The sequence below is a fragment of the Ictidomys tridecemlineatus genome, chromosome 6 (assembly GCF_052094955.1).
Source record: "Ictidomys tridecemlineatus isolate mIctTri1 chromosome 6, mIctTri1.hap1, whole genome shotgun sequence".
Classification (NCBI taxonomy): Eukaryota; Metazoa; Chordata; class Mammalia; order Rodentia; family Sciuridae; genus Ictidomys; species Ictidomys tridecemlineatus.
Window position 1 is genome coordinate 45,737,209 of NC_135482.1, and position 67,784 is coordinate 45,804,992.

General features: G+C 38.5%; 1 protein-coding gene across 1 annotated transcript; it reads right to left on the reverse strand.

The window, feature by feature from the left end:
• Nucleotides 1-35,358: 35,358 nt before the first annotated feature.
• On the reverse strand, nucleotides 35,359-59,566 carry Yeats4 (YEATS domain containing 4). The gene is made up of 7 exons (XM_005328732.5): nucleotides 59,252-59,566; nucleotides 56,484-56,603; nucleotides 53,406-53,472; nucleotides 53,211-53,305; nucleotides 45,869-45,961; nucleotides 45,695-45,782; nucleotides 35,359-36,002 (listed from the first exon to the last, which is right to left on the reverse strand). Exons 1-7 carry the CDS (start codon nucleotides 59,300-59,302, stop codon nucleotides 35,833-35,835), a joined length of 684 nt encoding a protein of 227 aa, XP_005328789.1. The 5' UTR covers nucleotides 59,303-59,566; the 3' UTR covers nucleotides 35,359-35,832.
• Nucleotides 59,567-67,784: the final 8,218 nt, after the last annotated feature.

Here is a 67,784-nt window from a genome sequence, read left to right on the forward strand (position 1 = left end):
GTCAACTCTTCAATTTCCTCTTCTCCTGCTGTGCCAAGAGCACTCTGTTTCAGACATAAAGAATTACTGAAATTCCCAGAATGTATCATGCTTCTTGTTGCCTGTGGTGTTTTGTACACATTGTCTCCTCTGGCCTTCCCCATTATCTTCATAGCAACTTCGACTCATCTTTCAAACATAAGCTTAGGCCAGGCATGGCAGCACACGCCTGTAATCCCAGCAGCTCAGGAGGCTGAGGCAGGAGGATCAAAGCCAGCCTCCGCAATTTAGCAAGGCCCTATGAAACTCAGTGAGACCCTGTCTCTAAGTAAAATATATAAAAAGGGCTGGGGATGTGTCTCAGTGGTTGAGTGCCCCTGAGTTCAATTCCCAGTACCAAAAACCAAAAAATATAAGCTTAAATGTCTCCTCTTCAGAAAGCCTTCCAAAATGTTTCTCTTCTGTTTTTCTCAACAGTGCCCTATTAATAACCCTTTATGACATCTACAGCCCTGTGGCGATTACTTATTTCTTCATCTATCTTTTTCACTTGACTGGAAATCCCTGGGGCTTAGCCTAGTGCTCAGAATGCAAAAGTCACTTAAAAAGTGCTGATGAAATGGAAAATCCCTGTGAATGTGTGCTTTGAACTTCAACCAGGCCTTTATTTGATTTGTCACTAATTGCATCCCAATCCCGGGGGTGGTTCCAAACCCTCTCCACCTTCCCTGAGCTTATGGTCTACTCTGTCTCCCTCATTTTTGGCAGGTGATCTCAACTTCTACTTTTTGAGGAGGTGCTAGGGGTCAAATCTATGGCCTGATGCATGCTAAGTGGAAGGCAGAGGTTGTGGGGCAGCACTCACATGTCTAAATCTGTGCAGGGTGTTGGGTCCTCCTGGAATCCACTGGAATGATTCCTGGCTCCCCTTCTGTGAATGGCACTGCTCCTTCACATACTGTTTGGGAAGAACACCAATGTGGAAGCTCCTTACTTCAGAAGTGCCCTGGCAGCTGTGTCCACGTGTGTCTGGTGATAACTTAATGGGGCATACATAGGGTGCAGCTGATGAAATAAAGAGGCTGCAGGTAACCTTGGTCTTTTCCATACAACTAACGATTCCTTCCTTTTTGTCATCTTGGAATTGAGGACCTGAGTGAGCTCAACTTCTACTTTTTTTTTTTTTTGGTTCAGGGGATTGAACCCAGGGGTGATTAACCATTAAGCCACATCCCCAGCCCTTTTTGTATTTTATTTTGAGACAGATTTCCCAAGGCCTTGTTAAATTGCTGAGGTTAATTTGGCCTCGAACTTGCAATCCTCCTGCCTCAGCCTCCTGAGTTGCTGGGAGTGCACCACCACACCCAGTTCAACTCTTTCTTAACACCTGCTGTTTCTCTGTTGCTCACTCTCTGCAGCCCTTGCTACTGAAATGGAAAGGAGCCTCCCCTTCCTAAGGATTGCCTGCCTTCCACCCTGCCCTTGGCCTGCTCACTCCAGGATCTCCAGTCTTCCCTTTGACACCTCCTAGCACTCCAGTCTCCTCCCAACCCTAAAACACCCATCAGACTAACTACTCTTGCACTCTTACGTCTCAAAAGAGTCCTGCTCTGTCAGTAACCAAATCCCGAGAACACAGTTACTAGAATCAATGGTTCAAACATCAGACATAGGGGGCTGGGGTTGTGGCTCAGTGGTAGAGTGCTTGCCTAGCATGTATGGGGCACTGGGTTCCATTCTCAGCACCACATACAAATAAATAAAAAATAAAGGTCCATCAACAACTAAAAAATATTTTTTAAAAATCAGACATAACACTTAGGGTGTTTCACTTGACCCTAATAGTGTGGTTTTTTTGTTTGTTTGTTTGTTTGTTTTTAAAGAGAGAGAGAGAGAGAATTTTTTAATGTTCATTTTTTAGTTTTCGGCAGACACAACAACTTGTTTGTATGTGGTGCTAAGATTCGAACCCGGGCAGCACACATGCCAGGCGAGTGCGCTACCGCTTGAGCCACATCCCCAGCCCCCTAATAGTGTTTTTAAAATTGAAAATTTCACTTAGAAATAAAGTTTTAGGTCTGGGGATATAGCTCAATTGATAAAGTGCTTGCCTCCCATGTATAAGGCCTGGGTTTAATCCCCAGAACCATAAAAAAAGAAAAAAAAAGAAAGATTTCAGTCTTTTCCATAGAGACCAGACATTTGGCTGCCCTGGGCCACCCTCTCTGTGGGCAGTAATAGTGTGGGCACAGCTGCTAACTTTGGGTGGGGCACGTGGTCACCAGGCTGTCAAAGTATCTGCTGGCCCTTTTTCTCGCTCCTGTGGCCTATCAGGTTCTTGTAAGCATTTGAATTTGCAATCTCCTAGACTTGTGGTCTCATTCCTTTCAATTTGAAGTGTCCTCTTGAAAGTCACTGTTGATTTCGTAGTTCTGGGATGCATGGGTGTTTGCTGTGTTCTCATTGTCCTTGAATTTTCTGTACCTCTCAATCACCTTTCTAGAAACTATACCTTGTTTGGCTTCCTTAGCACCTCATGGTCCTGGTTCCATTAGATTCTCAAAGCCAGATTTTGCTTTGTTTTGGTACAAATGTGAATATTAGTTTGCATTGAAAGTAAGCATAGTTTCATATAACATTTCGATAGCTGAAGCATATAGAAATATTATAAAATTAAAAAATTAAATGTTTTTATTAAGTAACTGCCTGACACAACTGTGTAGCATTTTCTTTCTACAATTTTTTTTTATATTTATTTTTTAATTTTCAGCGGACACAACATCTTTGTATGTGGTGCTGAGGATCGAACCCTGGTCACACGCATGCCAGGCGAGCCCGCTACCGCTTGAGCCACATCCCCAACCCCTCTCCCTACAAATTTAGACTTCAGAATCCTTGATAACTTTATCTGATGATTCATAATATTTTTTTTTGGTACAAGAATGTTTATTGCAGCACTAATCATAATACCAAATGTGGAAACAGTCCAAATGTCTATCAACTGACAAATGGATAAACAAACTGTGATACATCCGTAGAACAGAATGTTATTTGTTAATTAAAAAATAACTTAAGATCTGGGATTATTGCTTAGTGATAAAGCACTTGCCTAGCATGGGTGAGATCCTGGGTTCAAGCCTCAGCACTACATAGAAACAAATAAATAAGATAAAGGTTAAATTCTTTTAAAAAAAATAACTTAAGTACTAAAACCAAAAAGTACTGGGGCTGGGGCTGGGGCTTGGACTCAGAGGTAGCGTACTTGCCTAGCATGTGTAAGGCAGTGGGTTCGATTCTCACTCAGCACCACATATAAATAACGACAATAAAGGTCGATTGACAACTAAAAAAAAAATATTTAAAAAAAGAAGTACTGACACAAAACACAACATAGACAAACCCCTAAACACTATACCAAGTGAAAGACACAAAGTCCCCAAATCACATCATGAATTCATCCATACAAAGCATCCAGATAGGTAAATTCAGAGATGAAAAATAGACTACCATCCATTCAGGGCTAGGGGTTTGAGGTGAGGGGGAGAGGGGAGAGGAGGGAAAAGTAGTGAAGGGCATCTTTTTTCCCCCCTAATTTAAAATAAATTTTTGTGTTGAAGTTCACAGAAAACAAAACTACTATCTTGACCTTTTTTTTTTTTTTCTATTTTAAATATTGGTAGGCACTGGACCCAAGGCCTTGTGAATGCTGGGCATGTGCTCTAGCACTGAGTTACACCCTCGGCCCTATCTTGACTGTTTTTAAGTGTACAGTTCAATGTTATACTAATACCAGTTTTGCTGGCTGTTTCTTTCCTGCCTCCTAAATGAAGCCTTTTTCCTAGGTTTTGGTCCTAGAATTTTCTGTCTAGGAATCTCATTCACCTGCATGGGATGAGTGGAGTTGTGTGGCTTTTGTCACCCATCCCTTTACGCGAAGAGCTGCCAAAATCTCTCTGTGCTAAATATCTCTCCCTGCTGTTCCCTTTACACATCTCCAACCATCTGCTAGAAATAGCCCTCTGGGTATGTTTCCAGCACCACAGATTTAATATATCTGAAACACAACCCATCATCTCGCCTCCCACCCTTCTCCCTGACCAAACCAGGTCCCTGCAACTAGTAACTGTTTTTGGAGTTCTCACAGTGATCCAGGCTACAGATCACTTTGCCTACCCCTTGTCTTTGACTCTATAGCATTTCTTCAGTCTGTGATAACTCCTAATTTCCCAGTTGGCCTCCCTGCCTCCAGTCCTGCACCCTAATCTTGTTCTTCACACCCTGGTAAAATCACCTTTCTGAAACACTGCTGAGATGTCTTTCTACTGCTTTACATTCAGTAGCTGAGGGAATGAGACGAGGTAGTTGGTCAAGACTCCTGTTGGCATTCCTTCTTAGCAGTCCAGTTATACTTATTTACTATTTATTTTAAACTTTATCTTATTTATTTATTTTTTATGTGGTGCTGAGTGTCATACTCAGTGCCTCACACATGCTAGGCAAGCGCTCTACCACTGAACCACAACCCCAGACCCAGTCCAGTTATATTTAAATATATATATATATATTTGGTACTGGGGATTGAACTCAGGGGCACTCGACCACTGAGCCACATCCCCAGGCCTATTCTGTATTTTTTATTTAGGTCTCACTGAGTTGCTTAGTGCCTCGCTGTTGCTGAGGCTGGCTTTGAACTTGTGATCCTCCGTCTCAGCCTCCTGAGCTGCTGGAATTACAGGTGTGTGCAACCATATCCAGCTTATATTTAAATCCTGAAGCAATGACAGCTCATTTCCCCATACCATTCTTTTTGGTACGTAAGAGACTTTCAGTAGCTATCACTTAAAGAAAACCCAAAACTTAGCACCTTCAACCATCCAGGCCCAAATTTCCCGACACCTACCTCTCGACATCAGAACAACTTAAAGTTCACCAAATAACTTTCTTTTCTTTTTGATACAGTTCCAATTTTTAGAAGGTCTTCCCAGCATCTCAAATGTACTGATAATGCTATCTGTCACCTATATTATTGCATTATTTTCATGGTCAAATCTCTGGCCCACTATATTGGGTACTTCTTGAGGGTAGGAACTGAGTCCTTCTCTATCCTTTAACCCATCAGAGAGCCCATAATATTCTTTCCTTCAACAAAGATTTACATAAGCTTTCTGAAAAGGCAGATACTGAGCCAGGTCCTCTCAGACCATGAGGGAAAAGGCACAGCCCCACTGATCCTGGTCTCATTTAAACTGGTAGAGTGACACATACATATGTGACAATAAAGCACAGTGGACACAGTGGAGGTGGACACAAAATATAGGGAAGATGGTGATTGAGAGTGGGGAAGCAAGGTCTGGGTGGCTGTGACACTTGAATTGATCCCTAAAGAATGAGCAGTAAGGCAGGCAAGAAATGACTGAAGTGAAACTTAAGCCAACTCTATTTACAACTCATCAGACAACAATGGTAACAGAGAGTTATAGGGTCAGCTCACATGTATTTAGATGATGTAGGTTTTAGTTTGAATTAAAACAGGTAAGTGAGCGTTGACTCTGTCACACAGGGAAGAATTCTATCAAGGGAAATAGGTTGAGGGGAAACCCTGCGTCATTCTAATTGTTGGTTGTTGGCTCCCTCCAATATATACATCCTTTTATCCACAGGTGAAGTTTTAGATGAGCATTTATTATAGACATTTTAAAAAGTTGGCAATCAAGATTTGGTGCAGATCATCCAGGCACAGTGGCACACATCTATAATCCCAGCAGCTCAGGAGGCTGAGGCAGGAGGATCTCAAGTTCAAAGCCAGGCTCAGCAACTTAGCAAGGCCCTAAGCAACTCAGCTATTGCTGAGGCGCTAAGCAACTCAGTGAGACCCTGTCTCTAACTAAAATACAAAATCAGGCTGGGGGTGTGGCTCAATGGTTGAGTGCCCCTGAGTTCAATCCCCAGTACCAAAAAAGAAAAAAAGATTTGGTGCCATCAGAAAACTAGTAAATGACACCTTATACATATCTCAAGCACAGTATCTTCAGTGCAAACATGACTGATTTTGGAACTCTTATCCCTTGAACATGAGCAACATTAATACCTGCCAAGGCTCCAGTTACTGTTAGCAATGCTTCCCTGATATAAGGTAATCCCCTGACTCTCTCTCCCTCAGAAGAATGACCTTTGATTTCATCTCTAAAATACACAGCTTTATTTAACTAAGATAAACAAAAAGGCCAGAAACTTTACATGCAACTTATTTCATTTGATCATCCTAAGTGAAAAATCTCTTTCTATATGAGACAAGATTTCCCCAGCAGCTTTTTAAAAGGACATCTGGCTTCAAACGTTTTTATTGCTTTTTTTTTTTCTATTGTAAAAATATTAAGTCAAGCATTTCTGGGGAGGCATTGCAACAAAAATGCCAACATCAAACTAAATCCTGCTGATTTCCAGAGGACTGTTTTCCACAATAACAAACGGTTGCTTTGTTTTTACAGAAACACCAATAAGCAGTCCAACAAACACAGCACATGGATAATGTTCAGTAAAATTAAGTATTTCTTCACTTTCACACTAGTTCCAAAACATCACAGAATTGCGAGTGGAAAAACATAGGTAATCAGACTTGAAAGGGAAAGGGTTTATCATCGTAGGATTTTTGCCTGCCTCCTAGGTAACTTTTATAGAGTAGTTGATCATACTTTCTCATCTACTCAGATGCTTCAAAAGGATTCACAGTTGAGATCTCAATGATTTAGTCCTGACCCGGGCGGGTACTGACTATCCATCTCTCACCAAATGCATTCTCATCATCAAAATTAAGCTTTGGAAGTTGGTCATTACACACTGACCTACAAGAAAACTGAACTGTGTTAGGGGCTTTGAAATGTCAAATCCAAATGCTGGAGAAGTCTGGTCATGGTGACGGGATGGCTTCAGTGAGATGAGCAGGGAATGTGCGTCTTCAGCTGCCCTTTGAACCAAATCAAGGGCAATCTCTCCTTGCTTATGATAAGTGCCTCCATACTCAGATAAGCACTGTTTGGAAACCTTCACCATTCTGATAATCATCACTAGGCCCCAGCCAGTGTTACTGGGTGTTTCTCTGGAGCCAACTACTTTGCAGATGTCTCTTGGGGAGACACCATTTCCTTAGCTAGAGGACTGCAAATAGTATTAAAAATCAGGAGAATTTCTTTTTCTTTTTCTTGCTTGCTAGATAAAAAATTTAACACGTCAGAGGATGAACAGCCTCTGAGCTGTTTGTTGTTGATGCTGTGTTGTTCACTTGGGGAGGAAGGATAATTGTTTAACCAGGTTGAATTCTTTGAACCTGTTTGCTCTTTGAAGCAGTCTGCAGGTGAGTTAGTGGCTGCCACAGAAATTGAAAGTTGAGTCTGGGGTACATTGGCATTTGCCATTCTTCTTCTGTCAAGGTGGAACCAAGACTTGGGAAGTGCCAGGCTTGGAGGATCCTGCTGCCTCTGGCTTCCAAGGCTGGTGTAATGGCTCTGTTCTCACATAAGTGCTGACAGAAGATGACAAATAGAAAACAGATGTGGACTGACCTTCCAAAAAATGTATTTCAAGGCTTCTTATTCTTCACAGGAATTCTTCAGAGTGAGAGATGCCACCTTCAGGCAGCGAAGCTCATGGCATCTTAAAGGACGGAGCCTGGGCCAGTCCTTCTGCCATGCTCTCTTCCCTAGGCTCTCCTTTCACACATGGTCACTTTCCCCTTACCAGACACCTCTGCCACTGCCCATAGTCTTAGCTTTGGCAGCTGTAGCCACCTCTGACTAATCATCAAGGCCACTCCTCTCCCATTTTTGCCACTGGATTCTTACTTGCTTTGAAATTGTCACTGACTCCATTGCTAGCTCCAGATATAATTGTGCATCGCTTACAGATAGGGATGTGTTCTGAGAAATGCACGGTTAGGTGATTTCCTCCTGCAAACATCAGGGTGTACTTACACCAACCTAGATGGCGTAGGTCAGTCACCTGACATGCCTCTTGATGCAGTCAAGAGATGTGGTCAACAGAAGTATGAGGTTGCCGATGGCAAAATGAAAAATATTGTTTTTCGGATCCTAGCACAGTAGAGTTGTTTATACCAGCACCACCACAAACACATGAGTAATGCATTATGCTAGAACATTACATGGCTATGATGTCACTAGGTGATAGGAATTTTTCAGCTCCATTATAATCCTTGGGACCACAGTAATATATGCAGTTTGTTGCTAACCGAAAACTTTGTTATATGGCACTGTACTTTTTGATACTTCAATGTTTGTTTTGAACCACTGATTACACTGGATTTGTGCCCACTCAAGTTAGAAATATTGAGTAGAGGTCTAAAACCCATCTGAGGAAACAAGTCCCCCTATTCCTCTCTTACCTGCCTTCCTGGTTCCTGGCTCCTAGGCCAAAGTGCTGCTCCTTCTGTATGTGAGTGTGTGCTTGCCCCATGCTTATGTCCAGGGCTTTGGAATCTCTTAGTTTGTGTTCTCTGTGGATACTGTAGGTATCCCACAAGAATTTGGTTGTGCCTGGCATGGTGGTGCACACCTGTCATCTCAGTGACTCAGGAGGCTGAGGTAGGAAGATATCAAACTCAAGGTGAGCCTCAGAGCCTCAGCAATTGATCAAGACCTGTTTCTAAATAAAATATAAAAGAGGGCTGGGGATATGGCTCAGTGGCTCACTGCCCCTGGGTTCAATTCCTAATACAAAAAAAAAAAAAAATTTGAGTGGGATTTCTGAATTCTGCCCTCCCAATGACTACCACAGTTTGCTGTAGACATTCTTCCTTGCTAAGTTGTGGATATTCTTCAAAACTGATGGCAACATTTCCACTAAAAAAAATAAATAAATAAAGCCATATAAGCACAAAGCAGTGCAAATTCATTCCCAATGCCACTGAGGAGCAAACAGCTCCGTTGCCCTGATTAATGCCAAATCAGGCCAAGCCAGCTCTCACCCTGGAAATCCTGAGGGTTCTCTGTTTAAGAAGTTGGTGCACTGTCCTAATTCTATATATCATAAGCTAAGAAGTTCCCATCTTATTTTGAAGTAGATTAAATAGAAAACTCTGACTAAAATGAACAGTTTGTAAAAAAAATCAAACCGTTGAATCTTTTTCTATTCCTGTACACTTAAGACTAAATAATCTGTCCAGTTTGTGGGATGATAAAAAATACACTCTACGTCAGAATGTGCAATTGTTGTTTAGATATTTGAGTGTTGCAAATGAATAAATAGTATCTGATATGCAACTTGTATGCATTGTTTCAGTTGAGAGTGGTGATGATCTTCTGAGATGAGCAATATCATGTTCATTTAAAGAAGTAAATAAATGAAGTTTATAGATGTGAAATAACTCACATTATTTCAAAGCTTATCAAACAGGAGAGCAGGATTCAATTAGACTTCTTTTTTAACTTTTAAATTTATTTTATTTTTTGCAGTCCTGGGAATTGAACCCTCATGCATGCTAGGAAAGTGCTCTACCACTGAGCCACATCCCAGCCCCTCGGTTAAACTCCTCTGTAACAGTGTCTTCAAGGTTTTTGTATTGGAAGGGTTAGGGATAGCTGCTTCATGGACATGTGGGCAGCGGTCCCGTCTTGAAGCTGAGTTTGCATAACTAGGTCATTGCTTTACTTAGAACATTTATTTGGGTCAGACTGAGGGGGAGATGGAGAGTAGAGGAATTTTAGCCTCGCAAGTTGCTTCTTGGACTGCCATTCCTTCTCTGGCTTGAAGATCCACTTTCTTTCAGTACAAAGTGAGATCCCAAGGAAGAAAATTTAAAGATGCATCTATAATTAGTCGATTTTTGAACAACTAGTAGATTTATTAAGCCAAAGTTCTATCCTCTGTCTGTTTTTTCAGTTCATTCCACGTCACCACCTCTCACATACTGGAAATCCAATAACATTATGGGTGGGTTGTTTGTTTTGAGACAGGGGCGGAGGGTAGGTCTTTTATGTTGCTCAGACTGTCCTCAAACTCCTGGGCTCAAGCCATCCTCCAGCTCAGCTTCCCAAGTAGCTAGAGAAACACACCACAGCCAGCTCCAGCACTGTTTTTGTTTTTGTTTTTTCCATTCCTTGTCCTGCTTTCTCACTTCTAGGTCTTTCTTTGCACGTGCTCTTCCCTTTACCTAGAGAACTTCCTCTCCCATCCCTGCTTCCTCCTCTCCCTACAGCCACTCTCCTGTGGTTAACTCCTGTTAAGCCTCAGCTTCAGTGTCACCTCCTTCAGGTAGTCCTCCCTGCCCTCTCCTGTGTCATCCTATTATAACCCTCAGCATACCCACACCTTTAGGGAGGTGTTCTGTGGCCTGATTCTGTGCACCTGGGTTTTGACTTTGGCTGTGTAACTTCACCTGCTGGTTTTCTCCACATTTGACTTTCCTTGCCTTTGTTTTTTATTTATTTTTTTGCGGGAGACCAACCCGGCAATTTTTGTAGTGCTAGGGATTGAAATCGGGTCTTGTGCATGCTAGGCAAGCACTCCACCACTGAGCTACATCCCAAGCCATTTATAATGGTGCACACCTGTAATCCCAGCTACTCTAGAGGTTAAGGCAGGAGGATGACAAGTTCAAGGCTCACCTGGGCAATTTAGTGAGACCATATCTCATAATAAAAAATAAAAAGAGATAAGGATGTGGCTGGAGTCATGGCTCAGTGGTACAGCGCTTGCCTGGCATGTGTGAGGCCCTGGGTTTGATCCTCAGTACTACATAGAAATAAATAAATAATTAAGATCCATTGACAACTAAAAAAAAAAAGGGGTGGGGGGAATGAGGGTTGGCTCAGTGATAAAGCACCTCTGGGCTCAATTCACAGTACCAAAAATGAGCAAAAAAAAAAAAAAGCGGATGGGGATGTTACTTAGAGGTGGAATGCCCCTGGGTTCGATCCCTGGCACAGCAAAATAAATAAGTAAATAAATAAAATAATGACCACTGAGTCCTTGAGGTAGGTTCAAGTTCACTGATCGAATACACCTTTCAAGCTTACAGATAACCTGACCCTGGCAAGCCTTCTGTCAGTGTTAACTCTGGACATCATTTATAGTAATAGAGGTGCTATGACTACAGTTGTCAGAGCCTCCTAGCATGTGACATTGTGCCTATGAATATTTGCTGGATAAATTAATCTCCAGTTGTACAAACACAGCACTTCCACCACTCCTGACCCTAACTAGCATCATCATCTCTTGTGTGGATTCTAAAATAGGCTCCTGACCACCATTTCTGCTTCTGCCCTTGCTCACCTCGAGACCAACCAGAGGGATCTTTTGCAAACTTAAGTGAGATCATGTTGTGCTTCAGGTTTCTAGTCTCATTCGGAACAAAAATCTCAGTTCCTTACCATGGACAGCAAGACCCTCTGTGCTGACTCCCTGGTACCCACGGTTGGCTTTACTCCTTTTCCTTTGCTCACGTGGCTCTGGCCTCGGTGGTCTTTTGGGTCCTCCTCAAATGCCCACATGATTTTGTTTCAGGGGGTTTATTCTGGCTGTTTCTTCTGCCTGGACCACTGTTTCTGGAGATAATTGCCTCCTCACTCCTTCAGCTTCTTAATATCTTGCTAAAATGTCACCTTCTCAATAAGGCCTTGATAGACCACCCTGTTTAAATTAGCAATTTCCGGGCTGGGGTTGTGACTCAGTGGTAGAGTACTTGCCTCACATGTGTGAGGCGCTGGGTTTGATCCTCAGGACCACATAAAAATAAACAAATAAATACAATAAAAATATTGAAAAAAATGTGCAAGTCTGGGGATATAGTTCAGTTGGTAGAGTGCTTGCCTCACATGCACAAGGTCCTGGGTTCAATCTCCAGCACCAAAAAAGAAAAAGAAAAAAAAAAGAAAGAAAAGTTTTGATCTCAACCACAATTTCCTCCAGTATTCCCAACCCCTTTATCCGTTATAACTTTGTCTTTCCTGGGCTGGGGTTGTAGGTCAGTGGTAGAGCACTTGACTAGCACATGTGAGGCACTGGGTTCTATCCTTAGCACCACATAAAAATAAATAAATAAAATAAAGATATTGTGTCCATCTACAACCAATTTTTTTTTAAATTTTTGTTTTTCCTGTGTCACTTAATATCTTCTAAGTTCACCCTGTATTCAACTTACTTATTGTAATGACCACTATCTTTCTGACTTTCCCTTCTAACATGCTAGTGTCATAGCAGGGACTTTTGTTTATTTATTAACATATTGCCAAATGCTTATAAATGGTGTCTTGTGCACATAGGGTACTTAATAAGCATTGTTAAATAATGGTTACCTATAGACACAGAGGTGCATGAATATGTATACCTACATATAATTTTGGTCTATGGTTACTATGGCTTGGTAGTTTGCTAAGAGAGGCTGACTCTCCTAGGTGAGCAAAGCAAAGGCTTTAGTCATTGTGTTTTTGACATAATACACCATATATATTTCATTTAGATGGATCTTTTCAACAAAAGAGCATTGCACAAAGCCCCTTTTTTTGTGTAGCCTCATCACTTCCTTTGACAGTTTAGATGCTGTGCTGGTTAGACTGTGGCTCTGTGTATGTGGTCTTGATAGAATGTCCCCACAAGTTATCAGGTGTGCCTGAGCAGCTCTGGGGAAGAACTTGTCAGTTCAGATCTTACCATGGAGAAGTGGCTTTTCATTAGCATTTCTATTGAAATTCTTCTTGGGCTGTTGCTATACTCTAGCAACTCAAAAAAAAAAAAATACACACCCACATAGTCTCTCTCCCTCCCTCCCTCCCTCTCTCCCCTTTGGTACTAGGGATTGAACCCAGGGATGCTTAACCACTGATCCACATTCCAAACTCTTTTTATTTTATTTTTGAGACAGGGTCTCACTACATTGCTGAGGGCCTTGCTAACTTGCTGAGCCTGACTTCAAACTTGTGATCCTCCTGCCTCAACCTCCCACGTTGCTGGAATTGCAGGTGTGTACCACCAAGCCTGGCCCATCTAGTCTCTGTGATTTTTTTCCCCAGTACTGATGATTTAACCTAGGGCCTTGCACATGCTAGGCAAGTGCTCTTCTTCTACTGAGTTACAGCTCCAGTCCTTTACAAATTTTATTTTGAGACATGGTCTTGCTAAATTACCTAGGATGACCCCAAACTTGTGATCCTCCTGCCTCAGCCTCCTGCATTGCTGGAATTACAGGTGTGGCACACTGAATAATTTTTGTTTTACTATTTTTTCGAATAGGCCACAATAGGAATGTGTTACTACAGAGAAGAAGTTACAGGGCAAAAGACCATGCTTATTATAAGAAGTTTTAAGAAGATGATAAAGATATACAATAGATTGACTCTCAATACATAAAATCTCCTAGTCATTGGAGATGGTTTATATAAAATGTCCAGAAAAGAAAAATCTATTGAAACAGAAGGAAAATTAGTGCTTGTCTGGAGTTGAAGGTAAGAATGAGGAGTGACTGCAAATGGGTACAAGGTTTCATTTAGAGGTAATGAAAATATTATAAAATTAAGCCAGGCATTGTGGCACATGCCTGTAATTCCAGTGACTCGGGAGGCTGAAGCAGGAAGATCACAAGTTTGAGGCCAGTCTCAGTAACTTAGGAAAGCCCTAAGCAACTTAGTGAGACCCTGTCCCGAAATAAAAAAATAAAAAGGGATGGGGATGTGGCTCAGTGGTTAAGTGCCCCTGAGTTCAATCCCTGGGACCAAAAAATAAATAAAAAATATTCACACACATACACACACACACACACATATGTGTGTGTGTATATATATATATATATATATATATATATATATATATATATACACCTTATATATTTATACCTTATGTATATATTTATATAAATAAATAAGAATATAATTAGATTGTGGTAATGGTATACAACTCTGTAAGTTTATAAAAATCATTGGATTATAAACTAACATGGGTATTTTATGGTATGTGCTTTAGTTTGCTAGGGCTGTCATAACAAAGTATGACAGACTGGGTGGCTTAAACAACAAATTAATTTTCTTGCAGTTCTGGAAGTTTGGGATCAAAGTATCAGCAGGACAGGTTCCCTCAGGAGGCTGTAAGGGAAGAGCCTGTTCCAGGCCTCTTCTTGGCACACAGTAGCCTTCTCCTCCATTTGTTTTCAACTCATCTTCCCGCTCTGTGTCTTGTCCAAATTTCTGCTCTTTTTAGTGTTGCGATGGGCAAAGGTGTGACTTCTGCAGTCAAGAAGAGATATAAAGAATGTCCAAGCGCTTCTGCCCTTTTCAATGCTTTATTCACTCAAAATCATTCAATACAATTTCACTCAATAGGTTCTTAATCAAGGAATGACAATCCTTAATGCTGGGCACTGCAGCAGACCCAATCAATTCACAGCAAACAATTCTAAGTTAACTCTAAGCACTGCAAACACACTTAATCATGACAGACCTAATACAGACATTCCCTCTGCTAAGCTCAAGTGCCAGGTCTAAAGTCTTAAGTCTTAGGTCTAAAGTCCAGCAGATGCACACTTAGACCACAGCGATCGGGTCAGCAACCGATGGAGGCCTCTTCTGAGTGAAGTTGATGGCTGGTTGAGGAGTGATCGTAAGGAACATCCCATTCTCACCAGAGTCAAGAGGCTGCAGTAAAGTTTGAGAGAAGTGAGGATGATGCAGAGGATCAGGCAGATGACGAGAAGAGTTGGGATGTCAGTCCAGATCCTCATCAGGCTCTCAGGCTTGTGTGCATCAATGTCTGATGTCTGTCCTTTTGCTCTATTATTTATACTAATTTTTGGAGCTTCTGCTCCCCCTTTGGGTCCCATCAGCTGTTACCAGGTTTCTTAGTGTCATTTTTCCAAGACACATGGTTTGGTAGCTTCTGCCCTGATTTTACACTTTTGACTCTTAACAGGGGTAAAGCAAATGATTTGTTTATACCAAGTAGCTTGTTTATGACTTGTTTACCAGGCTATGCCTGATGACATAGTGGAGGGCTCTGTAGGTTTGTGCCTGGGGAGACTGCAGATTTTTTTTTTTTAATATTTATTTTTTAGTTCTTGGCGGACACAACGTCTTTGTTGGTATGTGGTGCTGAGGATCGAACCCCGGGCCGCACGCATGCCAGGCGAGTGCGCCACCGCTTGAGCCACATCCCCAGCCCTGAGACTGCAGATTTTTAATGACTAAGGCCATCCTTACATATAGACACCAGCCATACTGAATTAGAGCCCACCCTAATGACCTCATTTTAGTTTAACTACATATTTAAAGGCTTTATCTCCAAGTACAGTTACCTGAGGTATAGGAGCTAGAAGTTAACATAGGAATTTTTTTTTTTAAGAGAGAGAGAGAGAAAATTTTTAGTATTTATTTTTTAGTTTTCGGCAGACACAACATCTTTGTTGGTATGTGGTGCTGAGGATAGAACCCGGGCTGCACGCATGCCAGGCGAGCGCGCTACCGCTTGAGCCACATCCCCAGCCTCTAACATAGGAATTTTGGAGGGGAACATAATTCAGTCCGTAACAGTATGTAAATTACACCTTAATAAAGTGGTTTTAAAATATATATTAGGGGCTGGGGATGTGGCTCAAGCGGTAGCGCGCTCGCCTGGCATGCATGCGGCCCGGGTTCGATCCTCAGCACCACATACCAACAAAGATGTTGTGTCCGCTGATAACTAAAAAAATAAATATTAAAATTCTCTCTCTCTCTCTCTCTCTTTAAAAAAAAATAAAATAAAATATATATTAATTGTGTACTTTCTAAGTTCTAAATCTGATGCTCTTTACATATATCATCTCATTTGATCCTCTCAATAATACTATGAGGTAAATAATTATGCCCACATTAGATACGAGGAAAGGCACAGAGAGGTTAAATAACTTGCCTGTGGTCAAAAAGCCTGTAAGTAGTAGAGCTATGAATTAAACCAAGAAGTTTCACTCCCAGAGCCCATACTTTTAATCCCTATGCTATCACCTACAGTATCCAGATAAAGCAGACACTGTAAATCAGTCCTCTCTCAGAAGCTTTGAAATCTCAATTGTCAGCAAGAGAAAACAGTTTCAGAGAAATTAAGTAATCTGCCCACAGAGTCACCATAATCCCAGTGACTTGGGTGGCTGGAGCAGAGTCTAAAACAGGGTTTCCCTGAAACTGAAGTTGTTTCTAAATATTACGGCATTTCTAGTTTTGTAGAACTGTGGTTCTCACCATTTTTGATGTGAGAGTTCTAGGACAAGAAAAATAATCTCTTAGCATATAAATGGTGCTAAAAAAATTAGTTGTGGAATGAATGAGAACATAGTGGAAAGGGGTGGTCTGTAGTTTCAACCTTACTGTGATGGACAAAGAGACTGCCTACAGCCTGATATTCAGGAGATTATTTGAGCCATACATACATCTGGGGTTGTGTGTGTGTGTGTGTGTGTGTGTGTGAGAGAGAGAGAGAGAGAGAGAGAGAGAGAGAGAGTCTTCATGTTGTCCAGGCTGGCCACAGTCCTGCCTTGAACTCTGGGCTCAAACAGTCTTCCAGCCTCAGCTTCCCAGGATCTGGGACTATGGCCTGTCAGTGTGCCCAGTCAAGGGATCATCTTGTTCATGATACAATTCTCTAGAAGATACCTTGACTGAATAAATCTGTTTGGGTAAATAGGCATCTTTGTAGTCTGCTGGTTCCAGTGCAAATTGGGATAAACTTCATTGGGCAATCTGGTGACATGTATCAAAAACCTTAAACACACACATACACACACCCCACACGCATACACACATATCTTTTATGTCCCAATAATTCCTCATCTAAGAATTTGTGTTAGCTGAGTGTGGTAGCACACAGCTATGTGAGAGGCTTAGGTAGGAATATGACAAATTTCAAGGGCAGCCTGGGCAACTTAGTAAGACCCTGTTTCAAAATAAAAAATAAGAAGGGGTGGGATTTAGCTCAGTAGTAGAGTACCCCTGGGTTCAATTTCCAGTACCCCCCCCCAAAAAAATCTGTTTGTGTTAACACACTCCCATTTAGTAAACCAAATCCAATTTACAGCAAGCAAAGAGTATGTACCTCTACTATTAAAATCTCTCTCCTGTTCACTCTGAATACACTTGCCTAAAAATTGAGAAATTTGCCAGGTGTGGTGGCACACTCCTATAATCACAGCAGCTTAGGAGGATCTTAAGTTTAAATCTAGCCTCAGCAATTTAGTGAGGCACAAAGCAATTCAGTGAGACCCTGTCTCTAAATAAAATACAATATTGGGCTGGGGATGTGGCTCAGTGGTCGAGTGCCCCTGAATTCAATCCCCAGTAACAAAATATAAATATATATAGAAAGAAAGAAAGAAATTGAGAAATTAATCTAGTATTAAATCTAAAGAAATAAAATATGCTACCAGCACTAAATCAACTCTCTCATTAGTCTCAACTTTCTAAGAAGGGAAAGTCAGTAGGAAGTCTGAAGAGTCTTTGATGACTCTGAGGATCTTGTAATGCTTAACAGCATTTCCCAGTAGTTTTCTCAGAAGTTTGGACAGCCCAAGACTCTCCACATTAAAATATACTTTGGAGTCCTCTTGTGATCCAGTACACCACCCAGTGGTTATCACAGGATCCAGAACTATCTAGCAAATATCTAGCAAATAGGGATATGACAGACGATTTCAAGTTTAAATGTATGCTAATCCTAAAAAGAAAATTAAATCATTCAAGAACAAAGGTATATTTACTGTGTCATAAGCTCAGGCATGTATTACATTTCATGTTATACTGGCTAATATGTATTTAGCACCTACAATGTGTCAGGAACTGTCCAAAATACTCTGCATACCTCTTCTCATTCAGTCCTTAGTGGAGGAAACAGACTTGGAGAAGTTTCTCACCTTGCTGATAGGTCTGTCTGATGACTAAACCCCTGATCTTCAGGGGAAATTCTAGCTATTTATAACCATACTTAAGAACATCTTATTCTGATCTATTCCTATTTTCAATCATTCTCACTTCTAAAAGAAAAGACAAAAATAATTTATAAATATTAGGAAAAACTGCAAACAAACTAAATGTCCAATAATAAAAGAATAATTATAGCATAGTCATGGAATGAAATGATAGGCAGTTCTTTTTTAGAGGGGGAGGGAACACTGGGGTTTGAACTCAGGGGCACTAGACCACTGAGCCCCATCCCCAGCCCTATTTTACGTTTTAATTAAAGATAGGGTCTCACTGAGTTGTTTAGCACCTCACTTTTGCTGAGGCTGGTTTTGATCCTCCTGCCTCAGCCTCCGGAGCTGCTGGGACTGCAGGCATGTGCCACTGTGCTTGGCTGATAGGCAGGTCTACTTGATGATTTTTTTTTTTTTTTGTGGTGCTAGAGATTGAACCCAGGGCCTTGTGCATGCAAGGCAAGCACTCTACAAACTGAACTATATCCCCAGCCCTGATGATAACAGTAATTAAAAATTATTGTTCTAGATAAAGTTCATGCCATATAATATTCAATGAAAAAAGGCAAAAAATAAAACCAGTTACATGGCAGTTCACAGAAAAAGAAATGCAAACAGACAATAAGTATATGAAAAGATACTAGATCTCAAGAGTTTAAAGAAATGCAAAGCAACAATGAAATATTTTTCACCCAAGAGAATGGCAAAAAGAGCCAGGCACAGTGGTGCACGCTTGTAATCCCAGCTTCTTGGGAGGCTGAGGCAGGAGAATCTTGAGTTCAAAGCCAGCCTCAGCAATTTAGCAAGACCCTAAGCAACTCAGTGAGACCCTGTCTCTAAATAAAATACAAAAAAGGGCTGAGGATGTGGCTCAGTGATTAAGTGCCCATGGGTTCAATTCCTACTACCGAGAGAGAGAGAGAGAGAGAGAGAGAGAGAGAGAGAGAGAGAGAGAGAGAGAGAATGGCAAAAAGTTGGCCAGGGAGTCAGAAGCAGACATTCTAATGCAAACTTGTTGAAACTAATAGTTGGTACAAATTTGCCAATATCATTAAGTTTAAAAATGCATACCCTGCTGGGCATGGTGATGCATGTCTGTAACCCCAACGACTCAGGAGGCTGAGACAGGAGGATTGCAAATTTGAGGCCAGCCTTGAACCTTGGCAACTTACTGAGGTTCTGTCTTAAATGAAATAAAAAATTATAAAAGGACTGGAGATTAAGCCACCTGGGTTCAATCCCCACCACAAAACAAACAAATGAACAACAAAAAAAACAACCCCCTAATACATTGCTCCCTAATAGCTTCTAGAATTTTTTTTTAATGGAAATACATACATGGTCATTACAGCACTGATTATAATAGCAAAAAAAGAAAAAAAACCAAAGAAACAATTTAAGCGTTCCTCAATAGTCAAATAAATAAATGGTAGAATATTCATGGAACACAGGCAACCCTTAAAATAATTTCGCAGGTTTCTTGTGCCTATTTGCAAAAATACGTACATTAGTCAGGGTCTAGCTAGGGGAAGACAACACTTACGACAGGTAATTCAATAGGTGGAACTTAAAGTAGGTATCAATTACCAGAGTTGAGGCCAACTTTTTGTATCCAGAGAGTGGTGATCCAGGGACAGGGGCTGCCCTATGGGTCTTGGCACAGGTAAGGCTCTCAGTATTCTATCCAAAGCCTCACTTCCATCTAAAGCCCTCCTTTTACTCTCTCTGCTTCTCATTCTCTCTCTGTAACCAGCCGTATTCTCCTCCATCCATAACTGCACCACCTCTAGTTCCAGCATTACTAATGGCTGAGCATAATCCCAGGTGACAATCTGATTGGTTCAGATTGGGTTCAGCATCTACCCAAATCTAATGCAGCCAGAGCGAGAGGTCACGTAACAGAAACATGGCCACAGGACTCATTTCAGTGGGTAAGGGTTACAGTTCTCACCAGAGGAGCCTAAGTTGGGAGATCCTATCTCCTACTAATAGCATGGGCAACTGGGTTGGCACTAATGCCATTTACCAGGGTAAGCAATTCATGGTGGGGACAAGATTGAAATAGGGGATAATAACTTCAATTGTGGACATATTCAATCAACAGAATACCCAAGTGCATCTTCTAGGAAGTAATTAAATGTAGAATCTGGAGCTCATTATAGGAATCTGGGCTAGAAATCTAGGTTTGGGACAGTTAACCTCAAAACAGTATTTAAAACCATGAGCAACAACTGTCATGTATAACTAAAAAGAACAAATAAAAAATTGAAAAAAATAAAACCATGAGCAAGTAACAATTTTTTTAAAAGTTGGTTCAGGAGAGACCCCTCAGAGAATAAAAAATTATAAGATGAACAGAGGAAGTGGAAATGCTGAGAGAGACTGAGAAGAACTGGTCAAGCTGGGCACTGTGGCACACACCTGTAATCCCAGTGGCTAGGGAGGTGGAGGTAGGAGAATCTTTAAGTTCAAAGCCAGCCTCAGCAACTTATCAAGGCCCTAAGCAACTCAGTGTGAACTTCTCTCTAAATAAAATATTTTTAAAAGGCTGGGGATGTGACTCAGTAGTAAAGTACCCCTGGAATCAAAAACAAACAAACAAACAGTCAAAATGACTAGGGAAAAAAAAGGGGAGAAATAGAACAAAACAAAACAAAACAAAAATCATAGTGATAGAAAGGAAAGAGAAAGGAAGTTCCAGGGTTAAAAAAAAAGTTGGTCAATTTCCATCAAAAGTTATTAAGAGGTTAGCTAAGAGAAGCTCTGAAGACTTCTGATGAAGTAGGCAGCAGAATGAAGGTCAAGTCAAGGCCAAACTGCAATGTATTTAGGTTAGGAAATGAATTTCTCATGAGTGAATCTTTCTGCAATACACATGAAATCAGGCAGGCGACGAGCATTGGGTGAGATTAAATAGAAAATGAGTCAGTGTGCTTGTACTTCATAGTTCTTCTACAATTCCTTTTTAAGGGTAACTTGGACTAATATAGTCAATTCAGAACTTTTATAAGCACCTGATCTCAAACTGAATTCATAGAGCTCCCTCTTGGGGTCAGTGACTCTTGTGCATTCTGAATCTAGCAAAACGGTGTAAGAAGCATCAGTCAGATATAAAAATAACTTAGTTATAGTCGTTAAACACCAAAAAACATAATATAAATTTGTGTAGTCTCCTCAAGTCTTAGGTATAGAAACAATCCTAGCATATAGGATGAGATTCACATGAAAATGGCCCCATTTTAGGCCAAATCTAGTGGTTTTTCACTTTGGACACAGGAACTATATACTCATTTATGATACAGGGACAGGAAAGGACAAGACTCTGTCCAGCCTTGGGACAGGCTAGCACACAGTAGGCAAAGCCAAGATCTGCAACTAGACTTGTGCTTGATGCAGAACAGAATTAAGTGTTGGAGAAAAATAAATAAAATGCCAGCAACAGACTTAATTGGGAGGCTGAGGTGGAGGTTTGCAAGTTCTAGGCCAGCCTCAACGACTTAGTAAGAGCCTAAGAAACTCAATGAGACTCTGTCTCAAAAAATAAAAAGAGCTGGGGATGTGGTTCAGTGGTTAAGCACTCCTGGGTTCAATCCCAGGTTATCCCCTTCTCCCCCACTTGGCACTGCCCTGGGGTGGGTGGGGGAAAGTCAGCAACAATTTACTGAACACTTATTAGAAGGGAGACATGCCAAGTGCTTTATCTACAATTATTAGGATAAACAAGAATGAATCCTCTCTCTTTTTTTTCATTAAGACGCCACGAAAGATGGGAAAAAAGTAGAGTTAAAAATCCTAGGTTCCCGACTGGGGCTGTAGCTCAGTGGTAGCATGGTTGCCTAGCTCGTGGGAGGCACTGTGTTTGATCCTCACCACCACATAAAAATAAATAAAGGTGGTGGAATAAGATAGTCATCATTACCCTAAGTACATGTATGAAGACATGAATGGTGTGACTCTACTTTGTGTACAACCAGAGACATAAAAAATTGTGCTCTATATGTATTTTTTTTAAAATATTTATTCTCAAGCTTTAGGTGGATACAATATCTTTACATTTATGTGGTGCTGAGGATCGAACCTGGTGCCTTGTGCTTGCTAGGTGAGCACTCTACCACTGAGCCACAACCCCAGCCCTGTTCTCTCTCTATAAAATATGAATTGAAATGCATTCTGCCATCATGTATAACAAATTATAATAATAAATAAATAAATAAAGGAAGGAAGGAAGGTACCAAGTCCATCTACAACTAAAAATATTAAAAAAAAAACAAAAACAAAAACAAAAAAACCTAGGTTCCCCACTAGACCTGGGATTGATTCCAGCTCTCCCTTTACGAGGAATGAACCACGACAAAAGAAACAAACACAAGACTGTGGAATCTCAGAGGAAGGCCAGCTCATTTGGGCAGGGAACAACTTCCATATATACTTCCAATATATCATATATAGGATTCATCCATGCCACTCCATATGGCTTAGGTTCAACCATGTGAGACACCCATCAGCCTAGGAAAGATTCTTACCCAGGGAAAGATGAAGAATACGAGATTCAAGCAAGTTCAGAGTACATTTAAGAAATGAGGTGAAGATCTTACTGATTGAAATGGAAGTTGTTTATAAACATTTTTTTTTAACTTGGAAATTTATTTTTAATTTACCCTGACGGCCTTTCCACTTATGCCCAATAGGAAGTCTTTGTAAATTCAACTAAATGTTGACACAATCCTGCTGAAGACCATTATGTAAGGCATCATAGAATGATAAAATTCCCTTTTATTCCTAATTTGTTCAATGTTTTATCCTAAAAGTATGTTGGATTTTTGTCAAATGTTTTTTCTGCATTTATTGAGATGATCATGTGTTCTTTTGTCCTTTATTCTATTTTACAGTGTATGTATTAGTTTGTTAGGGCTGCTATAACAAAGCACAGAAATTTATTTTCTGGAAGTTAGAACTCTGAGTTCAAGGTGTGGGCATGGTGGTTTCTTCTGAGGTCTCTCTACGTGGTCTGTGGCTGGCTGTCATCTCTCTGTATCTTCAGATGATCTCCCTCTGTGCATATATGCATCCTAATCTCCTTTTATAGGGATCTAAATCATACTGGATTAGGGCCCACCCTTGTGGCCCCTGTGTTAATTCAGTTACCTCTTTCAGGGAGCAGTGGTGCACACCATAATTCCAGTGCCTCGGGAGGCAAGGATGGCAAGCCTGAGGCCTGTCTAGCAATTTAGCAAGGTCCTAAGCAACTTAGCAAGACCCTGTCTTAAGATAGAAAAAAAAAGGGTGGGGGAGTTGGCAGGGATATACCTCGGTGAGTGCTCCAGGCTCAATCCCCAGTACCAAAAATTTTTTTTAAAGTTTTTTTAAATTAAATTACCTCTTAAACGACACTTTAAATATAAATACATTTTGAGGTGCTGCGGCTTTCAACTTCAACATATGAATTTGGGAGGACAACTCAGCTCATAACTGTGTATTAAACAGATTGATTTTACATATTAAACCAGCCTTGAGTTTTTGGGCTAAATCCCACTTGATGATAAGATCATTTAATCCCTTTTCTATGTTGGACTTGGTTTGCTACTACTTTAAGGGTTTTGCAAATAGCAAGCATAGCATGATTATCTTTATTCCTACCAAAGTGCTTTTATATGTGCTATTTCATTCACTCTGAAACAGAATTTCATGAGGCAGATAGTATACTCATATTCACTCTAGGAAACTGAGGCTTGAGAAAGTTGATTTTCCCCTAATTATAAATCTGCATACTATAAATGGGAATTAAAATTACAGACGAGGAGAGCATTTAGGGAGATGAAAGAAAGCTCAGGATTTGGTGAGAACAAAGAGAAACTTTGTGTGGATGGAAGTTTATGGAGTCAATTGAAAGGCGTCAGTGATCTTAATGATGTAAGAACTAAGGGCATCTACAAATGTACAGAGTAAATAGATTTGTGTTTGCAATTCATGCACAGAATTGAACCAAGTAGGGGGTGAAAACTCTCATTAATTTTGAGAACATGATTTGATGAACTTCACTGGAGGAAGAATAAACCAAGATTTTGCAGAGAGAATTTGGCTGTATGAGTAACAGTAAACCCAAATTTACAGATTCCTCCTTTTCTAGAAAGTTAGGTTTCTTGCAGAGTGAATTTCCAAGTTGATTTCCAGTTCACATATTCTTCTCTAAGTCCTGGTGGAGCTACGCCATGATACTTAAGTATCCACAGCTGCTCAGTTAGGGGTGAAAGCTGAATTCAAATTCTACCTCTGGCCCCAACAGAGAGTGTGACTTTGGAAATAATTTAATTTCTTCAAGACTTTATCCCTTATGAAATAAGAGAATAGAATGAGATATTCCTAGAGCTCCCTCACAGTTCTGGAACTATTCAGTTAGTGAATTAGGGGAGTGGTGATTCAGTTAACCTGATATTTTCAAATAGCGACTACGGGCAGGTGAAGGAAATACTGAAAAGCATTGAAGCCTGTTGAGGACAGTTAATTTAAGGTAAGTGGGCAGTGAAAGAGAAAAAGTAAACAGAACAGGGTGGGGGTGGGGAGGGCTTCTCAGTTGGGATTTGTATAGGGCACATTACATAAGGCTACTGGAACCTAACATGCCAATTAATTAAAACTTATTTTAATTAAAAGTAACTAAATCTAATTAAAAAGCAGAGAGTACAGGCTGAAGCAGAAGATGGATTTAATCACCTATTTTCTATGAGAATCGTAATGTTATCCTAGTTCCCTAGATGATGCACTGAAGGGCAAGGATCTTACTACTAAGACCTTCCAGGGGCTGGGGTTATGGCTCAGCGGTAGAGAGCTCACCTAGCACGTGCGAGGTCCTGGGTTCGATCCTCAGCACCACATAAAAATAAATAAACAACAACAACAAAAAAGACCCTCCAGTAAAAATACTGATAAAATTTTTTTTTTTTTTTTTTTTTTTTTACTGGGGATTGAACTCAGGGGCACTTGGCCACTGAGCCATATCCCCAGCTCTATTTTGTATTTTATTTAGAGATAGGGTCTCACTGAGTTGCTTAGCACCTTGCTGTCGTTGAGGCTGGCTTTGAACTCATGATCCTTGGGCCTCAGCCTCCTCAGCAGCTGGAATTACAGGCCTGCGCCACTGTACCTATCTAAAATACTGATAGATAAAGTCTTGACTCCTTGGTCCCTTACATCATTTCTTTGAACTGTCAAGTAACATTTCATTATGATCTGGTTCATAGGAGGCAATGTTTTGATAAAGACATCTGTTTTCCGATTTCATTTAATTTTTAAACTACTTCCCCTTCCCTTTCACTTAAATGATAAACATTCTTCTTGTAAAAAAATCCAAACACTTAGACACAAATGTAATAATGACATTCCTGTTGTTAAGATTGGTGAAAATTCCACCAAGTTATTTTTCTCTGGATTTCCTTATTTATTATAATATTATCTACAAAAATGGGAATATGAACACTTATTTCAATCTGCTTTCCCTACTCCTCTTACTAACCAGCATAATATAGTTTTTTTTTTTCATGTCAGGGCATATAAATTTGCTATTTTCATTTTGATAACAGCAAAAAATTCCATTACATCACTATATATCATAGTTACCAAGCTCCTATTGGTAGATATTTGCCTGATCCCAATTTTTTTGTTATTTATTGTAAATGATGCTACAGTGAGCATCCTTGTACATATTTTGCATGTTTGTATAAATGCTTCTAAATAATCTATTCTTGAAAGTCTAGTTGCTTTCAGTGAAAAGTTAAACAAATATAAACTTTACAAGTCAAATTGTTGAGTCAGAATGTTTTAGTAGATATACAAATGAAATTCTGAGAGTACTTGAGTAGATATTTCCAAATAGTCCTCCAGAACCCCATTATTGTGTGAGAGTAGCTGTTTCCCTGGGCCTCTTGCTAGCACTAGTTAGCCTTGGATTATTATTAATTTAATTTTATTTTTTTGCAGTGGAGAGGTGGGGGGTGGTAGGGGTGGTGGGGGAGTGGTGGAGGTGGGTTGTGGGTGTGGCGAGGTGGGGGTTGGCGAGGGGGATTGGTGGGGTGGGTCTATTTTGGTTTTTTTTTTTTTTTAAGAGAGAGTGAGAGAGGAGAGAGAGGAGAGAGAGAGAGAATTTCTTAATATTTATTTTTTAGTTCTCGGCGGACACAACATCTTTGTTGATATGTGGTGCTGAGGATCGAACCCGGGCCGCACACATGCCAGGCGAGCGCGCTACCGCTTGAGCCACATCCCCAGCCCCTTGGTTTTGTTTTTAAAAATCTTTCTGGGATGTAAAGTTAGCAAACACAAATATGGAATATCTGAGTAAATTTAAATTTTAAATTAAAAAAAAAAAGAAAGAAATCAACCATCTACATCAACCAGAAGGTATGTTTCTGGTCTCTTCTTTGGTATCATCAGTATTTATTTTCTCCACCCTACACGTATATTTGCTATTTAAATTTGCATATTCTTAAGGTTTAGCAACGTCAAGCATAATTACTGGTCATTTTTATGTCCTTTTAGTGAACTGTTTAAGTCTTTTGCTTCTTTCGCCAGTGTCTTTGTGTTCCTTAATGATTTGGAAGAATGTTATCTTGTGGAAGTAGACACTGTTATAATGTCCCAGTGTTCCTGTAGATTACTTTTATTGTTTTTCCCTTCCAGAGTGTTTTATTTTTATGTAGTCCAATTTATCAAGTTGTGTCACTATGAATTTCTCAAATCCCCTGGAAGCCTTGTAGAAATGCAAATTCTCAAGCCTCTATGCCAGACTTCAGCTCATTTCTCGGGGTAAAACTTGGGATTCTGTACTTTTTGTAAAAAGCTCCCCAGGGGATTTTCTTTCTCCTTTTCTGTTTCCCTCCTTTCTATTTCCCCCTCATATATGCTTCCAAACTTCTATATTACCCAATGATCAGTGTTGAAGAATTTGCTAAAATTATTAAAATTATCCGAATACTGAAGTAAACATGCTAATGATGCAATTGGAAGCTACTGTCTCAAAGATAAGATCAAAATGATATGCTTTTTCAGTTACTGATTTCACAGAGAAGAAAAAAGAAAAATTGTAATGATTTCCTGTGACATAAAAAGAATTATGGAAATCCATAAGAATATTCAAAAACAGAGAATATAATAAAAAATTCTCATGAACCTAACCTGGTGCATGCCTGTAATTCCAGCCACTCAGGTGGCTGAGCCAAAAGAATCACAAGTTTGAGGCTAGCCCCAACAACTTAGTAAGAACATGTCTCAAAATAAAACATAAAAAGGGCTGGTGATATAACTCAGTATGCAGTGCCCCTGGGTTCAACCCCCAGTACTGGGTTGGGGGGCAGAAATTCTCACATATTTATTACCTAGTTTCAACAATTATCCATCTATGGGCAATTTTGTTTCCTCTGCATCCTTCATTCCCCAGGTTATTTTTTAAAGAGATTCCTAAACTCATTTGAATTTGAGATTTTCAGGTTTCATATTATCCTTAAAAAATTATTTCCAACTTCAAGAAAATATTTACTTGTGCTTTATTTTCTATCTAGTACATGTATAATCTAATTTTCTTTGGTTTTAATTTCAAGAGTTTGAAGTTGAAAATAAGAGATATTGGGGGTAATATTAAAGGAATAGGTACTGGAAATGTCTTCTACAAGAGATTTCAAATATCTGTTCTTTAGAATTTTATCTAATAGTATTTAACACCAGACTTTTCTTTCTTTTTGGTACTAGGGATTGAAGCCAAGGGTTCTTTACCACTAAGCTACATCCCTAAGTCATTTGTATTTTGAGTTGCTGAGGCTGGCCTCAAATTTGCAATCCTCCTGCCTCAGCCTCCTGAGTTGCTGGGATTACAAGGATGTGCCACCATCCCTGACAACATCAGAATTTTCTTATATGTTATGTACAGTTGGCAAGATTTTTAAAACAATTATTAGTGTATTTTATGTCTCCTTCCTTCCATCCTCTGCTTTTATGGTAGTCTTCCTTCTACTTTCAATGTTGTTGCCCCCACGAGATTCTACACAAGGGAAAACACAATGCCTGTCTGTGTCTGACTTATTTTGCTTAATTTGATGTTTTCCAGTTCCACCATTTTCCTGCAAATGGCATTTCATTCTTTCTTATGGTTGTATAATACTCCATTGTGTGTGTGTATATATATATAATATATAAATATAGTATATAATATACTATATTTATATATAAATATAGTATATATAATATATAAATATAGTATATATAATATATTACGTATATTATATATATAATATATTTATATTTCCTCCATAATATGCTGAATTAATTCCTTTGGGTATACACCAAGTAGTGATATAGCTGGATATCAGTTCTATTTTTAGTTTTTTGAGGAACCTCCATACTGATTTCCTTAGTAGCTGTAATAATTGACATTTTCCACCAATAATGCATTTTTTTTTTTGTTGTGGTGGTGGTGCTGGAGATGGAACCCAAGCCTTGTGCATGCTAGGTAAGTACTCTCTCATGGAGCCACATCCCCAACCCCAAGGTATTTCTTCTTGTATTCTTGATGATAGCCCTTCTGACTAAGATGGAATCTCTGCGTAGTTTGATTTGCATTTCCCTGATGGCTAAAGATTTTGAACATTTTTTTTTCATATAATTATTGGCCATCTGTAAAAAAGTATCTGTTCAGTTCATTTGTCAATTTATTGTGTGTATATTTGGTGTGTTTTGAGTTCTTCATTTACTCTGGATATTAGACCTAGCAAGATTCTTATCTACAATGTTATGTATTTGTCACCTGATGTTCATATTTGATGTTTTATTTATTTATTTAAATTTAAGATTCTCATTTATTGCTTCCAATATAAAATATAAGCACATTAGAAACATTTTGAAAAGGAAAAAGATTCACCACGATAGTACAAAAATTGCTTTAGCATTTTGGTTTATTTCTTTAGGCTTCGGATTAATACGAAATACTGAGTGTTTCAAGCACTGTAGAGAAGACGGAAAAAGGCTACTTCTTACTGTCCTAATTTTTTTCATTCTTCAAATCATTTTTTTCTTTCCAGCAGAAGACCAAAAACAATACAGAGTTACAAAGATTGATTCTCCAGTTTGCACAGCCTCTAATCAAAAGTTACTTTTTCTGTGAAGAACACAGTACTACTGTTCAGAACAATTCTTGAAGGAAATCTAGGTACTATTATTGCCTTTCTGAGTTATCTAGGCAGAGAACTCGATCACAGCCCCTGCTCTGTGGGCTCAAAATGTTTAACTGGTCAGAGTATGAAGTGGATGCAACTGGAGGCACCCAAACTCAGTATGAATGGGAGAAGCAAGGGAGTCACTTATGACCATTACCTAAAAAGTTGACAGTCCAAATGTACATGTGAAACTCCTTCGGAGTCACCTTGACTGTACATCACCACTCTTGTTTGAAATGGCAAAATTTTATATGCAGAAAGTGTGTAAACCTTTTCTTATACCTTCGAAGGGGAAATTTAAATTGTAACTTCTTGGTTTAGTATTTTAGATTCCCTTTTGTGCTTCTCATCTTTTAGCCCAAGCAATAATATGTGTTGGCACTTTAGGGAACATTTCATACTGCACATGGACACTCAAGATCAGCTTTAATTACAGGATATGTTTTAAAGGAAGTTCAAGAAGTATTTAGGCATGAGCAACAATTAAAGCAGTTCTAATGTTTTGAACATGAGAATTGAGTAAATTGAGGCAGAGAGACCCACAGCTATACATTACCCACCCATCTGAGTGATCACTGTGAACCAATATCGAGCTATGGTTTCTGAATCTACCTGTAAAATATGGATAACAGCACTACCTACATAGCTTAGAAATGTTTTATATGTGCGCACGCACACACACATACGTGTATTAACATATATATAGATACAGATTATATATATATATATGTAATTTTATTTATTCATTGACATGCACATAGGCTGGATTCCACAACTTGGCTATTATGAATTATATCTTGATATACATAGGTACTCTGATCTTTAAAGAAGTGAGCTGCTGAGGGCCATTACCAAGTAGGAATGACGCATCGAAATTTCCTTGCCAAGCGTACCCCATGCTGCTTAGAGGACATTTGATGGAACATTGCATGCATGCTTTAATAAGGTGACCTTGCTCAAGGACCAAGGCGGATTCGGGTTTAGAGCTGATCAGGTTTGAGGAAGTAACAGGCTCCTTGAGTTTAAGGCGTTGCCAGTTTAAGATAATGGGTTTTAGGGAAGTTGGCGGTTGAAGATTATTGCCGGGATTAGGGTGTTCCTGCTGCTTGTTCCCATTGAGTTCTCGTGAGATTAAAATGGGATTTGGAGAGAGCCTCGTGGAGTAGGTGAATTGTGCGGGAGATGGGAGAACGCGTTTGCCCCTGGACCTGTGTGGAGGTGGTGTGAGAGCGGGAATAAAGAATTGCTGTTTGAACCTACAAAGCTGTGAGTGCCTCGTGATTCTGGTGCCAAGCCGAGACATTGGCCTTGGCATTTTGGTGGTCCGTACGAGGGATGTCTGAAGCTTGGGGGTAAGTGAATTTTCTCGCTCCTGAAGGAGAGCAAAAAAATGGGTGACCATTTCAAAAAACAACGTGTTCTTGTTTTGATTTATTTTGTTTTTATTTCAAGTTGCCTGTTCCTAGAACTTTCTCAGGCAAACTGGGGAAAATGGTTGACTCAAGGTTTTAATTTGTTCGCCTCTGAGGAAGAGAAATTGTTAGAGGAAGGAGGCACCCCAGTAAGACCAAGAACAGCTAGGGCATATGTTGATACAATACAAAAATGTAGCCCATGGCTTTTTAAAGACAGGTTATTAAGTATATCAATGGGACCATCATGGTATCCTGTAGAAGGATTTTTCTTCAACAAGAAAGAGATGGCTAGTTCTGTTTACTATACTTGTCTAAGATCTTGGTTTTTACAGACATCTGATTAATTTACAAAGCTAAAGTGTTAAAATATCAACCACTAAATATGAAATCAAGTACTCTTTACTTATTAAGTTCCATAAGGTAATAAATTTAAGCATTATGTGTGTTTTCATAAATTGGTAAATGGAAGGAAGTTTAATATTGCTTTGGTCTGTGTCTTTGCTGAAACAAGGTTACTAAGAGTTAAGATTCTATCATGTGTAATTTATATACAGAGAGTATAAGAAGTTTCAGTTGGGTTTCAATTACAGTATAATAGTACCTTAGAAAACATAAAAGTATTTCATCTTATTAAAGTGGAGTAATTTTATAAGGGTTGTTTCAGAATGTGAATTTATAAAAAGTGTTAATGGTTAAAAAAGGGATATAAAAAGGTTCAAGATGTGGAAATATATTTTAATATAAAAGGTTAAAGGTTAAATAAATGTTTCTAGATGAGATAATCTCTGTGTGGTAAATTAAAAAGTTGTAAATGCCATTTAAAAAGATTTTGAGGAAACTAGACTTACTTTATAAGCTTGAGAAAGGAAGAAAGAAGAAAAAGGTATTTGTACATGGCAGATTGAGACAAAGCTTCTCAATGGAGTAAAAAAAAAGCCTTTGGTTGAAGGGCAGCCATGTAAACTAATATTAAGTGATTTATACAGAATCTAAGCCTCGTTTAAAAGAGTGAAGCTGTAGGTGGTGAAAAAGTACATTTAAAAGTACAGTATAGATGATATATGAAATGCTTTAAAAAGTTAAATTGAAGGTTGTTGAGATACCTTCATGGCGGAAAAAAGATTGCTTTACTCATTAAACCAAAAAGAGGGAGATGAGATAATCTTTGTGTGGTAAAGTAAAAAGTTGTAAAATGTCTAAATAAGTTGCAAAAGGCTTTAAAAGGTTAAATTGAAGGTGATCAAGATGCCTTCATGACAGAGAAAAAAATATAACCCATGAAAATAGGAAGATAATAAGATAAAAGATTTAGATAAAGAAGATTAAAAATTTGAAGTGGAAAACTTCAAAAACAGAAGTACAGAAAGGTAAAAAAAAAGAGAGAAGATGTAGAAAGATAAAAAAGATATAGGAAGATAAAAAAGATGTAGAAAGACAAGAATTTTAAACCCACAAAATAGGAAACAAAAGAAAACTAGGAGAGAAAAAAGCTACTAAGGGTAAATATAAAAACCTTAGTAGAAAACTAGAAGATAGAAATAAGATAGAAAAGGTTGAAAATGTCAAGTAAAGGTATTTCAGATAGAAAATGCAAAAGGCTAAGACAACTATGGTTTAAAACCACATCAGAAAAATTAAAAGTACTAAGGTAATTCTAAAAACTAAGGCAGAATGCTTTTGAAAGACTTAAATTTAAAAGGATCTTAAAGGGGTATATATCCCCCAAAGATAAACTTAAAATAACCCTTTTTTACTCAAAACTTTTAAAATTTGGGTTCATCAGGAAAGACATATGTATCCAAAAAATGTACATAAGCCTAAGGTACTTTGGAAAGATATTCTAACAGGACAATGGAAAGGTCCCGACCCAGTTATTGTCTGGAGCCGGGGTTCCGTTTGTGTGTTCCCACAGGGAGAACAGCAGCCGATTTGGATTCCAGAGAGGTTAACCAAAACAATTTCTACAGAAAAAGAAGATGATTTGACTGAAATCCATAACAGCTGATATCCAGAGCTCCAGCTTGGCTATTCTTACATCTGCGACAGTGATTAACCACGGTGCCTTTTTTCAATATCTATTTTATTATTGCTTTTTCCCACATCATAAAGTTCTATTTTATTTTTTGAGCTCATACAAACCTAGGTTAATGTTTTTCTGATCAGTTTTGTTTTTTGACTGTTTTTAATTTTTTGACTGTGGAGTTTTTAAACATTGCAATGGAGATTTTACCTAGGTAAAGCTACAAGGCCGTTATTATTGTCTTATGTGTTGTATGTTATGTCTGCACTGTTTTGTGTTGCATGTCAGTATGTGTGTATGTCCATATTTTTATATGAGGAGCGCTCATGAAAAAATGGATCCGAATTTTTTTTTTATTCACGTGATTTAAGTGGTTTAATCTAATTAGGTAAACAGCTGTTAATGATTGTTTTCAAGGGTGGTTAATAGATCTGTTTGCTTACTATTGTTTTTAAAGGTGATTAACAGATCTGTTTGTTTACTTTCACTTTTCCTTTTCATCATATTTAATAATTCTGTTCAGGATAATGTCTCTTTAACATCATTACCAGAATTCCCATCTCCATCCCAGTGCCGGTGAAGACTAAGAAAACCAAACTACAGCTTCTATGATAGCTACCACAGTAAACTGTATAAACTGATGCATCAATGAATATAACTCAACAAGTAATGCTCAATCAAGGATTTGATTTACTTTGTGAGGAAATGGACATATTGATAGACTCTTCCACTCTGAACTGCCTGCAGAACCTGACTGGACTATTTATCAGTTGCATGCATTGTGATCTATCGTCTGGTGCAGTGAATGGTGGTAATGCTGGCATATTTTTGCTGATGGTGTCACCAGTGATGCAATTTCCTTGCCAGCGCACCCCATGTTAATTGTGGTAATGCTGACATCTTTGCTGATGGTGTCACCAGTGATGCAATTTTTCCAAAGGAGCCGTCAATTGGCTTGGTGTCGTGGCATTTCTGTATCTTCCTCCCTTCTACTAGTGATGGTCTAAAATTTGGGGGCCAACAGAGGTGAGGCAAGAACCTCACCCCCCCACTGGCACCAAGGTTAAATTTGGGGGCCAACAGAGGTGAGGCAAGAACCTCACCCCCCCACTGGTGCTTAGGCCTATCCACAAGCATGGCTGAATGCTGGACCGGTAGTCAGCGACGGGTTGATCTGATTGCAGTGGATTCAACCTAAGACAGGGGACTGACGCCTAGAGGTCAGTTCATCCGATGACGGGTAAGAACCATATGTTGAATTGGACAACCTACCAGGCACGGTCCTAAGCCGCATTGCTTGTTGTTTAATTAATCAGAAGGGGGGAGATGCTGAGGGCCATTACCAAGTAGGAATGACGCATCGAAATTTCCTTGCCAAGCGTACCCCATGCTGCTTAGAGGACATTTGATGGAACATTGCATGCATGCTTTAATAAGGTGACCTTGCTCAAGGACCAAGGCGGATTCGGGTTTAGAGCTGATCAGGTTTGAGGAAGTAACAGGCTCCTTGAGTTTAAGGCGTTGCCAGTTTAAGATAATGGGTTTTAGGGAAGTTGGCGGTTGAAGATTATTGCCGGGATTAGGGTGTTCCTGCTGCTTGTTCCCATTGAGTTCTCGTGAGATTAAAATGGGATTTGGAGAGAGCCTCGTGGAGTAGGTGAATTGTGCGGGAGATGGGAGAACGCGTTTGCCCCTGGACCTGTGTGGAGGTGGTGTGAGAGCTGGAATAAAGAATTGCTGTTTGAACCTACAAAGCTGTGAGTGCCTCGTGATTCTGGTGCCAAGCCGAGACATTGGCCCTTTGGCAGTGAGCTACCTATTTAATTGAGTATCCATTAATTCTTCTTGATGAGGGAATTATTCCTTGCTAAATATACTTTTAGATTTGTAGAATGGGGCCATGAACTCTTGGGCTCAAGTGATTGTACTGCCTTAGCCTCTTAAGTAGTTGAAACCACAGACAAACAAGCTTGGCTGTTTACTTTTTGAGGAAATGCCAAACTACTTTCCAAAGTGGCCTCCTCATTTTACATCTCCACTAGCAATGTATGAGAGTTCTAATTCCTCTGCAACCTCATTAATTTTGTGTTTGTTTTGTTTAAAATTATGGCCATGCTAGTGGGTATAAAGCAGTATCTTTCTGTGGTTATTTATATTCTCCTAAGGATATTGAACATTTTCTCATGTGCTTTTGCCATTTCTACATCCTTTTTGAGGAAATAGTTGATTCAAATACTTTGTCCATTTCTAAGTTGGGCTACTTTTTAATTATTGAGCTATAGGAGTTCCTTATAACCTCACAGGGAGATCCTTTCAAGATTATAGTTAACATAGTAATAAGAGCTGACAGAGGACAAGACTGAGCCATAACAATGTATTTTGAACCCATATATCCATGCATGCACAGTCAGATCTGCCTAAATGGACCCTGATTTTAATGAACAGAGGGATAATCCCCCACATCAAAGTTTCTCAAGTAGAATGATAATTTTCCCTCATTATTTTTTCTGATCTATCACCAGACCCTACCCTATACTGTTGGGAATTTTATCCTCAAGGGTCTAGCAGGCATTCCTCTAAAACACAGGGGAAGACTGAATGATCCCTGCCACAACTAAAAGTGCCACCACCCTCAAGCCCTAGAGGACCCTTGCAGAAATTGCAAACCACAGAAACTTTTGCATGACCTTCATAATTCTTATAAAATGCCACAACTTAAAAACATTTCTTAAATAATGCTCCGAGGCCACAATACTACAGAAACATATTAATTGTCTTCAAAAAGGAAGAAACACACCAAAAAGGCAGAAATAGGATCTATAAGATACATTTATTGAATACTTACTGGGCATATTATATACAAAAAAGGTAGAAGGGGGCAGATAAGAACTTGAGTAAATGAAATATACATACTCATCACTAATTACAACTACTAGAGAAGTACAAAATTTGTACAAGTTATACATTATAATGAAATTTTGATGCTTGTCAAAAGGAAAATAAGCTACACATATATTCCAATAAAATTTTTTAAAAATTGTGCTTATCATACTTTCCCTAAAATGGGTTTATAAAATGCCCAGCATCCATTCTTATTATACATATATATTTGTTATTAAAGACTGCTTGAATAGAACAAATGACATCATTGCTGAGAAATTCATGGTCAACAATGACATATATAGTCCCTCTAAGAACATCATAGCATTCGAAGTAAGTCCATTTCTCCATTGAAGTCCACCTTACTTTCAGTTTAGTTTACTACCACATTCTCCTCAGAACTGTTCATATGTCTTTTGTCTGATCATCTTCTTCAAGTTTCCTGATTTCATTTTTTAAACAATTTATAGTTTCACGACTTGCTTTTAATCTCTCCTTAAGCTCAGCAATTTCAAAGCTTGTTTTTTTCTTGGCAGCTTCTAATTTTTCTCTGGTTTTCACTTCAAGTTCTGCAACTAAGGAAACAAATAATTATACTGAATTAATTTTTCTCACAAGTCTAAGATGTTTCATAAATTTGGTATTTCCTTAGGTCAATGCTTTCATGATGAAATGTTACAATTTCAGATATATCATATCATATTAAACATGAACGGGCAGTGGAAGGTAAGGAAGTCTGAATTCCCAAGACAGAATGTAAAACTTGTTTTTTTGTAGTTTAGAATGAAATTCTAGCCACTAACTCTTTGTTAAGGTTTTAAGACATTTGCTTGTTTTTTTTCCTAATACACATTAATTTGGAAGTAAGAGAGCATTCAAGTCTAAGAGACAGCAACTAATAAGAGCCAATTAAAAGTATACTTAAATTGATGTACAAGTGAAAAAAACCAGGATTTTTTAAATGTAATTTTTTTTACAAAAGTATCAATAATTGTTTAGATTTGAATTCCAGTTCTACCAGTTATTAGTTGTGACACCTGAAGCAATTTCATCTCTCTGTGCTCATTTCCTCACTTACAAAACAGAAATTAGAATAACAAATACCTCATAGCATTGTTTTTGGGAAGATTTTAGGTACCCTTGTATGCTAGGCAAGTGCTTTATTACTAAGCTATATCCCTAGCTCTTGAGAAGGTTTTAAATGAATTAATGTATATGAAGTACCCAGAAAACTGCCCGGTTCATAAAAAGTCTTATCACTTATTATGATGACAAAGGACCATTAAATAATATTTGAAAAACTCTATCCAGATACATAATAAATTGCTGCAAAATAGGATACATTTATTTAAATATGCCAGTTAGACAGTGTAACATAAATTATGTCACAAAGAAAAATGCCCGCTAGCACCCAACAGTGCCATCTTGTGGACATTTTAGGTAATTGTTGCTGGTAATTATTAAAGTACAGTCACATTTTCACAAATTTAAGGAGGTCACTAGTTGAAAACAGGATGGTTTGGTGAAAAAACACAACTGAGAAATCTGCTTTCTGATTGAGTTCAAAATACAAAAATACACCCTTAGTCCCTTATTAGCTAAATGTGGATATATCTCTTAAGTATTCCTCAATTTCTTCTTCTATATGATACAGTGAAAACTAGGTGTTTCTCAGGATTTGAGGATTAACTAAAGTAATTACAAAGCATCTATCACATTAAAAAAACAGGTAGTAAATTTGAGTACTTTCATTATTTTGCTTTTTGTTGTTTACTTTTTATTATACATTTTGTAATACAAACTCATGTATTGCCAAAACAATCCTTATATTTCTTCATGGCTTTATTTTTTAAAATATGTATTTAGGGCTGGGGATGTGGCTCAAGCAGTAGCGCACTCGCCTGGCATGCGTGCAGCCCAGGTTCGATCCTCAGCACCACATACAAACAAAGATGTTGTGTCTGCCGAAAACTAAAAAATAAATATTAAAAATTCTCTCTCTTTCTCCCTCTCTCCCTCTCAAAAAAATATGTATTTAAAAACAGGCATTAAATACATGATATAAAATTAAAAGGCTAAATAGGCAGAGTGAAAAAGTATTTTCTTCCACTCCTACCCTTGAGCCCCATCATTTAGTACTTCTTCCCACCGATAATCACTGTGAGGTTTTTCTGGTATCTTTCCAGAACAGTCTGTTGATACACATGCAAATATCCAACTGTTTTTTCTTTGTATCATAGTACACACATTGTTCTGGACCTTGCTGTTTCGTTTAATAATACATTTGTTAAGTTCATTTCATATCACAGAGATGTCTTATTCTTTTTAATGATTGTAGAAGTCTTCATTGAATGGATATACTTGACCCATTTAGTCTGTCTTCTATTGATACAGAATATTTCTGCGCTTTTTTTTCTTTCTTTCCCTTTCTTTTTTTTTTGGACAGGTACGGGGTTTTGCTAAATTGCCCAGGCTGGGCTTGAATTTACAATCCTCCTGAAAGTCTCCCAAGTTGCTGGAATTACTTCACTTTTTTCTATTATAAAAAACGCAATGTGTATGTTGTGCATGATCATTACAGTATACTTGCAGGTAAGTTCCTGTAAGTGGAAACATTAGGCTAAAGGTGATGTGTGTGTGTTACACACTTATAACTTTGGAAGAATGCTAAGTATCTCATAAAAGGACCTAGTCATTTATAATCCCACTGGGATTATATATAAATTTCCCTACTGCACAACTATTTGGTCTACTAGTTTTAAATTTGCCTTTCTCATTCTCAGGCTGACTAATCTTTTATCTGTTAAGAGAAATTTCTCATTTCTTTTCTATTCCTTTGCTCATTTTTCTATTTAATTATTGGCCTTTTTTTTTTATTTGTAGGAGCTAATCATCTATGACACAAGCACAACATTTTTCCATGGCTTGTCTCTCTATTGACTTTGTTCATAGTGCTTTTTTACTATGCAGAAATTTTTATTCCCTTGCATTCTGTCCTCCAATATTAATTTTAAAAATCATATTAAATGATAGATACTTTGTTAGATGCTGGGGTACAAAGGTAGGACAGAGGCAAGGAAAAAAATGCAGTACAGTGTAATGAAGTAATCACAGAGAGACATAACAGTACATTGGATTCACATCAAAGGGAAAGCATGTGTGTGACCAAGGAAAGCTTCTTGGCATTAGTTACAATCTGAACTGAGTTTGAAAGAATGAGAAAGGAGTTAGGAGATAAGAAAGGAGTTAGGAGATGAAGCACGCCCTGGGAAACAAGAAATCCTGTATGATTGTAATAGGTAGTTTTATCTATTTAGACTTGATTTAACTCAGTTGTCAGAAGACAGCATCCACTGCAGATATTACATTGATTCTTACATGATTTAGGCATGATACTTAGTTACTTACTTTATTTATTTATTTACGGTACTGAGGATTGAACTCAGGGGCACTTGACCACTAAGCCAAATCCCTAGCCCTATTTTGTATTTTATATAGAGACAGGGTCTCAATGAGTTGCTTACCATCTTGCTTTTGCTAAGGCTGGCTTTGAACTTGTGATTCTCCTGCCTCAGCCTCCCAAGCTGCTGGGATAATAGGTGTATGCCACCATGATACTTTATTTTTGACAACTGCTAAGACTGCAAAGGGTATGATATAGTCAGAAGACCTGAGTTAATCAGTAATGAGATCCTGGAGGAAACTATTGAAGAACTTTCAGCTTGTTCTAGTTTTAGGCTTCCTATATATTAAATGCTTATATAAAAGTTTGCTTTTCATTTCCCAATGAAGCTTCAATTCAGAAGAAAATAATCCAAAAGAGAATTGTTACTTTTGTAGAGTCAGTATAACTTAAGAGTTGGGTGCACAGACTATATGGCTTTTATATAGACAAATCCAGACTCCACTGGGTAATTCTCAAAGTTACCAAATCTGTCTAGTATTTCTATCTACAAAATGGAGCTAATCACAGTAAGTTCCTCCTAGGGTTATAATATTAGATAAGCTAAAACATGTAAAGTGCTAGTCTACTAGTATACAGTAAACTCTATGTTCATTACTTTATTCCTTATAAAAGCAATGACTACTATTAAAATCTAGATCATTATTCCTTAAACAAACTTTTATTGGCTTTTAATATAAACATCTTTTAATATGTTCCATAATGAACCTCTATAGTGATCATTATCTAAAAACATTACTGAACTTTAAAACCTAAGGTTTTTTTTTAATTAACATGTTAATTTTTTATTTCTGGAATTTTCTTTTTTTTAAACATTTTTTAGTTATACATGGACACAATATCTTTATTTTGTTTATTTATTTATTTATTATTTTTTTATTTTTTGTTTTCGGCAGACACAACATCTTTATTTTATTTTATGTGGTGCTGAGGATCTAACCCAGGCCGCAGGCATGCCAGGCGAGTGCGCTATCGCTTGAGCCACATCCCCAGCCCTGGAATTTTCCATTTAATATTTTTGGATCATGGTTGATCACAGGTACCTGAAACCTCAGAAAGCTATAGGGGTGGGCAACTGTACAGCATGATTTCTGTTTATTTATTTATTTGTTCTAGATATACATGACAGTGGAGTGTATTTTGACATATTATACAACACAGAATAAGTGTAACTTGTTCCAATTAGGATCCCATTATTGTGGTCGTACATGATGTTACATATATAATAGGAAAGTTATATCCAATTCATTCTGTCTTTCCTATTCCCATTCTCTCTCCCTTCCCTTCATTCCCCTTTGTCTAGTCCAATGAACTTCTAATCTCCTCCCTTGTTGTGAGTTAGCATCCACATATCAGAGAGAACATTCTGCCTTTGTTTCGGGCACTGTCTTATTTCACTTGGCATATGATAGTCTCCAGTTCCATCCATTTACTGGCAAATGTCACAATTTCATTCTTTATGGCTGAGTAATATAATCCATTGTTTATATACCACATTTTCTTTATCCATTCATCTGTTGTAGGGCACCTAGGATGGCACAATGGCTTGACTATGTGAATTAAACTGCTATAAATGTTGAAGTGGCTGCATCACTGTAGTATGCTGATTTTAAGTCCTTTGGGTATAAACTGAGGAGTGAGACAACTGGGTCAAATGGTGGTTCCATTCCAGGTTTTCTAATGAAACTCTACACTGTTTACCAGAGTGGTTGCACCAATTTGCAGTCCCACCAGCAATGTGTAAATGAACTTTTTCCCTCACATCCTCGCCAACATTTATTGTTACTTATATTCTTGATAACAGCCATTCTGACTGGGGTAAAATGGAATCTCAAGAGTTGTTTTGATTTGCATTTTAGAGTCTATGATCTAAGGTAGAGTTATGACTCTTCCACCAACCAGCTAAGTGATCCTGGTCAAATTTCCCAACCTTCCTATGCTTCAGTTCCTTTTTCTAAACTGGATTACCTAATAAGGTTGTAGAAATAATGAGTACATATATGTATAGATTTCTAAGAGTAGAAATAATTAAGCAATCAGTAAATCAGATATTATAACGAAATATAATTGAATACCATGCCCTCAAATTGGTGCAAGTGTATATATCTTTTTTAGGCCTTTGATTAATACATCCAAATAGTTTTCCTAAAAGCAATTTAGACTCACAGAAATGATTCATGAGAATCATGAATAAAGGTCACTGCAGGTCCAACTATTAAAATTTCCTTTTGCTGGGGCTGGGGTTGTGGCTCAGTGGCAGAGCGCTTGCCTAGCACACATGAGGCACTGGGTTCAATCCCCAGCACCACATAAAAAACCTAAATAAACAAAATAAAGGTATTAAAAAAAAGCAATTGTTTCCTTTAAAAAAATTCTTTCGGCTAATATGATAGGAAAAATATAATTACTCATTATTATTTGGTTTGCATTTTTAAAATTACTTAAGTAAAGCTGAGCAAACAGCTTCCTTATTTCCTATCTTTATTGGATATTCTTCCACCCACTTGACCTGTCCATATCTTTTGCTCATTTAACTACTTTATAAAGTTAAACATTTTCTTCTGCTTATCAACTTTAGGGTTTTGTTTTGTTTTTGCAGTGCTGGGGGTCAAACCCAGAGTCCTGGGCATACTATCAATAGTTTTTTTTTTCTTCGCCAAATGAAGATATTAATCCTTTGCCACATTTTCTGCAAGTCGTTCTTTGCCCTTCTTTTAATGTGATTTCTTCTAATGCCTTAAACTTAGAAAGTCCACCTTAGCCACAGTAAACAGTAATCTAATTAAAAAACAAAAAAGGTTGGTGTGTGTGTGTATTTGTGAGAGTTTGAATAGGATTTATTCAAGTGAGAAGAGACAATTTTTTTCTATAAATGGGTGTACTTCGCGGTATTAGAGAAAGTGAACAAAAACCAATTTAAATAGCATATAAGTAGTGCTAAAACCTTTTCAAAGTGATCATGTACACACCTATCTTATTATGTTCAAAACAAAGTGGGCCAGGCAAATATTTTTATAGATGTAGAAATTTGTGCATATAAATTGGCTACCAATTGCCAAAATTATAATTAGTATCCAGATCTTTTATTTATTTATTTTTTGTAACAGGGATTGAACCCTGTGATGTATAACCACTGAGCAACCTTCCTAGCCACCCCTCACCCCCGCTTTTTTTTGGACACAGAGTCTCACTAAGTTGCTGAGGCTGGTTTTGAACTTGTGATCCTCCTACCTCAGCCTCTTGAGTTGTTGGGATTATAGGTGTGCACCACAATGCCTGGCGTATACAGATCTTTTAATTCCTAGACATGAGTTTCATGAAGATAAACCCTGCTGTAAACCACTAAAAGTTAAACACTAATTGCCTTGTTCCCCACATTACCATTCTTCTACTCCTTCTACTATCAGATTATTCTTTCCAGTCCATGAATAAGCTAGTTACTTCTCTAAGCCAATCCCAAAAAAACAAAGCCAAATGTTTTCTCTGATAAGTGGATGCTAATCCATAATGTAGGGGAGCATGGGATGAGTGGAGGAACTTTGGATTGGCGGGAATGGAGGGGAGGGGGCACGATGATAGGAAAGATGGTGGAATGTGATGGACATCATTACCCTAGGTGCATGTATGAATGCACAAATGGTGTGACCCTACTTCGTGTACAACCAGAGAAGTGAAAAACTGTGCTCCATTTGTGTACAATGAATCAAATCTGCTGTCATGTATAACTTATTAGAACAAATAAAAAGAATAAATTAGTTACTTCTCCCTGAAAACAATATCCTCTTGACTCCATATCCTGTTTCTGCTATAAGGCCTACTGCTCCATTTTAGCCAAGCTTCAAGACACAACCATCTATAGGGCCTGTCTCGATAATTTCTCTCATTTCATTTTCTCTTATCCACCTTAACTACTCCTGTTATGGGAATCAGGACTTCTACCTCTTTTTTTTTTTTGGTATTGGGGATTGAACTCAGGGGCACTTGACCACTGAGCCACATCCCCAGCCCTATTTTGTATTTTATTTAGAGACAGGGTCTCACTGAGTTGCTCAGCACCTCGCTGTTGCTGAGGCAGGCTTTGAACTCCTGAGCCACTGGTATTACAAGCGTGCACCATCACACCCAGCAAAACCTCTATCTTGCTATATCATTTCTTGCCCTGCAGAACTGAACACAACTGATGACTTTTCTTTTCTTTTTTTTTTTTTTTAAAGAGAGAGAGAGAGGAGAGAGAGTGAGAGAGAGAATTTTTAATATTTATTTTTTAGTTCTCGGTGGACACAACATCTTTGTTGGTATGTGGTGCTGAGGATCAAACCCGGGCCGCACGCATGCCAGGCGAGCGCGCTACCGCTTGAGCCACATCCCCAGTCCTGATGACTTTTCTTAATACACTTTTTTCACTGGCTTTCAGGACAGTTCATGCACTTTTTTTAAAGTATATTTTTAGTTGTAGATGGACATAATACCTTTATTTATTTTTATGTGGTACTAAGGATCGAACCCAATGCCTCCCGCATGTGAGACAAATACTGTACGACTGACCTACAGCCCCAGCCCAATGTACCTGGTTTTTATCCCACCATATATGCTGTTCATTCTTAATTTTCTTTGCTGGTCATCTCCTCAACCTCTCAATGTTGGAGTGCTCAGGGGTCAGTACTTGGACCTCTCTTCTATCTTCATTCACTAATTTGATGATACCATTTGATCTCACAATTTATAATTCCATCCATACACTAGTAATCTTCCAAATTTTCATCTTCAGCCTGTATCTCTCCTTGCATACCAGACACTTTAGGATGCAAACACCCCTCTTAAGATTCTAATTACATGTCTTATAGGCATCCTATATTCAACATGTCTAAAATCACATTCTTAATCTTTCCCCCAAATCTGCTCCCCCTAGACTTCCCATCTTATAAAAACCAGTAACATTATTTTTTTGGGGGGGGTATCCATTAAGCAAAAACCTTAAGTTATCCTTTGCTAATCTTTCTCCCACAGTTTATTATTCAAACCACCAGCAAATCCTACTTCACCTCTCTTTAAAATATGCCCAGAGCTGAACACGATGACACAGGCCTGTAATCCTAGTTACTTCTTGAGAAGCTGAGGCATGAGGATTCCAAGATCAAGGCCAGTCTAAGCAACTTGGTGAGGCCCTGTCTCATCCACCCTCAACATCCTGCCCAAACAATAACAACAAAAGATCCTTTTCTTTTGTTGTTATTGTTTGGGCAGGAATCTGATTCCTTTTCAATGTTTCACTGTTGCCATCATTTCAGCCCAAGCCACCATTCTATCATATCTAGATTACTGGAACAGCCTCCTAACAACTGAGTTTCCACCACTTCCGGTTTATATTCTATTCTCAACAGAGCAGCTAGTGGATCATTTTATAAAGTATTGATCTGATAAAGTTATAACTCTGCTCAGTACTCAAAAAATGACTTCATATCTTACTCAGTTTAATAATCTAAAGTCCTCACAGTTATCTACAAGTCTCTGTATGATCTGGTCCCCTATTAACTTGTCTGGCTTCCTTCCCCATTCCTCTTACCCTTATTCACCCTTCAGCCATGCTGGTCTCCTTGCTGCTTAGACAGGCCAGGCATGCTCTTACACTGGACTCCTGTCATTGCTGCTCCATCTACATGTAACACTGTTGTCCCAGATCCCTACCTTACTCCTCTAGATCTTCAAATGTTATAATCCTAGGAAGTATTCGTATTTGAAACTCTAACCATTTCCTCTTGCCAAAGAAGTTCCCTGTTCTGCTTTGTTTTTCTCCATAGGGTCCAACTGCTACCTTGTATTTTATTGTTCTATTTATTTAACATCTGTCTTCTCCCCAACAGAATGTGAACCCATGAGGGCAGATTTACACATTGGCCTATCCTTAGCACTTAGAACAGCAGTATATAACTGGTGCTCAATATATATTATATATTGCATATGTTATTAATTCAGTCAGAAAAATTACTGAATACTGACAAATATTAATACAGGGATGGCAAATAAGTTTCATCTTGAATGCCAACTGTTAATGACTGGCAGTTGATAAATGCAGTGATATATAAAGGATTCTGAGGCTATATCAGCTTAGAGTTAGAAATATGACTAATTATTAATGTAAAATTCTGATATTCACCACTTAAGTACTAACCTGAATCAATATGTAAAACAACATAGCTAAAAATATAAGATAAACTAGTTAACAGTACACAAAAATATAATTGCATTCTAATAGGTTCTTCACAAAGATTTTTTTAGCAAAGACTAGTAAACAGAATGACTGGTAAGTAAAACTAATGAAAAGCTATATTAAAATGGAATTATGAAATAAAATAAATAATACTTCAAAGAATGTGGTAAGTTTTTACCTTTTTAAAAGTAGGCCTACTATGGGGGAAAAAAAATTGGAGGGGGGGTACCAGGGATTGAACTCGGGGGCACTCGACTACTGAGCCACCTAGCCCTATTTTGTATTTTATTAGAGACAGGGGCTCACTGAGTTGCTTAGCACCTTGCTAATTTGCTGAGGCTGGCTTTGAACTCTTGATTCTCCTGCCTCCACCTGCTGAGTCACTGGGATTACAGGCGTGCGCCACTGTGCCCAGCTACTATGAGAAAAATTTAAAACCTCTTTACATGTTCTATAGTATCATATCTTGTTTACTAACTTCTAAGAAATGACTTATATCATTAAAAAAATAAGTTTAATAGTGCTAATCAAACAATCCTTTCACTATTGTAGGACACATTATTTTTCAGGATTAATTATGAAAACATGGTACTTACATTCTGTTTCATGTTTATAGGCTCCTAATGTTAGCTGACGAGATGTTGTTAATAATTGTTGCATCATTGCTGTTGGGTCTTGAAATATCTTAAAGGAAGAATGGGGAAAAAGGCCAATAACTTAAAAATTCTCCAATTTAAAATGTTTTAAAAACTCACATTATAAAATGTTACCATTTCATCATAGAACTCTGAAACCACTGTCTTTTTCCCCAGCATTGCATTGGTGTCTGATTGGAACAGCTTTAATAAATGATACAGGGTTACCTGAAAAATAAAAACAGATATCACATCAGTGCAACGGTTTCATCATCATGAGGTGACACTCATTTCTTTAATTGAATTAGAACTGAAATTAGCAAACATCAAATTCAGAATATTGTTTTATTGTAAATTATTGTGTCAAATCACCCAACTCTTCATCTTTTATTTTCCTATTCGGTATCATCATCCATCCACACCTACTTAACACGAATCCTTTTTAAAATTTCTTCTTTTACTTTTTTTTTGGGGGGGGGTGAGGGCAGTGAGCAATGCTGAGGATCCAACTCAGGACCTCATGCATGCTAGGCAAGTGCTCTAACACTGAACTTCACCTAATATGAACATTTTAAAGAAGCAAATAGCATCCATTCAAGCATCTCTCGAGAGTTAACTATATATAAAAATAACACAAAATATAGCTATGGAAATTAAACTGGAAAAGCACTGAGAAATGAAGTATTTTATTTACACAAATGTAATTAGATTAATTCTAACAGTTGTCTGTGAAGATGAGAGTTTATGAATTTATTGTAGAAAAAAATTTGATACTTTTGAAAGGAAGAACCAATACTAAAATGTTCAATGAGAGCAAGATACTCTCCTTGGAGATGTAAGCTTATTATGTAAACGACATAATAAACAAAATGTTGGTCATTGATAATTCACTGTGGCAAGAGCAGCATGCTTTCAAATATTTAAAAGCTTTGCAGGCAATGTGTGATTGTTTTAGCAAAATAGAATGTAGCTGGTAAAATATCAGTGCTCAGCTGAAATTACAGAAACCATTTCAGAGACTGAAGAAATTTCTAAAGGTTATCTAAAATTATTATGAGGGAATGTAGTTCTTTAACATAATCATGAAATAGGAAGGCTGTCGTAATGAAGTCTGAAAATAAATATTTGCATATGAATTTGAACAACCATCTTCAAATCCCCTTAAAGATAAAGCTCAATTTATAGAAATATCAGATTTCTCTGGACATGATTTAGCCAGTGAAGTATCTTTTTTAAAGATGTTTTACAGGCTGCGGTGGTGGCTCTGTGGCAGAGAGCTTGCCTTGCACATGTGAGGCACTGGGTTTGATCCTCAGTACCACTTAAAAACAAATAAACAAAATAAAGATATTGTGTCCATGTATAGCTAAAAAAATATTTTAAAAAAATAAAGATGTTTTCCAGGTTCAAGTTGGTGCATTAAGAATAGTCATGGGAAAGTTGGGGGTATAGCTCAGTTGGTAGAGTGCTTGTCTTGCATGAACAAGGCCCTGGGTTCAATCTCCGGCACCACAAAAAATTTTTAAAAATTAAAAAAAAAAAGGATATTCATGAGAGCTGGGCGTGATGGCATATGCCTGTAATCCCATAGGGTTGGGAGGCTGAAAAAGGCCAGCCAAGAGTTCAAAGCCAGCCTCACCAATGGCAAGATGCTAAGCAACTCAGTGAGATCCTGTCTTTAAATAAAATACAAAATAGGGCTGAGGATGTGGCTCAGTGGTTGACTGCTTGCCATTGGGGGGAAAAAAAAATTCATGGGGCTGGACATGGTGGTGCATGCCTATAATCTCAGTAACTCAGGAGATTGAGGAAGGAGCATTTAAAGTTTGAGAACAGATACAGCAACTTAGCAAGACCCTGTTTCAAAACAAAACATAAAAAGGACTGGGGGGTGGAGGCTGGGATTGTGGCTCAGTGGCAGAGCACTTGCCTCACACCTATGAGACACTGGGTTTGATCCTTAGCACCAGATAAGAATAAATAAATAAAATAAAGGTATTGTGTCCATTTACAACCAAAAAAAAAAAAAAAAAAAAAAAGGAGTGGGGACTGGGGATATAGCTTAGTGATAGAGTGTTCTTGAATTCAATCCCTAGTGGGGGAGGGAGAAGGGGAGAGGGGAGTAGGAGAGAGGGGAGGGGGAGGGGAAGAGAGATAACACATGCAGGGGGTGGAGGAAGAGAGAGAATACTGAAGAATAAGGATGGGGCTGGATGTACACAACTCAGTGATGGAGTGCATGCCTAACACATGCAAGGTCCTAGATTCTATCCCCAGCACTAGGAGTGTGTGTTTAAAAGGAAGAAGGGATATGCACAGAAGTCCACTAAGTAATAGAGTAGACAGGTAATCTGAAAATGATAGAGCATGAATTATATGTCATATCTGAAGATAACTTGACAAATTTTGGGGATAAGAATAGAGCTGTTACTACTAAACAGGATAATAAACCAAAGCAGAGCAAACCCAAAAACTTACTGAAAAATGAAGAAAGAAAACTATCTAGAATTTTATACCACAATAGTCAAGTATGAAGGAGAAATAAAGCTAATTTCTCAAGCATTCTTTCTGAAGAAATTCTTTTAGCAAATGAAAAAACCTGAAGAGAGGGAAAAAGGAAGGATCACCTGGTATCACTAGGAGTTGATAAACATTACCTGAGAAATCCAAAATTATAAATTAAATATATGAGATATACAGGGTTAATTTCTGGAGGAACTGAAAATAACCACTGTTAAAAGTGGTTTTCCTGCTGGATGCCCTGTAATTCCAGGGGATTACTGTAATACCAACTATTCGGAAGGCTAAAGCAGGTAGATCACTGGGCAACTTAGTAAGACCATGTCTCAAAATAAAATAAGGGCTGAGGATGTGGCTTAGTGGTAAAACACTCACCTACTTGCCTAGTATGCACGAGGCCCTACATTCAATCCCCAGTACTGGAGGGAAAAACTGCGGTTTTCCTGGGGAATGGGTGGGAGATGGAGAAAAGAAGTTATGAGTTGAACTGTGTCACCCAAAAAAATAAACTGAAGTTCTAATTCTCAGTACTTGTTGATATAACCATATTTGGGTCTTTGCAGTTATAATTAAAATGGCTAGGCGGGTAGCATGCAACTAGAATCCCAGCAGTCTGAAAGGCTGAGGAAGAGGCTTGTGAGTTAAAGGCCAATCTGAGCAACATAGCAAGACCCATCTGAAAAACAAAAAAGGAAGGAAGGAAGGAAGGAAGGGGAGGGGAGGGAAGGGAAGGAGAGGGGAGGGGAGGGGAGGGGAAGGGAGGGGAGGGAGGGGAGGGGAGGGGAGGGGAGGGGAGCAGAGGCAGAGGAGAGAGAGGAGAGGGGAGCAGAGGGGAGAGAAGGGGAGGGGACAAAGAAAAAGCAAGCAAGGGCTGGGGCTGGGGCTCGGTGGTGGCGTGGCGCGCCAAGCGTGAGGCATTGGGTTCTCAGCACCACATACAAATAAATAAAAATAAAAGTCCATCAACAACTAAAAACAAAAAAAAGCAAGTGAGCAAGCAGACATTAGGATGGACTCTAATCCAGAATAACTGGTGTCATTATAAGAGGAGATGAGATAGAGACAGGGAGAGAGATAAGGCCATGTGAAAATGGAAGTAAAGTTTGGAGTTATGTTGCTGAAAGCCAAGAACACCTGGGATTACCAAAAGCTGGAAAAGGCAAGGAAAGACCCTTTCCTAGAGGCTTTGGAAAGAACAAGGCCAATACCTTGATTTCAGACTTCTAACAGCCAGAACTGTGAGAATAAATTTCTACTGTTTTAAGCAACCCAGGTTGTAGTACTAGGAAACTAATTCAGGACTAAATTGCACTTCTTATTTTAAAAATCTTTTAAAACATTTGACTTTTATAATAATAATTTTAAAAAGTTTTAAAATTAGACCTTTAAACTGTCCTCTAAATTCACTATTCCGACTTCCAAAGGCATTAATGCAGATACAGGCAATAACAAATCTGAACTAACTTTGAGTGGTATTAGACAATTCTTAGAGCAATAAAACTGTCTTACCTACCTAGAAATTCCTATTTCCAGAAATGAAAACCCAATTTTATCATTCTGCTTTCAGATACAACTTTTTTTTTTAAAGTAGTGACTTGACCTTTAATGGATTACTAGAAAAACAGAAGTAAATCAGAAATCACTTAAGCCTGCTACTGAAAAAGTTCAATGGATTCATTATACTTAAAGTACACTAAAATACTTTTTAGGGAATGAGATATAGCCTAGTAGACCTGTAATACTTTTTAGGGAATGAGATATAGACTAGTAGACCTGTAATACTTTTTAGAGAATGAGATACAGTCTAGTAGACCTGTATGGGAACCTAGGCAATAGATTAGTCAATATGGAAGTACAATAGATATTACTTTACCCTTCTAAGAGTGACTCAGAGCTGTCTTATAAAAGAAGTTATGAGATAAAAAATAATTTCTTTCATAGGTATATTTTCCAATTGAGGTGCAGTACAACAAATTAGGAAGCAGAGGTAAGCAACATTTTCAAAATAAAAATGAAAATAGAGCAATCTTACAAAGTTAAAAATGATGCTGTGCTACATATGATAAACCCAAGGCCAATATTATATTGAATGAAGAAAAACTGAAAACATTTCCTCTAAAAACAGGAACAAGACAAGGATGCTCACTTTCACCACTCCTATTTAACGTAGCCCTTGAAACTCCAGCCAGAGCAAATAGGCAAGATAAGGAAATTAAAGGGAAACAAATAAGAGCTCAAATTATCTACTTGCTGATGACATGATCCTATATTTAGGAGATGCCTCCCCGCAGCCCCAAAACCCCACTAGAAGACTTTTAGAGCTCATAAACGAAGTCAGCAAGGTAGGAGGATACAAGATCAATACTCATAGATCAATTGCGTTTCTATACTCCAATGGTAAATCTATCTGCTGAAAAAGAAATTAGGAAAACTATCCCATTCACAATAATCTCAAAAAAATAAAATACTTGATAATAATCTAACAAAAGAGGTGAAGGACCTTTACAACAAAAACTATAGAAGACTAAAGAAAGAAATTGAAGATCATAGAAGTTGGAAAGATTTCCCATGTTCCTTGACAGGCAGAATTAATAGTGTCAAAATGGCCATATTACCAAAAGTGCTAATACAGATTCAAAGCATCTCCATCAAAACACCAGTGAGTACAGAAGTAGAAAAAGTAGTGCTGAAATTCATTTGGAAAAATAAGAAACCCAGAATAGCCAAAGCAATTCTTAGGAGAATGAAGCTGGAGACATCACAATACCATGCTTCAAACTATACTACAGAGCTATAATAACAAAAACATCATGGTACTGGCACCAAAAAAGACATGAAGATCAATGGAATAAAAGATACAGAGACAAACTCATATAAGTACAATCACCTAATAATAGACAAAGTTGACAAAAACATATGTTGGAGAAAAGATATAGCCTCTTAAACAAATGGTACTGGGAAAACTAGAAACCCATTCATAGAAGTATGAAATCTAAAACCCCTTGCACAAAAGATAACTTAAAGTGGATTAAAAACCTGGGAATGAGGTTGGGGATGTGGCTCAAGCGGTAATGCGCTCGCCTGGCATGCGTGGGGTGCTAGGTTCGATCCTCAGCACCTCATAAAAATAAAATAAAGATGTTGTATCCACTGAAAACTGAATATTAAAAAATTCTCTCTCTCTCTTAAAAAAAAAAAAAAACCTGAGAATGAGACTAGAAACACTGCAACTGCTAAAAGAAAACGTAGACCTAACACTCCAGCATTTTGGCATAGGAACCAACCTCCTTACCAAGACTCCTAAAGAACAAGAAATATCTCAACACCACATAAAAATAAAGGCATTGTGTTGTGTCCACCTACAAAAAAGATTCACTCATTTAATCATTCTCTCCCTTTAAAAAAAAACAAACAAGAAATAAAATTTAGGGCATTAATTCCAGAACATACAAAGAACTCAAAAAACTTCACACACACACATGCCAAAACACAAACCCAAATAACTCAATCAGTAAATGGGCAAAAGAACTAAACAGACACTTCTCAAATGAAGAAACACAAATGATCAACAAATATTAAAAAAATTATTCAACATCTCTAGCAATTAGGGAAATGCAAATCAAAACTACAGTGAGATTTCATCTCATTCTAGTCAGATGGCAATAATCAAGAATACAGCTGGGTATGGTGATGCACACTTGTAATCACAGTAACTCAGGAAGCTGAGGGAGGAGGATTGCAAGTTCAATTAGTGGGACCCTAAGCAATTTAGTGAAACCCTGTCTCAAAACAAAAAATAAAAAAGCTGGGGATGTGGCTCAATGGTAAAGCCTTCCTGGGTAATATCTGCAACACCCTCTTCCCCCCAAAAAAGATTATAAATAAATAATACATGTTGGTGGGATTGCAAATTAGTGCAACTGCTCTGGAAAGCAGTATGGAAATTACTCAAAAAACTAGGGAAGGAACCAACATATGACTCAGTTATCCCACTCAGTATATATCCAAAAAATTTTAAATGAGCATACTACAGTAATGCTGTCACATCAATATTTATAGCAGCACAATTCACAATAGTCAAATTATGGAAACAACCTAGGTTCCCTTCAACAAATGAATAAAGAAAGAAAATGTGGCATTTATACACAACAGGGTATTGCTCAGTCATAAAGAAGAATGAAATTATGGCACTTGTGGGTAGTAAATGGATGCAACTGAAGACTATCATGCCAAGTGAAATAAGCTAGTCCAAAAAAGTCAAAGGACAGGGCTGAGGTTGTGGCTCAATGGTAGAGTGCTTGCCTAGCACGTGTGAGGCCCTGGGTTTGATCCTCAACACCACATAAAAATAAATAAATAAGTCAAAGGTTGAGTGTGTTCACAAATATGCAGAAGCTAATCCCAATAACTCAGGAGCCTGAGACAGGAGGATCACGGGTTCAAAGCCAGCCTTAGCAATGGCAAGGTGCTTAGCAACTCAGTGAGACCCTGTCTCTAAATAAAATACAAAATACGGCTGGGGATGTGGCTCAGTGGTCAAGTGCCCCTGAGTTCAATCCCCAGTACCAAAAAAACAAAGAACCTGGATACTCATTTCAGGCAGCATATTAATTTAAATTGTTTACTACTAATAACTGGATGATACTAGAAATTTTATTTTTTTTGATACTCATGATTTTTAATGTTTTTTTTCCCTGAAGCAATCATTTGATTTCCATTTCTTTCTTTCTAACATGTTTATATTATATCCCTTCTTTCTATATTTGAAGGGGAAAAAAAGTATTTCAAAAAGCATTCCACTTTAAAAATAGAAAACCATAACTCATGTTAAGATATACCACACCACAGGTTTATATAAAATACATGTGAATGAACATTAGCTATTCATTAAGTATTACGACATTTCCACATTTACCAAAAAATCTATTTTCTATTTGTAAAGATTAGCATTACTCACAGGTCTTTCATTAGGGTCAATGAAAAATATTTTGATGATTATTTCGAATTCACCCCATCCGGTTTCAGTAATTTCGTATGGAGGCTTAGTAACAACTGAAGAGAGGAGGGGAAAATAAAACAATTATAAATTACTAATTTAGTTTCCTAGATCCTTTTAACTTTGCATATTATGAATCAAAAGATTATACTATACCTCTTAAAGGGTTGCCATAGCTCTCATGTAATTTAAACTGGATTTTCTTTACATATGCTGACATATCCTGAAATAGAGAGAAATTAATTAGTTCTATCATCTACATATGAAAACTAGAATGGAAATACATTTAGCATATGGACCTAACTTTATAAAATCTACCTTCCCTGAAATTTTATGAAATCCAATTAAAAAAAAATCAATTATATTCGGAGGTGGGGGTTTGCCTCCCCCCTTTCTTTGGCTGAATTCTTTCATATTAATAAAGAAATATACATGTCCTTCATGCATTTAATAATATTACCAGAAATAAGGATAATATAAAGCAACTTAAACTGATGGATACAAAACTTCCTTTTTTCCCATTATATTTTGAATCACAGAAGCATACTTATTAGTACAAGCACATAATAGGGCTTCTTTGGTAAAGTGGCTTTTTAAAAATAAAATTCAAAATCAAGTGTGATGATTCATGCCTGTAATTCCAGTAACTCAGAAGGCTAAGGCAGGATGATTGCAAGTTTGAGGCCATCTTGGGCAACTTAGTGAGAACCTGTCTTAAAATAAAAAAGGTCTGGATAGACTGCTTGCCTAGTATGTGTGAGGGCCTGGGTTCAATCCACAATACTGGGGAAAAAAAAAAAAACCTTATAGAAAAAGAAAAAATGCAAACCTTTTTGTTTTCAGTAATGTTTTATATACTTATATCTACATATATTTTTAAAATGAAATTGGGATTATACTGTAATAATCTTAATACTTTGTCACTTGTTATATTGTAGGGATTTTTTTCTGAGGCAGATTTTCATAAGCACCTTTGGAGCCAGTTTTGGGAATACTTGATTTCATTTCTTCTATAAATACCTGAGTGACTACCAATATTGCTGTACCAGATGCTAATTATACAATGGTTAATAAAACAAGGCCTTTTCTGAGCACAGTGGCGCACACCTATAATCCCAGTGGCTTGGAAGGCCGAGTCAAGAGGATCAAGAGTTCAAAGCCAGCCTCAGCAAAAGTGAGGCACTAAGTAACGCAGTGAAACCTTGTCGCTAAATGAAATACAAAAAAAACTAGGGCCTTTTCTTCAGGCATGAGACATTCACTGTAAAATAGGGGACAGATGATAAAATGCACATTCAACATAATATGTTAGGAGGGCATTAGGTACAAGTTCATGGGGTTGGGGGGGCACCTAATTTAGTCTTTGGAGGACCAGCAAATAGTTTCAAAGAAAACAATACTTGAACCAAGACTTTAAGAAATAGAATGAGTGGTAAAAAAAATGCTTGAAGACATTCCAAGAGTATTCCTTTGATAACAGTATTGTAGAATGGAAGATATAAGGAAATGAGGCACAGACAGAAATAAGGCTGCAGAGATAGGATAGTCACTTAGGGTTGTTTTTTAAAATCACGGCTTTACTGAAATATGATTCACATACCATATAATTTGCCTTTGTTTATTTATTTTTTTTTAAAGAGAGAGAGAGAGGGAGAGAGAGAGACAGAAAGAGAGAATTTTATTTATTATTTTTTAGTTTGACGGACACAACATCTTTGTTGTGCTGAGGATCGAACCAGGGCCGCACGCATGCCAGGCGAGCGCACTACCGCTTGAGCCACATCCCCAGCCCTATAATTTGCCTTTGTATAGTACACAGTGCAGTGGTTTTTAGTATATTCTGATTTGTACAATCATCACCACAATGTTTTAGAACATTTTTTAAATATTTATTTTTTAGTTTTAGTTGGACACAATACCTTTATTTATTCATTTTTATGTGATGCTGAGGATAGAACCCAGGGCCCCACACTTGCTAGGTGAGTGCTCTACCACTGAGCCACAACCCCAGCGCAGAACTTTTTTTTTTTTTTTAACACGCAAAAAAGAAACCCCATATTGTCCTCATTCCCAACTTCCTTCTAATTCCCACCAACATGGCAACCACTAATCTATTTTCTGCATCTATAAATTTGCCTATTCTGTATATTTCATGTAAGTGAAATATACAGAATATACAATATATAACACTGTATTGTCTTCTTTCACTTAGAATAATGCTTCCAATTTTCATCCATGGGCTGGCATTCATCAGTACTCTATTTTATTGCCTAATAATATTCTGTTGCATGGATAAAGAAAATGTTTTCTACAGTCACACACACTCACACAAAATGGGGTTTTACTCAGTTATAAAAAAGAATAAAATTATGTCTTTTGCAGGAAAATGGAGAGAACCTGAAAGTTACGTAAAGTGAAATAAGCCAGACTAAGAAGGTCAGGGGTTATATGGTTTCTCTCTCATGTAGAAGCTAGAGAGAGAAAAAAAGGAGGAGTGGGGAGTGGTGGATCTCATGAAAATAGAAAGCCGACCAGTAGAATAGAGGAAGGGGGCCAGAGGGAGGAAGGGAAGGAAAGGGAAGTTACCAAGGAATGAAATTGACCAAATTATGTTATGTGCATATATAAATATGTCACAATGATTCCTACTATTTTGTATAATTACAATGTACAATAAAAAGTTAACTTAAAAATCCCATTAAATGGACATACAATATGTTACTTATCCATTTATCAGCTGACAGATGTTTGGATTGATTCCATTTGGGCTATTATGAATAATGCTACTACATCATATAAACAATTGAATAATTTGTTCTTTCAATAAATATCTAGCTGTTCTCTAAGAACTGTAGATTTGGAAGCAAAACAAAATTACCAGTGACCAGACTACATTCTTTGATTGTTTTATTACAACATTATCACTTTAAGTATTAACTGCTATTCCTGAAATAGCATGTTAACTTAAGATGTGATGTTTGGAAGGTCTATTTTTACTATTCATAGCAGGACAATTCTTGTTACCTTAATTAGAAAACATTTTTAGAAAATAATCTACTAATTACATGAAGATGACAGTTCTTGCTTCATTATTTCAATTTTGAGGAGAGGGGTAACACTTCTATAATGGACCAGTTTTCTGGTAGAAAGTTACTATAAAAGAATTTTACAATTTATCTTCAAACAAAACAAACTGTAGCTTCAAAGAAAGTTACAATGAAAACAAGTGCCTACCTCATTTCTATACGGTTTTACATATACTGTCCATTGATGGGTGTGCCCATCTTCTTCTCTTTTCTTCCCAAAATATCGAGCAACATTACCATAAACTATTGGTTTAACAATAGTAACCCCCTAAAAGAAAAGTAATTTAAAAAATCAGTAAATATTGTACCATTACTTAAATAGAATGAGAACTCTGAAAATTTGTCTCAATGAATGACAATCTCACAATATAGTTTAGTTACAACAGGATTTTTCTCAAATCAATTTCAGACATTCTCATTTCATATTAACACAAATAACTGAATACCAGATTAATTACCATGTTCTCTCTTTGAAAATGTTTTTATTTAAATCACCAGGTAAGGCAGTTGAGAGTTTTAGTAAGAGAAAAGCAAAAGGCCTTTTCTTTACATATCTGAAAGCTAAGCATCTGAATAAAAACTGTAAATTAACTGGCATCATTTGATGGTAATGGCCTTACTAATTAGCTTATGGCAGTGTTTACCAAAGCACAGAATAAAAATCAAAGGCAGTACATGTGTGAATATTTTAGCTATAAGAAAATATATTTCATTTTATTATTTATGGATTTACTTTAAAATGTTAGAAAAAAATGTTACTAGAACTTTAAACCCACAATTTCAAAATGCTTAGGAATATTCTTTTAAAAATTGAATTGCTTTTAATATAAATGTTACAATCAATATCATACAGTTATGATATTCAGATATAGCAAAAATGGTAAAGTGGCACTTGGAAAACCAAAGGTTGGTAAACACTGGCCAATGGCATTTGTATTTACATTTTGTAAATATATTTCTTGCCACATTCGATTAGCATAATGGCAATGTGTTCAGATTATGATGGAAAAGAGATTAAAAATTTCAAGCGAAGAGGAAATGACTCTGAGATCAAATATTCAACAGAAGGAATGTACCTGAAGGACAAAAAGCAAGACATACTGTATGTGAAAAGTGCTATTCCAATGTAATCAACAATAATTAATAAGAAATAAGAAAAAGTGAATACAGTGGAGAATTTCAAGTTCAGGCTGAATAGTCAACAAAATCTCTAATACCTGTAAATCTAAACTTAGTGCAGGTAGAGTATGGTGGCACTCGCCTGTACTCCTAGCTACTAGGGAGGCTGAGGCAGGAAGATCCCAAGTTTTGAGTCCAGCCTGGGCAACTTAGTGAGACCCTTTCTCAAAAATTAAAAAGGACTGGGGATGTAGCTCAGTTGTAGAGTGCTTCTGGGTTCATTCCCCAGTACAAAAAAAAAAAGTTCAGAAGAAGCCAAGCAGCTTGTATGCAAACAAATAATTATAGTAAGTGCTACCAATGAGTTTTGTAGCAACCATAGATGGGGCCACAGGTTCAAGGTTTGACCAAATGAGTGCAAGGATGTTGACCTGGTGAGTGTACAACAGATCCCACAGCTGCCAGTTATTCACTAGGAATTTGCAGAGTTCATTAAAAACAAAAAGGAACCACTTGTCAATAGATTTACTACCTGGATGAAAGTTATCTAAATTGGAAAAAGATGCCTAAAAGAGTAAAGAGAAAATCAGCAAGGAGAAATAGATCCCTAATTTGCATCTTGACATGACTATTTTTAGGTGAAAATCACTTGAGGGCTACAGGCTTAATTTCAGGTTGTCCTGGATTGAAAATTTTAGAATTTAACACGATATAAGTATATGTCTTGCTCAAAATCTAATGTTTTAACCCTTAGACCCTTTGTTTTGTAGTAGTTTCCTATCAGTCCAAAACCCTGCCCTAAAGCTTTGGCAAAATGTATAATTTATGTCTCTGCTACTATGAATTTTTACCTGGCATCTCTTTTTATGAAATTTCAGTGCTTTTGGAATTTTCAAAGGGTTGCATTTTACAAGTAATATTAAAATAGAGTGATAGTTGTATACATACCATAATTGAAATTTTTTTTAGATAAGGACTCTAAGAAAATCTAAGTAGATAGATGCAAAAGTGGATGCTTTCTTTGAAAGGAAAAATTCCTTCCTGTGATAAATTAAGAATCAGAAGAGTAAACACAGGTGTTTTACTAGAAACCAGCTGACCCTGCCTTAAAAACTAACATGATGGTGGATGTATAAAAGCGAGGGGAGTGTCATTAATGTCCAACCTTATGTTAGGCTCTATGATAATGTTCATTAAAAACAAAAGAAGATGACATTTACTAAAAGTTCCCCTTGTTCCAGGCACAGTATCACGGTCTTTGTATGTCTTGACATCGTGGCCATAGCTATGGAGCTCTGTGATCGCTCTGTAAATCTATGTCCAGGTATCTCAGATCTCCTATTTGTAAACACTATGGAGATTCTTCCAGCCCAGGATCTGCAAATTCTGTAGCTGAGTGCTCATCGACTATGCTACCTTTATCATCCTCACAATCGAGGGGGCGACGCCCTCACTTTACCGATGACCTGGGCAGACAGCTACTGTGCAGCGTACCAGGAATTCCCAGTCCTCAGCGTGACCTGTTTCCTCAGCCGCCAGGTTCAGCATTTCCCAAGTCACCCCCAACAAGATTTACTTTTTGGCGGGGATGAAAGGGTGGCGGTGACGCAGGGAGGTTGAGCCAATGAACATCCAACTTTTCGCTCAGAGGTTTTGACTCGCTCTCAGCCTTGAGTACACGGTTCAAGACCGAGTAGGGAAGGCGCTAAAGGGAACCAAGCGGTCCTTCCCGCCAGGTGCAGGAAGGAGCCGGGGCTGGAGAGCCCCCCACTGGAGAGACGCTGGCTGCATACTGACCTTCACTCTCCCGCCGGAGTCAGGCCCAAATTCGGCCATTCTCTTGAACATATTGTCCCACGGAAGAAGCCGCTGCCGCCAGGAAAATAGACCGGGGCCGGCGGGGTCGCCGCTCCCCTCAAAGGCCCCGCTCCTCCCGCCTGGGCCGGTGGGGGGGTCCTGACAAAAGGAGAGCGAGTCACCGAGACTCGCGGCACTGAGTAACAGCCGGCTCCTCCACTCGGGCAGCGTACGGGTAGGCCATTCAGCCCCGCGCGGTTGGAGAGCGGAGCGGAAGGAGGAGCGGCGACCACGCCGTGCGCAGGCGCGATGGCCTCGCGCTCAAGCCGCGCAAGCTGCGCACGCGTCTGGCCGCTGCCATAACAACTGGAGAGGCTATGTCCGGAAGTTCCGGAGAGAACTAGGAAAACGGAAGGAAGGAAATAATAAATAATTTCAGAAAGTTTTCCCGAACTTAAGGGCAGGCGTTCATACACTGAAAGGTTTTATCAGGCACCCAGCACAAAAGTAATCCACGCCAAGGCATATCACGGTGAACTTTTAGAGCATGGGGCTAAAGAGATTTAGCCCCATGCTCTAAAAGTTTCCTTATAACACTTAAAGGTTATAAGGAAATCAGGATAGCATCAGATGGCACAATGATTTCCTTATAACACTTCAAGGTTATAAGGAAATCAGGATAGCATCAGATGGCACAATGGCAACGTGGGAACTTAGGGAGCAAATAAAACACTATTCAACACTCTCAAGGAAAATAACTACCAATTTAGTCTCCAATACCTAGCCAATCATCAACCAAGGGCATGCATAGAATGAAAGTTTCAGACATGCTAAATCTCAAAAAAAAAAAAAAAAATCTCATGTACCCTTTCTCAGAATGGTCCTGGAGGCGTGACCCACCAAAATGAGGGAACATACCACGAAGGAGAAAATTACATAGCAACCAGTCCATATGAGATTCAGTTAGAAGCCTTTGGGATATACTGCTTCAGAAGAATGGAACAGAAAACATTTCAGCCATCTCTGAAGCTTCAAGAGGAAATTTAAATGTTGGACCTGGAGTTTGGGAGTTGAATGCATGACAGATACACAGAAAACTAAGCAGATTTAAGAATTATCCAGTTACTAGTTTTAGGGAAAACAAACTTGCATTTAGGGCTACCTAAGTACTGAGAATTGACTTGATAAAAATACAAATAAAAAAAATTATATTTGGAAGGATGGACTTTGGGGAAGAGTGCCATGTGTGATAAGGATAAGAAGGAAGAAAATAGAATTTAAACTTCTGTCCTGGGAAATCAGTATTCTAAAATGGAAAAATCAAGAAAAAGCAATATAAGGTTAACATTTTAAAGCATAGAAATAACTGAAAATAGAAACTAATTACTGATTATAATTTTAATAATTCCACTTAGCAACTTTTAAGACAATGTTTTAAAAATTATTCTACTAAATAGAAATGCAACAAATATACTGAGGGCTTAGTTATAATTAGTGTCATATAAAGAATTCAGTTGTGGGGCTGGGGTTGTGGCTCAGAGGTAGAGCCTTTGCCTAGCATGCGTGAGGCACTGGGTTTGATCCTCAGCACCACATTAAAAAAAAAAATGAAATAAAGGTATTGTGTCAACCTACAACTAAAAAATAAATGTTTAACAAAAAGAATTCAGTTGTGTTATTTCATATCACATAACAACAGAAATTGAGTTTCTTTTGAAAATGATCAAACATTGATATATTCAATAATTTGTTTAGCAAACTTTTTAATATCTTTATTTATTTATTTATTTATATGGTGCTGAGAATTGAACGCAGTGGCTCACACGTGCTAGGGAAGTGCTCTACCCCTGAGTTACAACTGCAGCCCCATTGATTTTTTAATTCTGCTCTCTACATAGGAGTAGAAAATTGACTTGTGAGTTTAATTATATGATAAATAATTGAGATATTTATCAAAAACACTAAAACAAAACCTCCCACAACCATTGTTTTTCCTCTTCACTCAATTTTTATAATCTCTGTTTCTTCAGTCAGCCTGACACTTCTTGGATATGTGCTGTTTCTCAGCTGTCACTTTCTACTTTGATGAATTTTTTGTTGTTCTTCTTCTTCACCTATCTTCGAGTATCCTGATATGATGAAGCTCATATTCTTTTTAACTTTATTGATTTATGGGGTGCTGAGAATTGAATCCAGTGCCTCACATGTGCTAGGGCAAGCACATTTTTTTTTTTTTTTTGTACTGAGGTTTAAACTCAGGCACTCAATCACTGAACCATACCTCCAGCTCTATTTTTGTATATTATTTAGAATACAGGGTCTCACTGAATTGCCTAGTGCCTCACTTTTGCTGAGGCTAGTTTTGAACTCAAGATCCTCCTGCCTTAGGCTCCTAAACCTGGGATTACAGGATTGTGCCATAGCACCTAGCTACACAGCTCAGATTCTTTTTTTTTTTTTTTTTAAGAGAGAGGGAGAGCGAGAGAGAGAATTTTAATATTTATTTTTTAGTTATCGGCGGACACAACATCTTTGTTTTGTATATGGTGCTGAGGATCGAACCCGGGCCGCATGCATGCCAGGCGAGCGCGCTACCGCTTGAGCCACATCCCCAGCCCCATCAGATTCTTTATGAGATGATGCACATCAGTATGGTCCAAGAATCAAAGTCTAAGACTGTACTTGTGTAGAGGTCTTCTGCTGCCTCCCCATGGCTGGACTATACACTACATTATATATATGAGGTATGATTTGGAAACCCATAAGCTGTTATATTGGAATCATGTGGGTTTGAAGAGTAAGAAAAATCTTAGAATGCTCAAAATAGAGGTATATACTAAATAATCAACAACAGATTCATTCCATTAGCTATTTATTTTAGCATGTACTATGTTCAAGGCACTGTTCTAGGTCTTTGGGATATGGAATGAACAAAAGTAAAAATTTTCTGCTCTCCCTCCTATCAGAACAGTGATTCAGTATAGTTTGTCACAAGTGTAATATGGACAAGAGGACATCCAGGTGTTGGAGAGGGGACAGTTTCCTGAGGGGTATCAGAACCGGGTGGAAGGCAAGTATTCTAAGTGAACATCATCAATAACAGGACAAGGGCTGGGGATGTGGCTCAAGTGGTAGCGCGCTCTCCTGGTGTGCATGCGGCCCAGGTTCGATCCTCAGCACCACATACAAACAACGATGTTGTGTCCGCCGAGAACTAAAAAATAAATATTAAAAAAATTCCCCCCCCCCTCTCTCTCTCTCTAAAAAAATAAAAATAAAATAAATAACAGAACAAATCCAAACCTCCTAAATGGAGGCAATGAAAAGAACACTGTTTCTGTAGCATTCTTAATCTAATCCAGAGAATATCAGAAAAACCCTTAGGGACATGCTACAATACAACTTCTCTGTGGTGTTCACAAGTGTCAAGGACATTGAAGGACATGGAGACTAGGCCCCAAGGCACTTCCCTATCTACAGCTGTTCCCCTACCTGTCTTCCTTCCCTGTGTGGCGAGCTATCTGTGGTAAATTGGAGCTTTTGTCATTTAGAAGCCGAGGCCTCAGCTAGAGCTAAGGCAGGGAGGGAAATTGAAGAATTCACACCTGGCCCCCACCTAGCTGAACCACTGTCCTCTGTACAAACAAATAGAAAAAATAGACCCCAGGGAACTTCCCCACTTGCCCTCCTGTTCCACCCTAAATGAGTTTGCCAAAAGTAACTGACCAACTCCTCCCGTGACCTGCCTCTGCTAAATCCTATAAAACTCAGACCCTTCTTACAGCCTATCACCATTTTTCCCTTGAAAAATGTGCCCCTCTGTTGCTTAATAAAGCATCGCTGATCTTGTAGTGGCACTCCCTCCTCCCCAGAAAAATCTTAATCTTCTCCAGAGACCCTCACCATAATTGTTCTTAGACTATCAGCAAGAATTTCTCGGCAACTTTTCAGGCAGGAAGAGTGTTTACAGAAGCAGACAATAAGGGAGACTAACTCAAGGCCTTTAGTGCATCCTGGAGCCTTCACGAAGGCGTTAGCATTTCAAAGGACAGTAGTTAGATCCTAGGGAAAGTCCTTTACAATAAAGTAAACAATACAAATTAGGTTCCTTGGAAACCAGCTGGCAGAAAAGGGGAGGGGATCTCTCCCTTTCCTAGGCACTGAGAGTGTCCTTGATCTATTTTCTAGGCCTGAGTTGATTGCCCAAAACAGTAGAAAAAAAAAAAACAAACTACTTTTATATAGATTTCTGCAGATTGTGAGCCTCTGAGCTCCTCCTCCCCCTACACACTGGGTACAAAGTTCTAAACATTTCTGAACTCAGGGTTCAGAGGGACAAATTGATTTAGGCAAAAGCTCCCTCTGTGAAGCCAGATTTACAGAAAGGTAGTTAGTGTAGTTAGGTAAATCTGGTCTAATATCAAGAATGAAGGCCATATTGAGAATGGGGTTCAGGAAAAGGGGATTTGAAAATGTCCCCAAGGCCCAGAGCCCATTACAAGGAAATGTTAATGAAACAGCTCTCAGCAAACCTGGAGATGCTAACCCAAAAGTCCTTCCTGCCCAGATTACTCTTTTGGCCCACCTGTCCCCCATCCTTTGGAGCTTCCCCACCTACATTCCCTCACTACAAGATAACAGAACTAAGGACAGAAATGGGACAGGAATGCAGGAAAGCTGAGGGAAGACCTCTCCCTTCCACGGATTCCACCTCTTGGGTCCCCTTTTTCCTGCAGGGAGAAGTCTTTTCTACCGACCTTTAATAAAGCTTTTACTTTCCACTCTAAACTTGCCTCGGTGTGCTTCTTTGATGTTATACTTCAGCATGGGGGGGGGGGGAAAGTAAGGACTCACAGGTAAACAGCAGTAACATCTGGACCTGGCTGCAGCTGATAAACCTGCTTCCTGCTAATTCCTCAGTGTCCAGCTTTCCTACAACAATCTGTCAAGGTCTGTCTCCATTGCTTTTACTTTTTCATTTGCTTTCAGACATAAAAGTCAAGAAAAAAATGACAACTGAAAAACTTATGCAGATTGAGAGAAGAAAAAACCATGACAATCAAATGTAACCGACGATTCTCAATTAGATCTTATTGTTTTTAAGTACTTTATTGGGAGAGTAAAGGGCCTTTGCTTCTGTCACTATTTTACTGAAGCTGTGGGACAAAAGTCAGTGAATTTAAATAATAAATAATAGGGTCGATTGTTGGGACCTGATTTGGGTCTGGGAGAATGTAGGTTGCCTCTGGAAGACTGAAATGCTAATACCTCCAGAGCACTTCCCCCTCCTCCTCAACCCGTTACCAAGGTAACCTGCTTACAGGGAAATATTCCTCTCAAAGGGTTGTTAATGAAGCACCTCCTGGGTGTCCACTTTGGGTAGACCCTGAGAGGCATCCCTGGAGGGCTTCCTTCTCGCCTTTTGGCTCATCTCCTGGTCACTGGTCACTATGCAAGATGGGGAGAGGAGGGAGGCAAGGGGAAGGAGGGCATGAGAATGAAGGAATTCTGAAATGTAGAAAAGGGTCAAGACACTCTCACTTCTTTGGATTTTCAGCTCTGGGGACCCTTCTCTGTGGAGAAGTTGGTTTCTGTTGTATCCTTTAAATAAAACTTGTTTTCTTTGCTTGCCTATGTGTTTCTCGGGTGTTCAATCTTCACATCTGGGGAAACAGAACTCTGCCCTGATTGATTCTCAACATCTGTGGTTTCACTACTATAAAGTTCCTTTATTGGTGAAATAAAATGGGATCTGGTTATTAGAGTAGTATTGTATTAGTGTTAATTTCCTAATAAGGCTGGTTATTTTGAGGTTATGTAGGAGAAAATTTTAGGTCCTTAGGCCAAAGTAATGCCATTTTGAAAATCAGCACTTGCCCACCCAGGCATGACCTTCCCGTTAGGCCTGCCCCTAGTGAGTCCCTAACTACCAAAACCACAATAAGAAACCAACTAATAATCATAACACTAGATGGGCTATTTTTTAACTACTCCATTGTACATGACTATATAGTTAAGAAGTTTTTCCAGCAGGTTGCTGAGCCTTGCAGAAGGGCAGGCTGGAAGATATTCTCTGTCAATAAACCTTTTCTTGACTCAGAGGTGTGTCTCTCGTGGATATTTGCACCAGCTCCCCTAACAGAAAGTCTTCGTAGAAATTACACACTGAAGTATTTAGGGCCATTGGGTATAATATTGGCAACTCAGTCCCAAATGCCTTTTTTTGATGGGAGAAGGCAGGGAGAACTGAGGATTGAACTCAAGGGTGCTCAAACACTGAGCCACATTCCCAGCTCTATTTTATATTTTATATTTTATTTAGAGACAGGATCTCACTGAGTTGCTTAGTTCTTTGCTGTTGCTGAGGCTGGCTTTGAACCCTCAATCCTATCTCAGCCTCCGGAGTCACTGATATTACAGGTGTCTGTCAGATCAGTCAGGGCAGGCAATGGCCAAAGGAGGCAGATTTAAAAGAACAGGCTTTATTAAGATATCACTCCGGGGCGGAACTGGATCAGACCCACAGAGGGGACAGGAGAAGGGTCTGAGGAGAAACCACGTGGAAGCTCGACTGGACTGGACTTTTATGGGACTTACAGCAGGAAGGGAAGGGCTTGGGACAGGAAAAGGTGTTTCTAGGGTCCCTTGCCCCCTTGTAGTTGGTCAGGGGAGTTGGCTGAACTCCAGGATTGGCCAGGGGGGTCCTGTTGATTGACAGGCGTCAGGAGATCTGGCTGATTGACAGGCGTTTCCGCCGGCATCTGATTGATGTTCTTTTCCGGTTCGGGCTTCTTTGTTCTAAGTTGCCACTAAGTCGCCACCAAGTCGCCACCAAGTCGCTGCCACCGACCTAACAGTGTCCACCACTGCTTCCATCTCAACTGTGTAAGGGTCCGGCAGAGCGTCAGAGGGAGAGACCACACAAGAGACTGGCTTCATGCAATTGGCAAAAGGGGATTTATTGGACCAGCATGCTGGGGCTCAAGGCCCACTCAGGAAGGAAGAGCAGCCCAGAGCCCAGAGCAGAGGTCAAGCAGAGCTTAAGTACACTTTTTGGAGAGGGTGGGGGGCTTTGCATACATCAGAACAAATCATCTTGAGGCGTGGGAAAATTGAACAACAACTCTGAGCCATGATTAGTACATTCATTGGCGGGAACAGTCTGGGCAGGGGTGATTGGTCACTACTAAGCAGGGTACACATTTAAAATGATTGGTTTTGTGGCCTGGATGCTTACCTACTGAGCTATTTGGAGCCCTTAGCTAATAAACCACCAGGGAATCAATGGAAATATTTACTGGGCAGTTCAGGTATTGTCCTAACAGCTACAGAGATTACAGGTTCCGGGGGTAGCAGAGGAATTTTAACAATACCTGGCCTATTATTTTTTTTTTTAACCCAAGCCTTTCAATTTAGAAACCTTACAATGCCTAGTCTTTTACACTTTAACTCAGACTCTTGCAGCTTAGAATCAGCTTAGAAATTTTACCTTTACAACTGTGGTGTTTGAGTAACATTCATTTTGATCGAACTGTTTTGTGTGCTTTAACTATTTTGTATTGATTTTTTTTTACTTAAATTATTTTATCTACACTTTTCCACAAAACAGACACAATGCATGTATCTGTCATCTTAAATAATTTATAGCATGATGACATGTTGTTCATCAGTTTCCTTCTCTAGTTTTTGTTAACCTGTAAGTCCTATATTGGTAGAAATCAATGAATTGCTGTCATAAATAAGACTCATGTGAACTTTCCCAACTCTCACAATGCCTTGTCTCCCATTTCCATGTTAGAGGTCATTTGTAAAGCAATAGGACTTACTCAAACCTCAAACCCATAAAGGGGAAATTGTAACTAAGCACAGTCAATTTGATAACCCAGTTGGATAATAAATGACTAATGAGCAGAGGCATGTACAGTGCAAGTACACTGGACAAAGGGATGATTCATGTCCCAGGAAGGACAGAGCAGAACTGTGGGAGATTTCATCACAGTACTCCATATGGCATGCAACCAAAACTTATCAATTATTTACTTCTGGAACTTTCCCCTTAATATTTTTAGCTCATAGGTGATCGTGGATAACTGAAACAATGGAGAGTGAAATACTGGACAATGGGGGACCACTGTATATGAATAAGGAAAATTTGTAGTGTATCAAATGTTTATTGGTTTGAACACTGGAGTACTCACAATTTACAAATGAAATAGCAGGGAAAGAGTGGGAAAGAGAAACTGACAAGGAACAACCCGTGAAGTGGGATATAAGCAAAAAGGTGAGAGAGAAAAAGCTTCTGGTGATATGAAGTGGCTCACTTAGCTAAATGCTGATGAGAGATCAAGTAGGAAGAGCAGATGATCACTGAAATTGCACCCAGGAGTCATGAGAGAAATCCTAGGGCAGCAGAGGTAGCTGAGTGAGACAGAAGCCAGATTGGAAAGCGCTGAAGAGAGAGGTGGGGATGCGCTTCTCCCCTAGAAGTCTTGCCATAGAGACAGCAGAGTCATGATGAGGTTGTACTTGGAGG

Excerpts from the sequence above, each read along its gene's own strand:
- Yeats4 (XM_005328732.5), bottom strand. The coding sequence starts at position 59,302 with ATGTTCAAGAGAATGGCCGAATTTGGGCCTGACTCCGGCGGGAGAGTG. Across the intron at positions 56,604-59,251 it reads ACTCCGGCGGGAGAGTGAAG|GGGGTTACTATTGTTAAACC; the intron begins GTCAGTATGCAG and ends CTTTTCTTTTAG. Across the intron at positions 53,473-56,483 it reads TAAAACCGTATAGAAATGAG|GATATGTCAGCATATGTAAA; the intron begins GTAGGCACTTGT and ends TCTCTATTTCAG.